This window comes from Peromyscus maniculatus, chromosome 11, assembly GCF_049852395.1.
Source record: "Peromyscus maniculatus bairdii isolate BWxNUB_F1_BW_parent chromosome 11, HU_Pman_BW_mat_3.1, whole genome shotgun sequence".
Taxonomy (NCBI): domain Eukaryota; kingdom Metazoa; phylum Chordata; class Mammalia; order Rodentia; family Cricetidae; genus Peromyscus; species Peromyscus maniculatus.
Window position 1 is genome coordinate 94,830,355 of NC_134862.1, and position 72,089 is coordinate 94,902,443.

Consider the following 72,089-nt stretch of genomic DNA (forward strand, 5'->3'; position numbering starts at 1 on the left):
ATTCTATTTGGCAGTGTGAACTTTGGCACCCTCAGAATTACCTGACTCAATAACATCCTCACCCTGGTGATCGCCCTCCTGAAAGATAGCCGGACAACAAGTCACTTTATATCTAAAGATCAAGTTCTGTTTCTGACCATCTGCCCATTCCAGAACTCTGCACTTTTTCAAACCCAAAAGACACACATCAGCTCACTTTGTGTTCATAGCCTCTCAGAAGCACATTTCTCTCTTAATTAGTAATTAACTTGGGTTTTGTTATTTGGTTTATATATTGAGTGGATGAATCTTCTACCAAATACTTTCAGTCTCTTTATGGAGCTGAAAAGTTTGCAAACTAATAAACTTCAAAACCCTCCTTCATCCCTTTAGGTCTAGAGTAGTTAGATTTTACTGCTCACAATGGTAAAGTTTTTAGTCATCCCAGCCATATTTGTTTTCTTAAAACTTATGTGTAGCAGGAATCTTAGAGAGTCTTATTAATAAAATCAAACCTGTGAGCCAGGTATTGGCGTAAAGCTGGAAGATCAGAGATATAGAACAAGCCACAGCTAACCTCACCCAGCCAACTTCTCAGCTGATTTTGTTTCCTCATACTGGAAGCCTCTATGTCCTCATCTCTGAATAGCTCTCAGCTAAACTGTGCTGCTCAAAACCTAAAAGCTTAACCAGCCAAATACTTCTAGTTTCTGGTCCTCACGTCTTATATATCTTTCTGCTTTCTACCACCACTCCCTGGGATTAAAGGCTTGCTTTCTGAGATTAAAGGCGTGATGAGTCACCATGCCTGTCTGTATCCTTGAACATATGGATTTCTGCCTCTGGAATGCTAGGATTAAAGGCATGTGCTACCACTGCCTATCCTTTAGGTTTAATATTGTGGCTGCTCTGTCTCTGACCCCAGATAAGTTTATTAGCATGCACAATATTTGAGAGATACAATACCACACTTATGCTCCACTTTGAGACAAGTGCCGTATTATTTAGGCTGTGTTTGCCATCAGCTCTACATGATAAGGATTTTCTTGTAGATTTTAGGATAAGTAAACTTCTTTTTTGAAACAAGCAGTTCCAAAACTCCATGAACATGCAATAACATCTGCTTCTCACTCATCTTAAAGTGTTGGATGACTTCTCTGTGTGTCATTCTTCTCTGTATCATAACTCAAGCCTTCCCGATCCTTCTGTGTAATGATTTCCTCATCAGAGAGACAGCCATATTGGCAAAAGCATCGTGGAAGAGTCTTGGGGGGGTATTTAAAGCTCGGGAATAGACATGAAGATCATCTGATCCCATTTTCTACAAGAAAAGGATGTAGTTATCTTGTATGTCCAAGAAAAGAAAGCAGAATAACAGAATTAAAAATGTTTAGGTATCTCTAACAAACAAGAATAACCAAATTTCAAAGTTCTTTAGAAAGATCAATTCAGTTTTTTCTTTTGTGTGCATGCATGTGTGTGTGTGTGTGTGTGTGTATTTCTTGAATTGATTGAAACAGTGGAGCATGACAGTTCATCTCCTGAAATGTTCAGTTTGTATAACTTTGTTTCGTTCATTTAAAATTAGAGTAAAAAATTGTTTTCACTTCTTTTTATCCTTGCTTTTATATTGATATTTACATTTTAATTGTGTTGTCAAATAGCCTGAAATATAAGGGATAATTAGCCTGTATGCAAATAGATTTAGGGACCTGTGCATGCCCCACCTTTATTCAAATAGATGAGTACACATGTGATTTTACTACCATAGATAACAGTAAATCCTTTTAGAATTGGATAAAACCTTAAGTCTCTTAGTTCATATCAGTTGCATTTTAAAGGTATCTCCATTTAATTGAGAATGCTAAGGCTTTTCAAAAAATTTATATGAAAGCACATACATACACATACACACATACATACATATACACACACATACACACATGCACACATATATACCTTTTGGCTACTCATGCTGCAATTCACTAACTTGCATTGCTATCATTAGGCCCAGAAAGATAATGAATGGAACAAGTGATTTTCCAGTCCTTCATCAGTTCTTATTTCCCAGTAACATGGAGAAATCCACACAGACACACATTTGTAGTTCAGGGTGCTATGAGATCAGACTTATGATTTTCTGTATGTCTTATGTTCATCAGCTCGGTATTTCAGAGTGCCGCCTTACTGTTTGACGGGCTCTAGTGATGGTGTTGGCGCTGCAATCCTTGCTTTCCACTCGTTAACACTGCATGCTCTTAAGAAACTTTCTGCCAATCCAGTGATGACTTTCTGACACATCGGGAACAGTCTAGATCACATCAGTATGAGGAACAGAATGGATCCTTTATAGTTACCAGACTAAATCGCTACAGGGAAAGGTTCTAACTTAGCAACATTGTGAGCCTAAATAGAGAGAGAGTTAAAATCCAGTGATGTATTCAGGCAGCATGCTTGAATGTCCGCCAAAACTTCCATTATAACCCTTACTTGTTGGGAGTTGATACTCTGCCACATTGAGTTTAGCTGTAAATTGGAATATGATATCTAAATTTCACTTTAAGGTTAGAATTTATTATATTTAAACTATTATATATGTCAACAGAAAACACACACACACATACAGAGACAGAGAGATAGAGCAATAGAGAAAATCACAAACACACGTCTCTGACAAGATCCTCTCCCCGTATGCCCAGTCAACGGCTCTTTCACTGCCATAGGGACCAGTTCCCCGAACTGTCCTTGGCCTTCTTGCCTCTTTATGGAAAACTCCCTGTGTACCTATTTGCTAGTTTATTGAGTCAATAAACGTCTGCTCAAGGGGTTGGTGGTACAACTCCATTGATAGAGCAGCAGCCTGGCATGTGCAAGGCCTTGTGTTCAATTCTGGGTCCTGGAAAACAAACATAAACTGAGAATCTACTACTCTTCCGCAATGATGTCGTGAGCTGCAGCTCCCTGTAGGGATAGCAGATAGCACACAATGTCGTCCACGCTGCAGTTTTGCTCAAGTAGCCCCATTTGCACACTTAATTTATACTACTCTAATCCCTACTCTGTAAGTAGCCATATACTTCTAGGGACACTGTTTGAACCATACTAGTACAAAATTGACACCCCTTTGATACTTTCTCAAGGTCATACATTGCATGTTGAGAGCTCTTCTGTCACAGTCTTTTCTTACATTTCTCTGGTGGATCCCAGAGATAGTTCACATAGCCACAACATATTCATTTAAGTAATAATTGTGAGGATGTCTGCTGTTCCTTGTATTTGTCTGCTTTTTATTGCTATGGTAAGTACCATGACAAAAATCAGCTTGGAGGGGAAAGGATTTATTTGACCTACATTGCCCAACCCTAGATGGTCATAGAGGGAGGACAGGGCAGGGGAAAAGTCAAAACCTTGAGGCAGAAACTGCAGCCCAGACCATGAAGTAATGATGCTCACTGGCTTGCTCTCCAAGCTCATGTTCAGTAGCTACCTTTCTTAGACCTGTTAGGACCATCCTTCCCAAAGGGCCACCATCCTCAGTGAACTGGGCCTTCCCACATCAAACTCTGATCAACAAAATGCTCCATAGACTTGCCTACAGGCCAGTCTGATGGGAGCATTTTCTCAACTGAGATTCTCTTTTCCCCGATGACCCCAGCTTGTGCCAAGTTGACAAAAAGAATGATTCAGCACATTCCTTATACTGAAGTTCTTACTTTATATTGTTTGTCTATTGATTCACTTAACTCTTTTTTTAAGGTAGGATCTTGCAGGTAGCCAAGGACAGCCTTGAACTCACAACCGCATTTCAGAACCTCCTATATGCTGTACATAAGCATGTGCCACCACACTGAGCAAGATAAGGGCAATTTCAAATAAGATGAGGTTTGTGCTGTTATTTTATGTGCTGTTATGAGTCAGACAGGCCCCTACTTTATCATTCACTGTTTGTTTTTCTCTGATGGTCTCAGCCCTGTGAGGCAGATTATGTGTTCTAAAACTGTTAAATAACTGGAAATCTTTCCTCAGAAGTTGAATAGATGATTACTCTTGGGTATTAACTATCAATTTACTTATGAAAGCCAAATCAGCTTAGTCATGGTACACAGAGTTCAAAAACTATTGTTGAGGCAAAGGAAAGGACACTGTGGTGGAGGGCCCACTCTCAGAGATAACAGAGCCGCAGGAAAAACTTCAGCTTCTATGTGTTTTGGAAATCATCTTTTCTATTCGCTCGTTTGAACTTGAGGAGAAGTCCGAACTTTGTTCTGCTTTCCAGAAAGTTCTGTGCTGATGGAAAAGTCCAGAAGACAGAGGCACAGAGTTCCCATTCAGTCGTTGTTCATACACTTAGGATTTCATTCATCCAGTGTTTATCAAGCATCCTATAAATGTCAAAGATTGTGCTAGAAGCTGAGGACCAAGTGGCAAATGATGCTATTCTGCCACAATGGAGTGTACACTGTAAACAGAGAAAATAATGAAGATGGGATTATAAAGTAAGAGCCATGTACAAGGACCTCTTTGACTCTATGATAAGGACCAGGAGCTCAGCTCAGGCTTTGTACTCTCATAAAAAGCTTCTGGGAGGATGAAAAGTCTGAGCTGAAATTAAAAACAAGCAATCAAAAATAGATGAAAACCAGACCAAGAAAGAAACAACAACACCCCAACAAAAAACCGCCACTACCACCACCACCACCACCACCACCACCACCACCAACAACAACAACAACAACAACAAACAGATAGGAGAGTGGGGACTTTGAGATGGAAGTGGACCCAGTCACAAGATAAGAAAACTAACTGTATATAAAGCCAATTTCCAAAAACTGCTCTGAGGCCAGACCTTGTGCTGTCTTACTGGCACTGCCTGAGTTGTGAGCTTTGGTATCACATTAGACAATAAAATGTGTTGACAAAATTGGTAGTAGCTGTTAAAAACTTCTCTGCACCGTTTACTTCTTCCCCACAGTCTGAATGTGTGCTGAGAGCCTCAGGTCAGTTAACAATGATAAAGTCATTTGTGGGGAACTCGGCAACTATTCGTTATACTTTAAAATACCAAATAGTTAAACAATGACACTTGAAGCTTATAGTGATTTGTGTTATATTCTTCTAATGATTTGTTTAGCAAAGAGCTCACTTGACATTTTCTGGATGTCATGTGAATTACAGAGAACTTCTGAAGACTATGAGTATTCATTGGTCCTGGCCTGACTTTTTATGTTATTTTAACCCACCATTTCCTAGATTCAAAATTATTAGCTAAAATGTAAGTTAACAGCTCTGTGTTTTGTTTAGAATTTCCTAAGTAGACATATACACACACAGTTTTAGGTGCTCTATTCATAAAACAAAACCACATATTCTTATATATTCAGTTGGCTTTCCACCACTTTTGAAATTTATAATTGGGTATTTTAGATGATCACAAAAGACATAGGGCATCTTGAGCCTTATAAAAAAAAGAAGAAGAAAAGAAAAGGACTGTCCTCAAGCTCATGTAAATGAGCGAACTGCTTTAGTCAAGCACCACAAAGTTATATGAAAGAAACATGAGGTTGGATTTGGACACGTAGCAAAGAGGGCTTCCTCACTTGCTTTGAGAGAGTAACAAATGCTGTAATTACTAAGGATATGTCATGAAGCTTAGCAATACATTGTGGAATAAAATGTGTTATATAAAACCTGGCAACTGTTGAAATATGTGCCTTCCCCTTTCCCTCACCCCACAGGAAACCACATCTTCTCCCATCCAACAGCCCTAGACAGTAAGAGCAGTCCCCTGCCTAAAAGAATCTGGTTCTTCTAAATGGACAGAATCCAGATACCCGAAGGTAGATGATTTCCACCATCCCTCCTGGGACCCATATAGACCATATAAGGCACATTTTCTTTTTTTCATTTTTTAATGTCCATATGTTTATTTGGCAGGAAATCAAGTTTCATTACATGTTCCTATTATTCCACTGTATAACAATTTTATTTATTGGCCACTCACATAAGAACTAATTTCTTTGATAGAAAAGCTGCTAATGTTGATTTAAGCTCACTATAATAAAAGCAATATTGCTGGCACTCCAAACTAATGCTGGACCTGAAAACCATGCCTTTGTTCCCTCTTCCAATAAGGTAACTACATAGCATCAACCTCTTCTCTTGGCTCCTTACACAAACATGCCAAAGGTCCACAGGAATATTATCAAATGGTGGGGATTCCTACACAAAGCAAGGGAAGTATACCTAATCCCCCAGAATGGCTATGAGAAGTCTTTCCAATATAAAGTTATACTTGAATTCAGGGACTCACATACATAACAAATGTCTCTTAGAAAACTATGTAGGAAGTAAGCAGTATTCTTTTAGAGCACAATGCTATCTATATGGAATGCATGTGAATTGGTAATCTTGGTTTCTCTACAACTCTGCAAAAACATTTTGCTCACAACAGATACTAAAAGACGGCATATAAAACACATCCCCTGAAGTATTAGAAGTTCACTGATGTTGCATTAAATGCTGGACAGTTTTCCCACATTGATCTATAGGTAATTAGATTATGTTCCATAAACAATGGGCTGGATTCATGGCCTCACTTCAAATCCAGTAGGGTCTGGTAGCAATCAAAGATGCCTCAATATTAACTTCAGAAAGTTTATGCTTCAAGCGAAAGGAGTTTTCTGTTTCAAGAATGTCACCTCAGTGTTTCAAATGTTTACATTTTTGCTTACAGATGTAGCCATGAGCAAATGAATACATGGGTTAGCATGGGATTTCATGGTATGGTTACTCCGGCCTCTGCAAAGTGTCCTGTCAGCAATCTAAAACCATATGTTGGCAGTCAAGCCCAATAACATCTAATTAATCTTTTCCTTGGAATATCATGGTCAAAGTGAGTTATGGTGCATGCAAGTGAAAGATCATGTGTTATCTAAGATACATGTCTAAAGATAGTGTGAAAACATCTTGTTTTTAAATCATTTTAAGTGACTCTGATTTTTGTTACGTATTTGTTCATAAAATATAGGAATGAAGAAATGAGTAACCTTAAACATCTAAAGTAAAGGTGAAACTCTCAATCTGCCCTCCAACTAGAGGCTCCATATACATTATCTAGTCTGTTTGCAGTCATAACTTATCTCAGGAACCATTCCATGAGCGTTCCTCAGTGATAAATTCAGACTTTGCATGCTGTGTCCACCGGAGTCTCTGTCTCCTGTGTGGCAGTACTTTTAGGAAGTGATTATCCTTCCATGAAAAGCATTTCTTTAGCGCTAATAGTGGGTTGCACTATATTACCATATTTATTGAAAATAAATCTTAAAATAACACACAATGTAAAAGTTAGCATTTTAACCATTTAGGTATACAGTTCAGTAGTTATCATTGTATTATAGTGTTCACTTTTTCATACTGGAAAATTAAAACTCAGGATCTGTTATGTTGGGATATGAAAAATCCCCCTGAAGCTCATGTGTTGAGAGGTGGGTTCCCAATACAAAAGTCAGAGGACAGGTTCTCAGGAAGTGATTGTATCATGGGAGCTCTAGTCTCATCTATCATTGATGGATTTGATGGTTAATCTTTGTTGTAACTTGCTAGGGTTTAGAATGGCCCATGAGACACACCTCTGGGCATGTCTACAATGGTATTTCTAGAGAGGTTCAACAGAAGTGGGAAGAACCACCTTGGATGTGTGAGGCTCCATCCCAGGAGCTGATGACTGAGGCTGGATAAAACAGGGGAAAGGAGAAAGTAGAACTCAGACATTTCCACTTCTCTGCATCCTGGTACAATGCATAAGCAGCTGCAGCTCCACTATGCCTCCCCATTTATCATGAACCATAACTCTTCAGACCATGGACTGAAGTAAACTTCTCTCCCATTTAACTGCTTTTTGTCAGTTCCAGAGAGGAAACTAGTAAAATGCATCCATCATTTCATGGGCTGTTGGGACGTGGTGGAGACTTCAGTAGGAGACAGGACCTAGATGGAGGAAATCATTGGGAGAATTCGTTGGAGGCTGTGTTTTTGCTCATAGGCATCTCCTCCTCTCCTCCTATCCCCTCATCTATCCATATTCTATTTTTTGTCCCTATCTCTCTGAGCTCCCTTCTCTCTCCTGTCTACCTTAACCTGCCATTATATTATCTGTTCTGATGAGTCTGGCTGCTTTAGATGTTTCCCACAGTTGCTGTCTTTTTGTAATTGGATTTCTTGACTTCTCATAATCAATTTGTATCCACTTTGGGGCATGTGTCAGAATTTCCTTCCTGTTCAATGTTGAAAAATGTGTATATATACCTAAACATGTCACATTTTGATTTCTATTCATCTTCCGATAGACATTAGGGTCATCATGAATGATGCTGCTATGAACACATGTGTAGGGATGTTTCTCAGAGATCCGATTTTTAATTTAATCAGATATATACCTAGAAGAACCATCAGATCATAAAGCATAAAGCATGTCTAATTTTAGTTGTTTACAGAACTGTCATGTTGCTTTCCATATTGATTACATTAGTTTGCAGCCTGATCAAGAGTACAGGATTCCTAAGGCTCCACAACTTTGCAAGGTATATGTCAGGGAGAACATGGGTGAGTAGAGAACCATCTCTAGTTCTGAAAAGACTAAATATTTAGTAAACAAGACAGTTATATCCTTCATAGGAAGTGATTATACACTCAAATTAGCAATTATTTGATATAGCCTTTGCCTTCCTGGGAACTATGTAAATATATATTTATAAAAATATAAAAAGTTGCTATAGATACTGATGTGCACTATATAAAGGAAGTGTGCCAGGTTTGTCAAGGTGTGGCAGATCGTCCACAAAGAAATCGATGTAGACAAAGCATCAGTCTGGTTGGACTTCTCTGAGGCCATTTTGCCATATGTTTAAAAAATATTGATCCTTTCCAATTTTATATATTACAACCTCGGGACCATTGTCAAGAAAATTACAACATAGAAGCTTAATGGACATTCTTTCTTTTATTATTAACCAATTACATCTGTCCCTAAAATCTTGTGGACATAGAAATATACATGTATATATACATAAAGTATAAATGCCTATAATATATGTATGTATATTAACATGCTTATTTTTATTAATATACACACATTCAGGTTAATTTATTATTGATATAAAATACAAATACTTCTGTTGTTGTTGTTGTTTTCTAAAACATGGTTTCTCTGTGTAGCTTTGGAGCCTGTCCTGGAACTCGCTCTGTATACCAGGTTGGCCTCAAACCCACAGAGATCTGCCTGCCTCTGCTTCCCAAGTGCTGGGATTAAAGATGTGTGCCACCACCGCCCAGCAAACACAAATACTTTTAATTAAAGGAAGATTGACTGAAGATACTATGCATTTTGGCATCTCTACATTCCTGCACTGTTTTAGTATTTATGTTCCTTGTCACAATCAACAGTGTTTGATGTCCTCAGGGCTCTCCTCTAACATGTTTCAAACATTCTTATCTTCATTCTCCTCACCTGGATCTCCTCTCCATGCATGCAAGATATTTACCCACCTGGCCCCCGATCCATGCAAGACTGTTAAGGGTCTTAAAAGGACAATTTACTTAAAATCCCAAGCATTTCAATATACTAGCAAGAAGGACTCTCCGAAAGTAGTCGTATTTCCTTCAAAATTCTCTGCACAGTAAGCTGTTGTTGTCAGTCATTTTATTAGCTATTTTCAAAGATTTATGTAATTACATTCTAACAAATTTTTTTCAGAGCCATCTGGAAATGACTTTTGAACCAGAGAGTATATGCCCTGTGATGGTTGGTAAAATGGAATTCTGTGAGTCTGGCTCCAGGGTAGGTGTATTCACCCACAGAATTCAGTTCCCTAGCTAGAACTTCAGTTTGTAAAATCTCTTTGCTACCATCATTGTAAAAAGCCCGTGTCCCAACTCATGTGCATTTAAACTAAGCAAATGTGCACTTATTAACAGGTCAGGCTTCTAGACCCACCGAGGCACTGAAGAGAGTCCAAGGGGATGTAGCCAGAGGGCGACTGTTCCATTTGGCAGTTGTTGGAGGCTTCCTGCTAAACTTCAGTTATAATTACAGTTACTGGGGTCATAAAATTAAATTCATAAATACTTTATCTGTGTCTTGCCTTGAGATATGATTGCAAGCATTATGAGTTAGGGGAATATACGACTAGCTGAATCATTTTTCTTTTGACTAATGAGTTGGCCTCACCAAATCAGTCAATAATAAAAGGAACCTCTGAGACAGTTAAGAGAGGGAGTGATGGCATCCTATCTTCCAAATGGACTATGTTTGAAAATGGACTGTACAAAATGGTTCAGGGTAGTCCACAGGAGAAACCTGAAAATTTAGCTAGAAGCACAGATAAAGTTTTAAACCAGAAGTAAATGCCACAATGCAGATTTCTCTGAAACAATGAAACATGACCTCTACATGGCATGCCAGGGACTTAAAGTACTGATGTGGTTCATGTATCTTAGCAACCACAAAATGCTCTCATGTGTGATTTAATGTCATTTTCATTAATGTTTCATATTTAGGGTTAAAATGTTCACTATGGAAGATGCTGGTGCTTCACAGTTTGCCTCTTTTATTCATGAGTTGCTGTGGTGGTTTATGTGAGAAATGTCCCCTGCAGGCTCAGGTACTTGAGCATGTGGCTCCCAGTTGACAGCACTCTTGGAAGAGGTTTAGGAATTGCAGCCTTGATGGAGGAAGCACACCATGCACAAGCAGCCTTTGAGAGTTTATGGCCTCATCCCACTTGCTGTTCACTGTGGGTTCCATGTTTGCTTGCGGTGGCATTGTGCTCCCCAAAATATTGTGCATGCTAATAAACTTATCTGGGGTCAGAGAACAGAAGAGCCACAATATTAAACACAGAGGACAGTCAGTGGTAGCACATGCCTTTAATCCTAGCATTCCAGAGGCAGAGATCTACCTGGATCTCTGTGAGTTCAAGGATACAACCAAGCATGGTGACTCACGCCTTTAATCCCAGGGAGTGATGGCAGAAAGCAGAAAGGTATATAAAGCGTGAAGACCAGAAACTAGAAGCTTTTGGCTGGTTAAGCTTTTAGGCTTTGAGCAGCACAGTTCAGCTGAGATCCATTTGGATAAGGACTCAGAGGCTTCCAGTCTAAGGAAACAGGATTAGCTGAGGAATTGGCAAGGTGAGGTGGCTGTGGCTTGTTCTGCTTCTCTGATCTTCTAGCATTCACCCCAATACCAGGCTCCCAGGTTTGTTTTTATTAATAAGACCATTTAAGATTCGTGCTACATTTGCTGTTGAAGATGTGAACCTTCAACTTCCTACTCTTGGGTCATGCCTGCCACTTGCTGCCATGCCTCCCTACCAAGAAGGACTTTTATTTCTCTAGAATCATAAGCCAAAATAAACTGTTTCTTCTATAAGTCACTTTTGGTCACAGAGTTTTAGTGCAGCAACAGGAAAGTAACTACTGCAATTACTACTTTCGTACACATCTCTATGGAACAATATTTTAAACATATGCTTTGGCTTTACGGTGCTAGTCTACATCATCTTCCCAGGGAGGGAGAATGGGTTTACCTTTTTAAAACCAGTTTTCTCCTTTACCTGTCCTTACCACATACATGTGCTTCTCTTCTCTCTACTCCTTTCTTTTTCTTTCTACTTACAATGACTTTATTGGGATACAACCACATTGTAAATCAAGGGCTAGTTTTATGTACATTTTTCTCAGTGAATACTGTTTATATTATGGTCAATAGGTAAACTATATAGAGATTTGCAATAAGTAGTCTTTGAGAGTTAATGTTTCTTGCATAATTTGAACTCCTTGCAATAACTATCTTATTTATCTGGGTGTGGTGACCTGATTCTATAATCCTAGCATTAAAGAGATTTAAACAGGAGGATTAAAACCTCAAGGCCAGTCAGACAATAGAGACAGACCCTGGGACAACAAGAAAATTAGTTTTACTTATTACTTAGTTTGCTAGCTTATTTTGTATGTATTCACCATGAATTCAATTCTATAGCTCTTTCCACTTGTGTTCATCATCTGGGTGTATGGTAAGTACATATTGAGGAATTCTGCCCACTCCTATTCAGAAAGGTAAGTTAGGAACAGCTGAGAATATTTGGTTCCTTTTGGTATTTTCTCAGAATCAAAACTTCTAGAAGAATAAAATAAAAATAGGAAAATTCCATTGAACATATTCTTAGCACTTGTTGTATTGTTTATTTCCTGCCTCCTTAAGAAGCATGAGTTCCATGAGAGTAGGAGCCGTGCTTGGTTGTCAAGATTGGTGTCTTCGAAAGCTGCTGGGGCCCCAAGCCTGGATCAGATCCTCAACAATAGTTATGTTTCTCAAAAGAACAATTCCTAGTATGATAGTTTCTTAAACTACATTGTCTCATTATATTTATTCTTACATCAACCACCAAAAGTGAAATGGGAATAAATAACCCTATAGTTTGAATAGGAAAAAGTGAGCAATGGACATTGACTAATAAACAATTGTTAAGGGATTGATTAACTATTTAACCTTTAATTAATTATTTAAACAAATAACTTATAAATTATAACTAATTATTAATAAACTATTAGAAATAATTAGCTGTTAAATATTGATATACACAAGAATTGTTCAAAATGCCATTACATGCATTTCAGGGTTCTCAACAACAAATCTGGACAGAAATTTGGGGCAATTCAATATTCACTCTGATTTATGATTATCTGTTATCCCCAAAAGTTTTGCATCAGCTGCAAGTTACATTTGATTGGTAGTAGCTACTGAATAGGAGGTTATATCCATCAGTGTCCTTCAAGAAAAAGGTTTTGACTGTTAATCTATATTTACCTGAAATAAGGTAGAAGCAGGGTTATAAATTTTGTATTTGACTAAACAGTATTGCTTCCACAAAAATAAAGCATAGCCAAAACCTTAGGAATGCATCCCTAGTTCTTACAAAATGAAATTTAAAGTATGATCAAATAAATCTAATGGTTAAGCAATTCCAAGAGAAATAATATGGCTGGCATCATCCATGATGGCATGTCTAGCGTGTGCTAGTCACTATGCAGGCACCAAGAACTCTAACCTTGCCCCTGAACTCAATGTGGAGTGAATGCAGATTGACACATAAAAGATAAATACAGAACAAAGAGGAACTTGTTATTTCTGCTTGAAATAAATGGGTTATCTGTATCTGAAACATACAAGTTTTGTCACTTGGAAGAGATGATAGCACCCCAGTCAGGAGGAATAATATGCTACAAGCAAAGCTGTGAAAGGGTTTGACATTTCTTAGGCACGAGAGAGGAGGGTTGGGTGGGAGGGAGAGGAGAGTTACTGTGTGCATGTGTTGTAGCAGGAGAGGCTGAAATGGACAAGGTTCAGATTACGAAGTGTTTCCCACCGAGAATATGACTATTTTTTTCAATGGCAGAACAGACTGGAACCATGCAAGGCTTGTTAGGTACTGGCACACTACGGAACAAATGGAAGGATTCAAGGAAAGAACAGAGACAGAGGAACCACTGAACCCAGGGCAAGGGAACCAAAATTGCCAGGACAATGAATAGGGTTTAGAGGTCACAAGAAAAGGATGTCTCAGTGAACACCAAAACTGCACATTAACTGAGATGATAAAGGACAAGGGAGGTGGATTAGTAGGGGGATATGCAGAAACGATCATGTGGATGCAAAGGCCCCAGAACCAGGCCACAAAAAAGAGAAGTAAGGCTTAGGGGCAATCTGCTAAAGCAGTAATTCTGAATTATTAGACTGTGTTAGTCCAGTCTCTCCAGACCCAGTGGCGTTCAGTCATTAGAACTCTAAGAGAAATGATGCATAATTTTTAAGAATACCTTTATGTACAAATATCCACCAGGATTGTAGGCAGGGGATTGGACCTGCTGTGGTTATACTGAGACACAGGGAGGCCAACCCAACTCATCCCTTTACAAACCAGCAAATACCAGGGCCCACAACCACCATGAGTGTAAAATAGCTACAGAGGAAAGTAAATAGCTCCAACTGTAGAAAGCCTTAATTCATATGAAGTTTTAGCTGTACTTTCCATCGTGGTGGGCGGCTTAGCCAAAACATCACCAGTCAGACGAACTGTGTGTCTGTCCTGTATATTGAAGACCATTCCACTGTGCTTCTCTGTCCCTCAAGTTTCCACATGTGTAAAACGACAATCTCTGAATTCCTTCCAGCCATAAAATACTCTTAGCTACTACAGAAGAAGTATGACATTCTTAACCAGTTGCCCTAAAACACGCTTGACATTTCATAGGATAATTAAGATGCTAAACACTCATGTCAGATACTATTTGAAATTAATAGATTCTCCATTTGCCATTTAAGAAATTCCCTTTTGACTTGCCTACAGATTTATTGCTCTTGAAAGTATTAACGAGAGCTGTTTACTTGCTCCTGTCATGTCGCCTTTCTTTGTAACTCCTGGCATTCTTGTCACATAATAAAGAAAGTGGTAGAACATCTAAGAACCAAAGGGGTTCCTGAACACTTCCATCTAAAAATTTCACCAAGTCCATTGGCAAAAGAAAGCATGCCAGGAGCTTCTAGAATTAACATGTCAGGTAGCTAAAACATTAGCTGTATCTCTTCTTTTCAGTTGGACAAGCCTAAAACTGACTAGAAAAATTGGGATTTGGTTTGGGAGTCTGAAAATGAAAACAATGAATTTTTTAAAGCTTCATTTTTTATTGCCTTAAAATTTCACACATGTATGTAATGTGTTTTGACCAAACATATCCCCCATTCCTTTTCCTCTATTTCCTTCCTTACTTTTCCCTCCGAACATCATATATTCTTGTTTTAAAAATCATTGACTCCACTTAGTGCTGCCTATACATGTATGGATGTAGGACCATCTACTGGAGCATGGTTAGGCACTCAGGGGTTTCATCCCTGAAGGAAGCTTCATTCCCAGCTACCACCAATTGCTAATATCTCCCCAGTTAGGGGTAGAACCTTGTGAACCCCTCCCCATTCATGCTGGGATTTTTGCTGGCTTGGTCTTGTGAAGGCATTCCTGCGAGTTTATGTGTACAATGGCCGTGCCATTTTTAGAAAATAGTTTCACTGCAGATGTCCACCACTTCTGGCTCTTGCAATATTTCCTCTTCCTCTTCTAATGTGATCCCCCAGCCTTGTGGGGAGAGTTACAATATAGACATCCCACTTAGAGGTGAGAGCTCAACATCTCTTATTCTCTACACACTAAGTGCTTGAGGGTCACTGCATTTATCATCATTGTATTAATCACTTTCTGTTGCTGTAATAAAACACCATGAGCAAAAGTAACTTAGTGAAGAAAACTAAGTTTATTTAGGCTTACAGTTACTGAGGAATGGGTCCATCATGTTGGGGAAGTATGGCAGGCATGGCAGCAGGAAGAGGAAGCTGAAAGCCTTCATCTTCAAAACACAGAAGGTGAACTTGAAGTGGCCTGAGGCCATTCATCTCAAAGCCTGCTCCCAGTGATGTACCTCCTTCAATAAGGATGCATCACCCAAACCTCCACAAACAGTGCCACCAGTGGGGACCAAGTGTTCAAATGCTGGAGAACAAGGGGGACATTTCTTATTCAAATCTCCACAGCCATCTACTGCAAAAAGAAGCTCCTCTGATGAGGGTTTAGAGATGCACTAACCCAGGGAAATAAAGATACGGACTTAGGGAGCAGTTTAATACTGTGTTCATTTAGTAGATTAATGAACGGTATTGGGTTCTTTCCTAGGACCTGTGACCTAGTCAGCCATTGATCTGAAGCCCGGCTAACAGTGTCAGTCATGAGTTCCATCTTGTGTAAAGGCCTTAAAACTAATGAGGAATTAGTTGGTTTCTCTCCTGACATTCATGCCGTTGTCTACCACTGAGCATATCTCGCCAGGCCAGTTGTTATTGTGGTTTGCAGGCATCACAGTTGGGTAAGACTGTGGATTACTTCTCTTCTCCTGAGCCATACATAGAACCTCCCAGGACTCTGAAAACTACCCAGCAGGGGTGAGGCTTTAGGTCAGTGCAAGTTTGATTGTTCCATGTCCTAACACTCAAGTATGTGTTCTCTTCAGCAGCAAATAGGGTCTTACCGTCAAGTTCTGGAGAGTAATCAAGAGCAATAGGATGTTTGTTGGGGAGTCTATGGACCTCCCTGACTAACAACTTGAAAAGGAGCAGCCCATCTAAACTCTGTGTGTGTGTGTGTGTGTGTGTGTGTGTGTGTGTGTGTGTGTGTGTATTTTAGGGAGACTTTCCAGTAGTAGGTTTCCATATTACATTTTCAAAGGCCTTTAATGGTAGTTATTCAGCCATTTTCCTTCCTCTACCCTGTCCTTCCCCATCTCCCACCTGACTTAACCTTTCCTGTTTAAGCTTTCCTCTTCCCTCCTTTAGAACACTGTGTTCTTCTCCCTTTCCTTGAACTCTCCTCCCATGCCCCTTATGCGTTCCTAACTTCTATGTGTGCTCCAATTTAAGCATGCTCATCTAAAGAGTCAAGGCTTGCGTCCACATATGAGAGAGAACATGTGGTTTTTTGTCTTTCTGGTCTGGGTTTCCTTACTCAGAATGATTATTTTCAGCTCCATCCATTTACCTATGATTTTCCTAGTTTCCTGTCTACTTATAGCTGAATAATATTAGTGTGCCCTGCCTTAGTTACTTTTCTATTGCTGTGAAATACAGCATGACCAAGGCAACTTACAAAAGGAAGCGTTTGGTTTGAGGATCACAGTTCCAGAGGGTTAGAGTCCATGATCATCATGGTGGGGGAGCATGGAGTATGGCACTGGAACAGTAGCTGAGAGCTTCAATCTGATCCACAAACATGAGGCAGAGAGAGAGAGAGAGAGAGAGAGAGAGAGAGAGAGAGAGAGAGAGAGAGAGAGAGAGAGAACTAGGAATAGAGTAGGCTTTTGAAACCTCAAATCCCACCTCCAGTGACCTACCCCTTCAAAAAAAATCACACTTTCTCACCACTTCTCAAAATAAATAAATAATTGAACAAATAAATATCCAGAGTTGGTAAATTAGACTATTGGCCCATTGGGCCAAACATAAATCTTTTATGGACATTTTGATGAGAACTTGATTTCTTCCAAGTTCAGCCTTCATCACAGAACCATTCTTTTTATTCCCAACATGAAAAATCACATATGGTTTCACAATGACTCCAAAGCAAGAAGGGGACTACGTAACATCACACAATAGTAAAAATATTTTTCACATCTTTGTAAAAATCTAGTCCATGTTTCAAATGAAATTTTCCACCCAGTTTCTAAAGAGCTTGAGTATGTGAAGAGACAGACTGGAGGCCCTGTAGGGGATTAGTAAGATCTGAGTGAACTCCATGAAGAACTAGTGAACGTGCTGACTAACGAGGATGGTTTTATTGGAGGTATTTTTTTCCTATTTTATTTCTTCTTAATGAGGAGAAACCAGGGAGGTAACTATAGAGTGAGACAAAATGTCCAAACAGCTTTCCAATGGTGCTCTGTTACTAACTGCCCCCAGAAGGAAGACCTCAGCCTCTCTCACCCATAGGTCCACCCTTTAGTAACTGGTATATTCACTCCTGATGGGCAGCAGTTAATGCTGTGGTTTGACTATCTAAATTCCTCTAAATTCTTCTCCTAGAAGTCACATCCTATGGTGACAGATCAGCAATATTATAAAAGAGGCATGGTGCAATCCTGTTACCGTTGGGATGTAAAGTGTTCTTCACAGGCTCATGTGTTTGAACACTTGGCCCCAGCTGGTGGTGATGTTTGGGATGGTCATGGGGCCGTGAGGAGGTGGAGCCTAGTTGGAGGAAATAAGTCACTTCAGGGAGGGCACTGAGGCTTATAGCCTAGCCCAGCCCATCTCAGTTTCTTACGAGCTCTTTCTTCCTAATCTACCCAGATGCGAGCAAGCAGCCCCGTGCTCCTGTGTAGACAATCAACAGTTCTCCCGCCACAATATAGCTTCCAACTGTCCTCAAATTGTGAACCAAATTGAACCCTTCACCCATTAAACTGCTTCTTGTCAAGTCCAGTAATGAAACAAGCACTGAACACCACATTGTTGTGTGGACCCCCCCCCTCCCGCCCCCATCATGCAGCAAGGCACCACCCTGAGCCAAGACTCAAGTCTTTACCGGTCTTTATTTATTCTGCCTGTGTCTTGACCTTGGACTTCCCAGCCTGTATAACTATGGAAGGCACATTTGATTCTCTATAAATTTCCGTGTCCAGAATATTTTGCTGTACAGTAGGAATAGGTAAAAGGCATATGCCTAACACTTCCTGTGGAGAGAGGGGAATTCACACCCCCTATTATCTAGACCAGGCACATCACTGGAAAGCCAGCTGCTTTACCTGGTAGATGAAAAGAGCAGTGAGCACAATGCCCCCAAAGCAAGAAGGCCACCCACTGTGCCCTCCTGTCCTCCTGCATGCTGGCCAGATCATCTGAAGATGGCAGAAGGTCTTAACAGCTTTAACTTGTCATGTTTCTGGTACAACAGCCTTGACAGCTTCCAAAGAGCTTTTCAGAGAAAGTTCTGAGGTGGACTGTCATGAGGAAGCACAGGATATATTGCCCTCCCCCCTCAAGCTTATAATGGGAATGAGCTAAAAAGCAAAGGGAACTCGTCCCCCAAACTTGAATAGTTCTTTTAAGCAGCTTCACCCAGCTCAGAGTGGAAATGTGGTTTGTTTCTTGCATGTTGCTGCTTGGGTGCTCTGCTCCTCATCAGTCCCTCTCCACTCTCTGAAGGAGAAAGATGATTGCGGACCACAAGGGGCAGAAACTACTTGCATCTGTCAATATTTCAGGGAATGTGGGGAAAGAAGGAATCTCATTTTTTTTTTTTTTTTTTTTTTTTTGCACCTGAGTTGCTGTTGTCCCATGATTCCACGGGGTGATGGTACTCCCATATTTGACTGCTAGGGTTGTAGTAGGTTCACAATGGAGGAGAGAAGAGGGTAGATATGCCAGCATTTTTGGATTCTGCTGCTAAAGTTACAAATGCTACTCATGTTTTATATGACTGTACTGAAAATGATGTGAGCAGCCAAAGTGATGCTCCTGATTGAGATGATACAGCTACAGAAGAGTGTTGAGACCTCAGTGTCTTCACATCTGCAAGGATCCCTTGAGTCACAAAGCTCTGTAACTGAGGTTATCAATATGGCAAAGGGAGGTGGCTTCCACTCGGAAGCCCATAGAGTTTGGACCCTGATTCCCTCACGCAGCGGTCACCTCCACTTTTGAAAGGAGCTATTTATTTACTACTGGGTTCATGCTGACCCTGAGCACCGGACCCCAGAACTGGGACTATCCTATGGCCCCACTGGAAAGATCCAGCTCTCCATCAGTGACTGATGGAAAGGATTCAAATGGCTTGCTTATTAAATGGAACAGATGAAGATCCACAAAAAGCCTTGCCTCCCCCATCGCCAACCCTTCTGGATGAAAAGGCTACAGTGAAATCGCAATAACATTGAGATTCCATCTCCCCCAAGTAAGGATGGCTGCCATCAAGAAAAGAAATGACAACAGATGCTGGCAAGCATGGAAACACTCCTGGATGGAATGTGAACTAGCCACTATGGAAATCAACATGGAGGCTCCTCAGGAAACTAAGCCTAGAACTACCACCTGCTCCAGACACACCACTCTGGGTATATGCCTGAGGGAATCTACGTCATCAGCAGAGGTAGCTGCATATCCATGCAGACTGTACACTAGGTACAGTATTCAAGACCTAGAGCCAATGCAGAAGCTTTGATGGATGAAAGGACAAAGAGAATGTGGTGTATTATACAGATGTTATGAGGAATACTAATTTCCAATAAAGCGATCAGAGGTGGAGATTACATTAAATAAGCCTGACGTACAAACTATCACATGTTCTCTTGTATGAAGAATCTAGGTTTATATACATACACATGCAAGAGTGGAAGAGGACTGGGTGGGCAACTAGAGAGGAGGGAAAAAGACAAGTGTCACATTATTCTGTGTTCTCTCATGTGAAGAACACACACACACACACACACACACACACACACACACACACACACACACACACACGTACATGAAAAGAAAGCAGAAGGGATGATTTGACATGACTAAGTGGACCAGTGGGAGGAGGTGCAGGGAGGATTATGAGGGAAAAATGTGAGCAAGTACAATACATGTGTGTGAAAACCATGAAAAGACCTATTATTTTGTATGCTTATTTTAAAATACTTAAAGCTCTTTAAGTGTTTATAACAATTCATCTAAAAAACAATGTCAGATATTGATCTCAATTAATTCTACCTTTAATAAGATATTACTCCTTATAGAACTAGACATTTTAATAAGTAAATCTATAAGTCAGTAAATTATTTACTCATATTTTATTTGTCATTATAACTTGATAGTAAACCACCTTTCACAAAAACAATCTGGAAACAAATTGGGGAAGATAAACTGATTCTTCACAAATGTGGGAAAATCCCCCAGGGTAGGACTATGTATCACATTATAGGCACCAAGAAAATGGAAATCAAACCTGCATAACGGAAATGAAACACTATGGGAAATCAAACACTATGCAGCCACTAGAATGGTCAAAATCAAAGTATGGTAAAGAACTGGCCATCAGGAGCTACCACACTGACTGGAGTGGAAAATGGTAAAATTACATTCACAAACAGCTAGACGGTTTCAGGTAATGATAGAGTACATCACCCAGCCTCTCTGTTGTAACGGTGGATGCTTACACCTCACAATAGCCCTATTTATGACAGCCCCACACAGGAAGTGACCCACACCTGTGGTGAAAGGACCAACAAATTGCAGTGTGTTCATAAAATGACATCTATGCAGCCACAAAATAAACAGGTGGCATTTACAACATGATGATTCTCAAGACAATTTTGTTGAATGAAAACAGATTATCATAAACTCCATTCATGTGTTATGGGAGTGTTGGCTTATGCCACCACGATAATTTTTGTGAGGATCAAATAAGGAAAAAATTTCTTAAATGTAAGATAATAATCAATATGCCAGTGAGGATTCATTTATTCTGGCCGTCAGTCTCTCCTGGGAGCTTTGTAAGAATCCACGACTTCAGCCTCTGCAGCTCAGTTCTGTTCAGCTCATGGTAGAGATTTGGGAAACTGTGAAACACTGTGCTCACTCCTAGAGATTTCAGGTTTGAGTTTGTCTCCTGGCCCCAAGAGTGAAGAACCAGCTCGTCTGCGGTGCCGTGACACTGGAAAAGCTCAGGCAGCGTGCCGCCCCTGTGCTGGAGATCCTAAAGGAAGGGGGAAGAAGACAGTCCACTCAGGCAGCCGTCAGAGAAGACCACTCCTAGTTCACTACGGCTTCTGTAGGTAAATGAAGAGGGAGCCTCCAGAGACGGACAGAGCGAGGTGTGCATTGTATGCCAGTGGGCAGGCCTCTGTGAGGGCTGCGTGGGCTGTGTGCCTTATGTGTGTATGCCACTGAGGATTCTTCAATGGCCAGGAAAGCATTTCCTGAAGAAATAAGTGAAATGCGAAGACAGACTTCTTCATGGGGAGAGAGGGAGAGGGAGAATCATAGAGCTGAGACCCACCTGAAGGGAAGTCACAGTCAAATGCTCTGGTCAGTTTTTGGTAATGGAGCTGTAACACCATCATGGACACTAGGCATAAGCTTGAATACTGCTGTAAAGTAGTTGCTTTATAATTGATTTCTGAGTAGACTCATAATAAGCAAGCCCACCTATTGTCTTATACATTGTAGTTCTGTATAAAGGATTCATATAATACTAAACATATCCTTCCTTATAACTGACCTTTTCAAGGGGGAATTGCTAAACATAGAGGCCTCCTATAATCAATATGATTCATCTGTTCATGGATTCCACAGACATTTCATCTTTATTGACCAGGCACCACATTTTATTGCTCTATCATCAACTTTATTTTAGTTTCGATGTGTTTATGTTTCATGTTACATTTGTTTGTTTATTTATTTTTTAAGCCTGGGACTTACCTTGTAAACAGCAGACTCTTTATTCAGAAAACTAGAAAGAGCAAATACTCCTGCCACATCTCGGTGATTTCTATATGCAAGATGTATTGCCATGCAGCCTCCCATAGAAAATCCTCCTAAAGGAAACAATATACAGGCCTTATCAGAAAGAGAGGACTACACATGGTCACATGGTACTCAGAATAAGACAGGTCAGGACCAATCTTTCACAAACATTTTAAAGCCGTCTGGAGATGGGAAGGAGCAATACTCCTAAATAGAACATCAGTCTCTATCTTAAGCACTTTCCTATTGCTGAAGAGACACCATGGCCAAGGCAGCTCTGATAAAAGAAAGCACCTAATTGGGTTAGTGCATTATCGTCACGGCAGGGAGCATGGTGGCAGGCAGGCAGACACAGTGCCGGAGAAGGAGCTGAGAGCGGCACTCTGATCCTCAAGTAAAAAGATAAGGGAGCCGGGCGGTGGTGGCTCACGCCTTTAATCCCAGCACTTGGGAGGCAGAGCCAGGCGGATCTCTGTGAGTTCGAGGCCAGCCTGGGCTACCAAGTGAGTTCCAGGAAAGGCACAAAGCTACACAGAGAAACCCTGTCTCGAAAACAAAACAAAACAAACAAACAAACAAACAAACAAAAAAAGATAAGGGAGAAGAGTGGGGGAGAGTGTGCCTGAGCCTAGTGTGGGCATTTAAATCTCAAAGTCCATCCCCAGTGACACACATCCTCCAACAAGGCCACATCTCCTCATCCTTGTGATCCTTTCAAACCGTTCTGGTGACCAAGCATTCAGATATCTGAGCCTATGGGGGCCATTCTTATTCAAGCCAACAGTCTTCCTCAGGTCTCAGAGAACAAACCTTGCTTTGAGTAAGTAATGCCAAGACATCAGTGGTAAAGAGATGTATTACAAAAAGAGCCAGGTTTAGAGGAACCACATGCATCAAGAAAAGCATTTATCAAAATTCAAAATACAAGTCATACTATGACTCTGACTTGGTTAAACTTCTAGTGTCTACTTGAGTTTGGGTTTTACTTATAGGAGCCCTCACACCACCCATACAGTTAATACCATGCTCCTTCCTGTATCACGTGCTGTGCTATGGGCTCCACTAATAGTCATGTTTCTGCTGTCTTCCCCATAACAGCTGCCTGGAGACCTCTGCATTAGGAAGCATGATTAAAACCACTGGGGAGCTAGATAAAGCATTTTGGGATTATGGTATTATTTTGTAAACTGACAAGATAAAATGAAATGAACTCACCTCTATGTGAAAAGCCATTTAGTTACTTAACTACTTGAAGTGCTTGGTTATGATATATCCCAGGCTGGCCTGGAACTCCTAATCCTTAAGCCTCAGATAACTTTGCTAGCCCTTAGTTTTTTGAGACAGAGTTTTACCATGTAGCCCAGGCTGTCCTGGAACTCATGATGCTCCTGCCTCTGTCCTTAAGTGCAGAATATGGTGCTAGTCACTACAAACACATGGAGACCCTGCTATTTGCGGGGGGGGGGGGGGGGGGGGGTGTTGATGATGAGAAAACACATGCATCAGAGTAGAGATGGCATGCAGGGAAAGAGCAGAGAGGCAGAGGATGTGACACATGGCTCCAGCTCATAGCTCCATGTGGTGGTCCTGGCCTTTAGCGAGAGAGCTGAAGGCATCTTGTTTGTATTCTATGAGACATTAAAAATGGAAGCAAACCACACATTTATAGAGTTTAAAATTACACTCTGGTGCACAATTCAATCTCCTAATTTTTGGCCTACTGCCTTACTTCACATAATAAAGTACAATCCTAGCCCTCCTCAGACCATCATGTGAATTTATAAGGTTCTCCCTCTATGCATCGAGAAGACAGGCCTCAGAAATCAGGTGGCCTGCTTAAAGGTGTAAAGTAAAGACTTTTGGGATAAAGATCCTTGTGGCAGAGCTTAACGTCCTTTCTCTCATCCTTTGATATTTAGAGGATTTCTTTCCCTGGGGAAGGCAGCTGATATTAATTAGGGCACAGTATTCAAATACATAAAAGACAGCAGATTTTAAAGTTTAGATTTCTCCTACAGGCACAATTTGTACGTAATAAGCATGCATGATAAAAATGATTGCTATGGCAGGGCTCACCAGTAGTGCCAGAGTCTAGTGGTCTAGTAACTAGACTTGGTGTGGACAAGAACCACTTTAAAGGATGACAGGCCCATCCATCCCCAGATGCAGGCAGCGAAGGAAGGATCAGGAACAGCTTGGCAAGGGAAGAGAGGATGCACATCTTAAGACACTGTGTGTTTGCCTTTACATGTGAGCCTTGCCCGGATTGAATAGCCAGTGGGCTATAGCTGTGTCTGCAATGATGCATCCTCAATGTGTCTCCTCTAGACCTACAGAACTTGGCACAGCAAGTAAGCATCCCCAGCCATTGAATCTATACCTATGCAGAATGGAGTCTCAGCATCGTTATTTTCATATGACTTCCTGCAGTTCTAGCTTCGGGCCTCTTTCTTCTAAAGTCCCTACACAGTAGCTGTGGGCCTGAAACAAAATTCTTGTTTTGATTTGCTGAAAACATACTAGTTCTCTCATGTTACAAACCTCGAGAAGAAGAGGCAGTTCTTTCCTCAATTGTCAGAAATGAGCTGAGTTCTAGAACCTGCCGAGTGGTGTCTCTCCCCTCCTTTTCATATGCTCATTAGCTAGCTTCTCTTTAAACACGCAGTCCGGTCCAGGGCCTGACACATGATGACAACTGAGTAATTAAGTCTGTATAACTGAATCCATATTGCTGGTGTACCCCTATACTGCCAGCTCAAAGGAGATGGAGGCAGGAGGAACGGAAGTTCAAGGTCAACCTAGGCTACATGAGACTGTTTCAGAAACAACCAACTAGCCGTCCTACAATGTCTGTTAATTTGGTATTTTAAAAATTGGTATTTTATAAGCCTCTCTGAATATTTTCTAACTTAAATTTGGTAGCAAGATGATAAGACTGAAAATATGGGACCCTTACTTCGAGTCTACCTGTGATATGTCCCAGCTGAATGAATAAATTCATTAAAATCCAAGACTTCATTTCCAGACAAATTAGAGAGCTAGAGTAGATAGCCTTGACAATTTCCATTGGATTTCTAAAACCAACAGTGTATAGTTCGTTGGTGCTAAAACTTGAATCTTCAAAGGCTTTCAAAGTTTACATTTATCATAAGTACACAGATCCATTCTTTGCCGAGGAGTAAGACAACATCTCTTGGGATAGAATTGTAATTTTACTTCATCCTCATGGGTCAGTGTTGGGAATGCCCATCTCTTTGACCTCTCCCTTTGTGCCTTACCTATTTATATGAATTGTAAAGGCAAGCACGCTGTTAATCATGGGCTATGCCTCTAAAACGATTCTAGTGTGTGTGTGTGTGTGTGTGTGTGTGTGTGTGTGTGTGTGTAGAGGGGGGGAGGGGGGAGGGAGAGAGGGAGGGAGGGAGGGAGGGAGGGAAAGAAAGAGGGAAGAAGGGAAAAGGAGATTAAGAAGGAGAGGCAGAGACAGACAGACACACACACAGAAACACAGAGAGAAACAGACACACACACAAGAGAAAGAGTGAGAGAAACAGATGGACACAGACAGACTCACACACAGACACATGCATACACACACAGAGAGAGAAACAGACACGAGAGAGAGAGAGAGAGAGAGAGAGAGAGAGAGAGAGAGAGAGAGAGAGAAACAGACACTGAGAAAAAATAGAGAGAGGGAAGAAAGAAGGGGGAGAGGGAGAGGCAGAGATACACACAGAAACATAGAGACATACAGAGAGAAACATACAAACACAGAGACAGAGAGAGAGAGAGAGAGAGAGAGAGAGAGAGAGAGAGAGAGAGAGAGAGAGAGAGAGAGAGGAGAGAGAGAATGAATCTGGAGGAAGTGTGAGGTTGAGGAGAGGGAGGAAGCAGGCCATGACACTGGCAGGGTGATAATTCAAGCCATAGCTGGAGGTTTAACTGTTCCTCTGTAGCAAGGCAATATTCTTTCACAGACGAAATCATAATAAATCATTCTAGAAACTGTTCCTAGCATTTAATTTCTTGCTGGAATTTATTAAGTGGATCTTTATTAAACATAAAACTCAAAAGCCAGACATTGTGCATGTGGCCACTTGTGCCACTGACACTTTAATAAAGTCTTCAATAAAGAGCATAACGACTTAGCAGGCACTGGAGAAGAAAGGTCTCCCTATGCTTAGGACAGGGCTGCGCACAGCAGGAGCTTCATAAATATTCACCGAATAAATGAAGTTCGTGTAAACTGAAGTTTGAAAAAGATACTTCTTCAAGGAGGCAAAGTTATCGTCAGGAAATGTCATTTTCTGGCAATTTGATATGATAGTAAAGCTTTAAAAAAACTATCTCTGGTTGAAGCTGGGAACGGTGGTGTTTTCACGTCATCGAGGCACTCAGGAGTGGGAGGCCAGAGGACTGTTTGAGGTCAACCTGCACAACACAGCAGCTCACAAAAGAAAAGGAAATCTGGAGTGAACGATTAGTGTGCTCTCCCCTAAACAGTCACAATGTGTCTTCTTAAAAATATCAATCCGCCGGGCGGTGGTGGCGCACGCCTTTAATCCCAGCACTTGGGAGGCAGAGCCAGGCGGATCTCTGTGAGTTCGAGGCCAGCCTGGGCTACCAAGTGAGCTCCAGGAGAGGCGCAAAGCTACACAGAGAAACCCTGTCTCGGAAAAAAAAAAAAAAAAAATATCAATCCTGGGCCACAAGCAAAAATCTCATCACGTATGTCTGATTTCAAGCGCTCTCATATGAATCAGATGTTTGGGAACCACGGCTGTCGTGGTGAGTAATTCAACATTAAGTATTCTGGGTTAAGTGCAAGCAAGGCCACGATTTAGGATGGATCCATCTTCTTCGAACATCAGGGCTACAGAACTTCTCTTTTCTGAGAAACTCAAGAGTTACACTTTCTCAAACATTTCTCGTGATGACTTCAAGGACAGCTAATGTGATGGGGGAACTGAACTGTAAATTGTGTTTGTTAGCTAGCCTAAATTTGAATAGAAAGAGCCACAGTTATTGGTGGCAACTGTATGTAAACAATGAAGAGCATTTAAGTGTACCAGAGAAAACAACTTTCCAAGATCCAAATTCAGCTAAAGGAATTAATTCATAAAAGATAATCTCAAGGCTAAGATACGGATCATCAAAAACTAAAGTGTAAATCAAACAAACTAATAGGCCAAAACATGTTTTAAAGTGATTATAAAATCATAAAACTTTGCACTTTAAGCACCTTTGACAATTTCACTTTTATTAAGTAGGACATCAAATGACTTTGTGTGGCTTCAGTGTCTTTTGATAAGACTAGCTGGAGAAAGAAAACAATGAAGTAAGAGAGAGGGGCTTGGGGTGGGGAAAGAGATGAGAAGAAAAAGAAAAAAGAGAGAAAAGAAAACACATAAAGATTTCCTATAGGCATTTAGCCTTGTGTTTATATACATCACAACAGAGAACATGTGCATATTGAAATCTTATTACGATCCCATTTTAAGTCTCTAATCCATTTACAATCCTTTGAGGTAAGCATAGCGCCCCACTTGCTGGCTTTGACAACACTGTCACCTCTAGCAGGGGACACTGTGAAAAGGAACTTTGTATATTTTCCCTCAGAGGAGAAAACTGAACACAAAGGTCCAGTTATTTGAGTCAATTTTTCATCTAGGAGTCTAAACTCCAGCTCACAATATCCTACTCAGTGAGTAAACAGAAAATAGTAAATTCACCGTAGGTAATGGTTATGGTGGGCATTTATAGTTGCTGGTGAAGAATTTAAAGTAGTAAGAGGTAACAATTTAACATATACTTAGGATTAACAAGCTGAATAAAACATGTTAAAAAATAATAAACTTGGCTTTATGAACTCTTTATATAAAATAAAACAGAAACAATCTATAAAAAAACCTATACTGGGAAAATTAACGTGTTCTATTTCAATGCAAATTCCTAAGGACAACAATATGAAGTTTGCTATCAAGGGAACAGATTTTTTAAAAAAAGGTAATAAAATCCACCAGCACCCCAAATTTCAGTCCCTCTATTTCATTTACATGGTACTCTAGCACTCTTCAGACTTGAGAAAAGGCTCAAAAGATCTGGGAATAGACAACTCATGGTTACCATGTTTATTTCTGCTTTCCTCTCCCATAAAGTTTGCAAGTTACAATATTTCTACTATTTTATGGAAAGGTGTTAGGACATCAGTCCCAACCAAGCCTTTGGAGGCCTGGTAAGCATTGCTAAAAGAATCCTGAGTTGGTTTTAATTAGTAAAAATACATTTATTTGCACACATACATAGAGAACAATGGCATCATTCCACATGTTAGCTCCAGGCAGGACCTGAGGCTTCAGCAAATGGCTGCATCTTGTGAGTTCCAGAGGCCCCCTTGCTTACTTTTATTTTAAATCCTATCATAAAGTTACTATATTATCACATGGCCATTCTGTAGTGTTTCCTCTATAGATAAAGCAAATAAAGGAAACCAATCCTGAGATTCTTAGTATCTAGACCCCTTTAGCAGGTTTTCAAGTTTTGTTTTAACAGTTGAACTAATCTATATTGTATCTTGCTTTCTCACACGGATCCCTCCTATGAAAAGTTTTTCCATGGGTTTCAAAACATGCAAGTTAAGAACTAAATTTAAAAATAGATAAACACCAAATGCCTTCTATGTGTAGACATTGAATTTAACGGCTATATAACATGCAGTTTTATGAATAGACCACGATTACTTTAACGATGAGCCCTTCATGATGAATACGTAGGTCACCCATGTGACGTAAGCGTGGTCCTATAAACACTTGCTTCCCCCATTGTAAATCTGGATCATATACCCGTAGTGTCAAAATTCTGGTGTCAGATTCTATACATCCTAGATCAAAACTGAACCTAAACTATATCAATACTCTCTCTTAACAAGTTGTCACCACCTAGTGGCCATGAATGGATCCTGGTCCTGGCAGAAAGTTCTTGACTAAACCAAGGGGCTTGGGTTCTAGGCTCCCGCCGTGTCACCCATAACCTCCGAATTGTCGTCCCTCTACTGGTGGAAGGAAGATAATTATATCCTACCTTTCTCATTGCACGGCTCGAGTGGGACAGCTGTATACGGAAGAGAGGCTTATGATTACAACACTTTCCAAACAGAACATGGATATGGAATGGCTGCTATGAGCCAAGTGTCAGCTGGTGGGAGAGCATCACCATCATCTCCAGGCTTTCCCAGCACAACAGTGCACACTGGAGCCTCTCACTCTCCATTCCTATTTCTCTCCTTAAATAAAAATATACAGAAGTCCATGAAGTAAACCCGAGAGGTATGCACTGGCTATGAAATGTGCTCATGTTTTACATAGTGCTGTGGGATGTCTTTTTGTATGCTGTGAATATGTGTGGCTATCATTGGTTAATAAATAAGCTGCTCTGGCCTATGGCAAGGCAGCTTAGAGGCAGGTGGGAAATCCAAGGAGAGAGACAGGAAAGAGAAAGACAGAGTCTGGAGACACTAGCTGCTGCCAAAGGAGAAGCAACATGCCAGCAGACTGGTAAAGCCACGGAACACGTGGTAAAAACATAGATTAATAGAAATGGGTTAAGTTTTAAGATCTAGCTAGCAAGAAGCATGCCATAGGCATGTAAATAATATTAAGTTTCTATGTGTTTACTTGGGACCAAGTGGCTGTGGGATGTGGGGTGGGAGAGATTTGCTCTGACTGCAGGACTGGGCAGGACCAGAGGAACCTTCCAGCTACAGAAGTTCATGAAGTAAACCTAAGAGGTATGCAATGGCTATGAAATGTGCTCCTATTTTACATGTGGGCACTCACAATGAATGTAAGAAAGCCAGAACACAGGCCAATCTCATACTGCTCAGTTTCCCCACAGTACAGGATTCAGCACTGCCTCTACCAGGTACTATCTGGTCAACTTCCAGAAAGTAATTGGAAAGTCAGTAATTGTATGACTGTGTTTTTTCTAAGTTTTATCAGAACTTTTATAGGCTCATGAGGTGTGTAAATAATGCAAAAAACAAGCAAAGTGAACATTGTCTTATATTCTTAGCACACCCAACACAGATTCATGAGTATCTCTTGTACTGACTTCCTGTGTATCAGATGTGTACCCCAGCAAAACGTTTGCCTCATTCTTCCTTTACAACAGAAGCTTATTAATGGTTTCTATTAAGAGAACAGCGTGAGTCCTCTGCATAGGACTTGGAAATGCATTTTTTGTAGCCTGCTCCACAGTTGGCTACACTCTCTTTTGGAACCATCTTTTATCTCTGTCTTCTCCACATCTTAGAGTCAGTTTATCGTTCCATGAATCTCCTTATCTGTTCTGTTTGTCTTCCTGCTGTCCTAGTGAGCTTCACATGTCACCTCCACAGCATGGTTGGTGTCCTTGTGAAATGAACATCCCATCACACCACCTGTTCTCTGTGAAATTTGGTGATGCCAACTACATCCTGGGGTGTATGCCAAAATACTATTTCCTGAGAGGATGCAATGGGCCCCTTGCTTTCTTCCACAGGCAGGTTTTTCTCTTACTTTACCAAATTCTTTCCATGCTTTAAGATGAGCTGGAGGGTTATATTTCTGAGGAAGAAGTCCTCTTAGGGGTTACCCTAAGATCAGTTTGCTCTCTCCGTACTATCTGTCCCACATATTCCAATCATCTCTCCCACAATACTTCTACATTAGAATGTCTGACTCAGTTCCTATCCCATTGGAGTTTTTGAGAAATTCCACTACTCCAACACCTAAGTTTTATGAACAACTTAGGCATACAAGTTAGTCTAAATCCCATTCTAGTGTAAGACAGAGTTCCTGGAAGAGGTGGCAGATCATGTATAATACGGAAAACTATTTCTAACTGAGTGTGGCACAATAAAATAGCAGCAATCAAATTAACACAGGGAAAGGATGTGTTGTCCCCTGCATCAGATCTGAAGCAGCATCCTTTACAAAGTTTCAATGGTTGTACTTATAATCTCAGAGACACAGTCTCATTAGCACACATTATCTCATAGTACGTCAGAACTCTGGTCATTATTACACAGAAGAATAAGGAAACCATTTTGTACCTAGTACTTTCCTTCGATTCCCTTAAAATCTCACAGTTGTTCTACTTTGCAACTATTTGCTTTGATAATATAACTTTCATTTTTCAATATGGAGTGTGTCATGTGACACACACACACACACACACACACACACACACACACACGAATGCATCAATTTCAACAGTAGCCATCTATTCTAACAGACACATTAGATAGAGTAAAGCTAGCAGAAAGATATTTTTCAGTAATTTGTGTTTAAGGATTGAAAAGGAGAGACCTTGGTAACTCACTGAACAGTTCAGTACTTCAGTGAGCACCCAGGAGCTTTATAGCACTCAAAATGTACTTTAATCCAGTCTCTAGAAGATTTCTGAGTATATTTTAATGCTATTTAGCACATGATGGAGATATTTAATTTACATTATAATTTCATTATCAAATACAGCTGTTACAAGTTTGCACAACCAAAACATGCTGCACTACTGACATTCTACAAATCTCATCTTGTATTTGTATATATTACACAGAAATTTTGCTAGTTTATGCATTTGATGAGTTCAGCCAAAGAAGAATTCAATACATAATTTACACAAAGCTTTAAATGCCCTTGGGAACAGGGCTCACGGTGACATGTTTAACACCCGGTTATCGCTGTTTTAGTTTTGTGACACCCACTCAAAAGACTTGCTGCTCATGAATTTGACAACACATTCTCACCATGTACCCTATTTCAATCATGGTAAGAGCAGTTTAATCTCATGTTCATAAGACCCCAGCTACATGAAAGAAAAAGTTTTTTTTTTCATTACAATGGATAATCTCAGTTAAAATTAAAGTAGAAAATGAAACAATGGCACAATAGGGAGAGAGGGCATGAGGATGCATTCCTACAGCGCAGTGCGTGGGAGGCGGGGGCAGAATTGGGACTTGGAGGTCAGTCTTGGCTACATAGCAGTGCCTTGTCTAAAACAAATAAACAAGCCAAAAAGGAGTTCTTATTAAAAATGAAAATCAATGAAAGTTTCATGAGCTGTTGTTTATGACTCTAATATTTCTGAAAGCTGCACATGTAGCTTATCCAAAACTGTGAACGCGTCAAGCAATATTCACGTACTTGTAAACAATGTTACAAATACAACTCAAGAAATGTAATTAGACAAAAGTGAATACATTACCAATGTTATAAAGACCTCACCTACTAATATCCTGCTCTTCTGGATGCCATTTTTTACTTCATCATCAATCAATTCAGTGAGCACTTGACACATTCTATCAATTGACTCAAGGTGTTCCGGGCTGTCATTAGATATTTTAAATCTGTCAAACCACACATTGGAGAGCCCTCCCTTCATAGGAGTATATGGCCTGTTTAAAACAAACAACAACAAAGTGATATTAAAATTTCTAAAGGATTAATGTACTATTTTTTGCTGAATTTTATATTAAAGAATTTGTATGGAACATGACCCATATATACTATGTTAGCATATTTATTCCATTAACATTTTCCTAAAGCTTGCTCACCATCTTGACCTATCTGTCTAATTGTGACACTTATTTACTCGGGGGGAGGGGGGAGGTGTGCCATGGGCAATGTGGGGGTCAGAGCACATCTGAAGTGCCAGTTCTCTCCTTCACTCAGGCTCTAGGGGTAGAACACTGGTCTTCAGTCCTGGTGGCAAGCACCCTTGCCCTCTGAGCATCTCACAAGCCCATTGACTACTTATTTTAGGAGGTAGGACAATTCTGGTGCTATGAATATTAGCCCATTCACGTACATTAATGCTATGTTTTATATACATCCTTGTGCACATTCCAAATATTTGTAAATCAATCACAGCATGGCTAAAGGCTTCATGTTTAAGCTCTGGATCAGCAGAGGTAAACAAAGGGGGATGAAGACAATTTTGGCAACACTTTGCTGTGCAGGAACAGCTCTGCTAAACCATGGAGAAGGAAGGGCTGCCAAGATAAGGGACAGGAGGTTTGACCAGAGGCACTGCCCATTCCTCGGCAAGCTCTTGTTTTCTTACTGAATAGTCAAGTGCATGGTCTGTTTTCTATATAAGACGGCCACAGGTGAGCTAGCCAGCAACAAATGCCCCACTCTGGTTGAAAGGCATCTCAACTAATCACAGTGACTCTCCTCACTGCCTGCTGTTCATCCCTCCCTCTTCCGCTCTGTTTCTCAGACTCAGCTACACACTCACTTTTCAAGCCATGTAGATACAAGTTAAGGTGTAACTTAGAAAAGTAAAAGATGGGGACTAAAAGAACCTGCCAACACCTGACCTGCTTCTGTGCACTTCTCTTCTGAAACCACAAGGGAAAGTGCAGCATAACCAACGGTCTCCCCAGTGTCTGCCAGGCCATCGTGGTGCTTGAGGACAGGTACATGCCACCACTTTTCCCTGCCAAGGGCACTACTGAAAACAAATGGACATCCCATTGGGGAACCTGGCTGTATTTAAAACTTTCCCAGAGAAGCTGAAAGAATCCCAGAAACAAGAAAGTTGCAATAACTCAAATGTAACAAAAGCCCATGTGTCGCCATCTTCTGCTTACTAATGGAATCATGCTGTGGAATGCTTCTGTACACTGTGTAAATTATACTGTGATCAGTTTAATAAAGAAGATGATTGGCCAATAGTTGGACAGGATAAGGTTAGCCAGGAAAACCAGACTAAGGACACTGGAAAAGAAGGGTGGAGCCAGAGGAATCGCTAGCCACACCACAGGGGAAGCAGGACGTGTACAGAATGAGGTAACAAGCAATGAGCTACATGGCAGCAAGTAAAGGACTAGAAATGGGTTAATTTACGTTGTAAAAATTAGCTGGTAACAAGCCTGAGCTATCGTGGCTGGATGTCTTTCTTTAGTCTTCCAAGAAGGGCCATTTTACTTTTTTAGAGTTACTTTTTAAAGTCATGAGGTCAACAACTTGGACTACTATGCATGTAAGTGCTAATGCAAATTAAAGCCCAAGTTGACCTCCAGCAGCAGTTCATTCTATGTTGACAGTGAGAGAACACTTTGCCTGTTAGGATACTGTTACTCGTGGACTGAAACGCTGAAGAAACCCCTCCCCCTATTTTGTTTTTTGCAAAAATCAAGGTATATTCTAGGGTTTCCTGGTTGACCTCAACAGATAAACTGAGATGATAGTCTTAGTTCAGAACTGATCTGAATGTAGATTTACAGTCTACGTGTACAGCTGGCTAAGTGAGATTGCTTTCACAGTTCTGCATGTATCCCATCGGCTCCCCATTAGTCACTGAACTCTTAAAACTGGTATTGTAACATTATCACAATGTTTTGCGCCAATTTTATAAACTTTACAGTGCAATATGTGTTCCTTTTCTGAGGCAAACCAAAGGTATATTTTTCAAGGTTCTGCTGCTATCAGCAGCGTTGATGGAGGATTCTTTATACATTTGTAATAGATAGAAATAAACCAGAAAAAAAAAAAAGAAGAAGAAAAAAGTGGTGGACAAGCCTGAGCTATCGGCCGAGCATTTATAATTAATACTGAGTCTCTGTGTTGGTTATTTGGGAACTAGTGGGTGGGGAAGAAAAGTCTGCCTACAGAAGCATGCAATAGATGCTACTATGGAATAACCTTTTAAATGTTTTAATGCATGTGATGAATATTCCTATCAATGCATAAACACCAAAAATTTCCACTGCCTTATGTATATATAAAAATATGTTACCAACATGGTGATGTGTCATTGTATATTACTAAATATACACATATACATTAGTTCAGTTCCCATATATACTATTTGGGTTTCTGAGATAATAAATCTGATTTAATATTTGCTCATCTCCTCACCCTTTTTCTTCCTTTTCCACAGCAGCAAATGGTTTTAACCATCTGTAACTACACCCTTGGTGCTTCCTCCACATATACTAAAACATAACCTTACAGCACTACTTTTCTTTTGAGCACTACTGCCTATCAAAACTGAAAAATGCATTGTGCTTCTCAGATGTATGCATGCTCTTCTCCATAGCCTCACAGAGCTCCACCTGAATGGTCCTCACTATGCACCTTTTCATCAGTGAATGCTGTTCTTTCTGTGTGTCTCTGTGAATTTTGGTCCCGTTCCCAGCTCCCTGCCATCCCTACCAGCCTCCTTCCCTATGAATAATTATATAAATAAAATTTCTTATGTTCACAGATGAAAAGCTACTTTACAATTGAATCTCCCATTCTCCCCTGATGATTGCTTACTTGGTACCTACATTTTAGGCTCTGTGAACAGGGTGACATTAAATATATATATAAATATATATATATATATTTAATACAGATGCATTTATATATATATATATATAAGTATATATATATATGTATATATATATATATATATTTAATACAGATGCATTTTTTTGTGTGTGTAGTAGGACTATTATTCTTATGGAACAGAGACCAAGAATCATATTGCTGGATTGGAAGGTGCAGTTTTTAAGCTTAATACATGTTTCAAAGTTGCCTCTATAAAACGGAGGTGGTAAAAATCCACCATTCTACTACAAGGAAGACTCCCTTCCCCACAGCACCTGTAGAAACAGGTACTGTGGAGATACTAGGTATAACATGGCTCAGTTGAGTGTATTGACTACATCATGGGCTAACATATAAAATCCTGCTCAGTTTTAACCTCAAAGTTCAAACGCTTTTAACATGGCGACCACCCCTTTCTCAAGACACCCCCTCAGATCCTTTCAGATAATTCAAGTACACTTCCCAGGCAACACTGACTGTTCCCATCAGTGCTGATTAACTTTGTCTATTCTAAGTCATTACATCAATGGAAATGATGACTGATAATATTAGCTATTTTTTTTCTATCATGGTTTAAAGTTTTTTTCATTAATTCAGAAGAGCACTTGTATATTACTGACAAAGATTTGCCTTCTGTTTTCAAGTGTGGTGTTTTCTAAATGTAGTTTGCATAGTTATATAATATCCTTTAAATTATTTTATAATTTAATTCAAATATGATTACATCATTACAAAGTTTCCCTTTTTACCAAATAAAAGAATTCCACACCTGAAAGCATTTGAAATATCTTCATTTAAAAGTTCAGTTTCTGGCTTTCCTGATTTATGTGCTTTTTCCGAATCCCAGGGGGTTTTACACAGTCTTATCTAGGAAAGCCTTATCTAGAGTGCTTTCTGTAGCTTGTGTTGCCATTTTTATTTTTCAAAGTTTAAACTCTGGGGAAACCTTTTCATGTGTGGTATGACTCAAGCTCAAATTCATTTTCTCCAATATGGACAGGTGTGGAGAGAGAGAGAGAGAGAAGGAGTGATGGGGGATGCTGGGAGGAAGAGGCACCATTCTCAGACAAGTGGAAGCCCTACTCCCTAAGGCGCACACTGTATACAGTGAAGGGACTTCATGTTTCACCTTCTAGACAAGTCCTAATTCTGGACCGTGCTCGGGAAAATCAGGAAAACCATTGCCCAAACAAGTCTGCATTCTCTGACTCCCTAAAGGCTGCTCCCCACTGACCTAGGCGTCTGTCAGTCTGTCAGTGGGTGCTCCCCACCCTCCCTACCAGTTACACTAGATGTCCTACACATTCATGGGTCTTTAGTTAGTAAAGAAGTCCATCAAAACTCCTGGAAAAGTTTGAAATACTCTCAAATAATTCTCTATAAAAGCCTTTTGGGATTTTTAATTAATATGCATTATTATCTGAGATTACTGTTGTAAGAGAAAGCTTTGGGAGGAGGGCAGACTTCTGTAGACTGCGCCCTCCAGGCTTCTCTCCCACTGCTCTCTATCCAGCCCCTCAGTTGCCGTGGGAAAGATAAAATCCCACAGCAGCTCCTCTCGGTTGCCCACTCAGCCCACTGCGCCTTCTGACCCCAGCAGCTACTTGGCTCAGGGGAGAGAGCTCAGGTACAATGAGAAGGCAGAAATCATCCAAGCCTTCCTCCTCCCAGAGGCCCTTTAAAGGTTAACCCCGAGTCCACAGCAAATGAAAGCAGGTGCTTCGTTCAAAGTCCTTGTCATACACCGTGAAGTCCCAAGTCCATTGGGACTGCTATTGAAGCCCAGTTCCAGAGTGGATGCACAGCCCTCACGCTGAAGTTCCAATCAGACTGTCACCCTTTGAGTCACTTCGGCTTCCCTCTCCATTTCCCTGTGCTAGTTCTCTAACTGTTTATTTGTCTGTCTAAGCACTTAAATAAGGATGATATCATAGGCTAAGATGTGAATCATTCTGGGAACTCAGCCATTAATGGGAAAAAATGATACCCACTTTACTCTTTTTCCCTTTGACAATGCCTTATTTAATTAATCTAGATAGATGCTCCACTGAGGTACAGCCCAATGCAAATCCCAATTTACTCATCTGGAGGTTTTTGGTCTCTCATTTCTCTAAGAAAAAAATTAAAATTCTCCGTTCAGAAGGAATCATTAGGATAATTTAATGGGATAAAAAGACTTCAGAACTTTTTTTTTTTGCTAAGAAAACAATCAAGAGTACATAAATCTGCAAAGATGTTAGAATAACCTTTAACTAAAGTGTAAAAGATTGTTTTTAAACAGCTAAAAGGCCTGGCACATGTGTTATGTTCATTCACTTTCTTCCTCAAATAAATCACTTTATTAGCTGGTATAAAAACAGCTCAGACATTACCACAGTAAACAAATATGTTCAGCAGAGAGCATCTGTGTGGCTCCTAAATCAATCAACCAATCGACCCATTACACACTGGTAAAGAATTAACCCAGAGGAAATGTCCAAAGCTTTTTCTTTTTTAATAAAAAGACATTCAGCTGAATACCCATTTTTATTTTGGTCTGTGTTCCCCTAAAATTATAAAAACTAGAAGATCATCTGCAGCCTTTCAGATAGCAAACTGGCACCAGTCATTCTCGGTCCTGGTTTCCCATTTTCCCCCAGCATGCTCTAGGGTCCAGTCACCTGGACCAGCTCAGTAGTGATGCAGGAGCATTGCATCCGGTCTCCCTCTCCCTGCATGGTCTTCCTGCCTTTCTGTGCTGAGCTCCCACAGTCTCAACTCCAATGTCGCTGTCTCAGAGGACCCCTCCTACTCTGTGGTGTTGCCTCCATTCTGTAATGTGGACTCTGTCCCATTACTCTAACAGTCTTCCTAGCGTTCGTCATTACTTGACATTGTAATAGTTTGCCTTTTTGTACTCACTCTGTATATGAGCTGTTGACCTCTGGCCTCCATGTGCATACCCCTTATATGTGCACTCCCCATATGGACATGTAAAACTATAAATGCATAAAATAAGTATTGAAATCTGCTTTAGAGTACACATTTACTGCAAATGCTAAGCATTCACTTTATGTGGGAAAATGTATAATCAACATGTAGAGGCATACACAAGTCTGATGAGTTTGAGAAATTTTCAAATCACCAAGAGAATTTATACCATAAAAATTATAAATGGACTATAAAACATTGTTATTTTTTAATGGAAAATCTGTTATTAAATCCAAACTAAGAAAACCTGTAGTTGTAAACACAGTTAAAATATGCCACAAAAATAAAAATATTTATTGGGTACTTCCAATTAAAGAGTCCAAATTAATATAATGAAAAAAATACTATTCTATTTTTCCATTTTAATTAACACAGCAAACTATTGTTGACTTTTATTTAATATACTCCTGCTTAGCCAATTTATAGCAAAGGAAAAGGAGTACTTATAGACAAAAGGGTAATTCACAATTTAGTAAAAATACAATGATATGCCATTATAAACTACACTGAGCAAATATAATAATTCACTGACCCCTCTTAGGTTCTTTGTGGCATTTATTACTACAAAAAACAAAATTATAACCTTGCTTGATGGTGTTCTCAACATATGTAGATGAAAGACATGAGGATCATAAAGGGGAAGAGGAAAAGGGACTATGTATTTTGAAGTCATAAAATTCAGTGAAAAAGGTAAATATTTACTCTAAAATGGGGAAAGGTCTGTGATTTATACTGAGCAATCAGGGAAAAAAGAACAGAAAATTAAACTGAAATATTAAAAAATTTAAATGGTGCAAAAAGTGAAGAAAATTGAATACAGGAGAACAAAAAATCCAACAGACTTATATTCAAACCTATAAATCCAATGTTACATTAAATGTAAATGGCTAAACAAATCATTTAAAAGACAGAAACTGTCAGAATGGTTAAAGATATAAGCAAAGCTCAAACACATGTTGTCTATAACAAACACATTTTAAATATAATTGATAGACAAGCTAAAAATAAAAGGCTGGAGTTTTGCTATGCAACACTAATCAAAGTAACATAAAGTGATAAAAAATTTGTAAAATAAGTATAGGAAAGCTGCTGTGCAGTATATAATTATTATACAAATTACACTTTGGGGTGTTATCAGAAGTTTAAAGTGACCATTTTGGAAGAAAAAGGTAATTATTAAAGCCCTCCCCTCATGACTCTTAGAACTACTTAAAAATAATTATCAAGCATATATAAAATGTAAGTAATGCTATCAGCCACCTTGGACTATACTGGTATTTTTTAAATGCTGCACATAAAAATACACATGAAGAGTCACCATGATAGAATTCATGCAACACCATAAAGACTCAGGAAGAATCCAAAGACTGGGATTGTGTAGGATATTTTATCTAACAGCAATGAAATTAAATTAGGAGTCAGCAACTATAAGACAACTTCAAAACCCTCAATTCATGGAAATTACTAACAGACTTCTAAATAGAAGGTCCAGGAATTACATTTTTTGCATCCAGTCAGAAAAGTAACCACACAAGCCCTTTCCACAGTGTGACTAACATTTGCTGAGAGGCAAAGACCTACACTCTTTACTTGCAACCTGGTTGCCTTCTGCATGAGCTCTGCATCCGCTAACTTCTTTGTTCTCTGAGGATATCTCCGCTGGGAACCGAGCCTCCAGGACTCCAAATGGTGGGCTGAGGAGATGTGCCCCGTACAAACACGAGGATCTGAATTCAGCACCAACATAAAAGCCAGTGGTGTTGGCACTCTTCTGGAGGTTGGCAGGAGGTCAGAAGGAGCAGCTAGATCTCTGGAGCCTGCTGGCCTGCCCATCTCGCCAAATTGGGGAGCTCCAGGTTTGGTGAGAGATTTTTGTCCCAAAGAACAAGGTGGAGAGCAACAGAGAAAGACTACTGACTTCAACCTCTGGCCTTCGTGTGCATATGGATCAGCATGCACACACATATACACAGACTCAATATATATATATATATATATATATATATATATATATATATATATATATATATATATATATATTGTATGTATATATGTATATGTATATGTATATGTATAAATAATGAACTCCAAGTGGTGAAGCCCAATATAGGCGTCACAGTGCAGAGACTGCAGGAAAGCACCAGCTAATATCCCATATCAATTGCCAGCTATGTGAGTAAGCCTTCAGATGAGGGATCCAGGCCCCAGCAGACAAATCATAAGTCACACCCAACCTTCAAGCTTTCCCAGGAGAAGCCCCAAAAACAACAGAATTGGGATTGAGTCACCACTATTGTGCCCTTTCTGAGTTCCTAACCCACAAAATTTGTGACCATAATAAAAGTGTTGCTTGGGGGTGATTTGTTACACAAGAATTATACAAGGAACATGAATGTGATAGAAAAATCTTCCAATATAAATAAAACTGAAAAAAAAATGGTGAGATTTGGCTAGAGTAGTGATAAAATTACTGCTCTAATATAAATAGAAGGCAAAAAGAAAATTAATGGCTATAAATAAAAAGTAAGAGAGAAAAAGGTGCTGGGTGTGGTGAACACCTGTAATCCCAGCACTCAGGAAACAGACAGAATGATCAGCAGTTCTAGGCCAGCCTGGGCTACATAGTGAGACTCTGTATCCAAACTACAACCAAACAGAGAAAAGAGCCAAGCCTAAATTGGTTCTAAAAAAGATTCAACAACCAGTACCCATTGATAAGACAAAACACACACACACACACACACACACACACACACACACACACACACACACACACACACACAATATTATTGTCAGAACTGAAATAAAATATATAAACAGAAATCTAATCATTAAAAATAAGTACATGAGGTCAAAGACAAATTTCACTAAATCACTAACACTGGCTTGAAAATGAAAATACATAGAAAATCTGGGAATCTTGGTTCTACAAAAGAAAATAAATTCATTGCCAACAACTCACAAGAAAACTTCAAGTTCAGGTGACTTCGCTAAGTGGTATAAAACATTTAAAGAAGACATAATACAAACCTTGAGGGACAAACACTTCCAAACACCTACAAATGACACAGAATGCATGTGAAAATATGTAAATACAAAATGCTATCGGTTTAAAATTTGAAAAACACTGACCAAGAATTCATGTTACAATTGATAATATGAGGGCTGGAGAGATGGCTCAGCCGTTAAAGGCTAGGCTCACAACCAAAAATATAAGAGTTCGGTTCCCAGCACCCACGGCTGTCTCTCCAGCCACCATTAAATAAAAAAAACAAAAAAACAAAAAAACAAACAAACAAACAAAAAAAAACAATTGATAATATGTGAAAGTCAAGAGATGATAATCATTAAATTCCTAGTCAGAGATAAAACCTATTACATTCTTAGAATCATGTCTCGAATGTCTTATTTAATCATATTTACAATTAGCCTAAAACACACCATCCTTCCAGTTTCCACAGAAATATCAGTACTCCTTCAAATTGCACCTGCCCTAGAAACCAGCTACAAACAACAAGCTCTTAGCATCCATCCATAAAAGTTCTCTGTGGATGTTACTAAACCCCTAAGCTTAGTTGTATTAAAATAACTTTTAAATCTTCTATTTTATACTCTCCTTTTTGTTCTATAACTGTTCAATTCTATCAACTAGAGAAATAAGTTCTTATTGGTGAATATAAGAAGTTTCATGAAATTCTGGTTCATTTTCTTGTGAATACAAGGTTGACGGAAAAATGAAATCTGGCATTTTTTTGTGAAAACAAAGCATGCTTAAGGAAAAAACATGAGAACAGATCATGAGAAAGACTGGGTTGTATGACACAACACAACATTTGTTTATGCAAAAAAAGTTGGAAAAAAAAAGACTATGTGGATGATTATTTAATAAACCTAAAAAGCCCGGGGTCTAAAGAGATGGCTCAGTGGTTAAGAGCACTTGCTGTTCTTGCAAAGGACCCAAATTTGATTCCCAGCACCCACATGGTGCTCACAATCATCCATAATTCCAGTTACAGGAAATTCAACTCCCTTTTCTGACCTCTGAGGGCACCAGGCATGCATGTGGCACACAGATACACGTACACACACATGCATACACATAACATAAATAATTATTTTTTAAAAAGCCATAATAATAAGTAGGCCCGTGTGCCTCATGTTTATCTTGGTTGACTGACTCAAAGAGCCTGACAGTATTTAACCTCCTTTGAAGCTTAGAAAGAATGGTATAGAACTTTTTCCTAGGAACTATGAACCTGGGTTGAACTAAATTACCAGAAAGACTATTTTGGCACAAGTTCTAGTTTGCTGTTGGGGTGTGTGAGGTAAAAGATGAGCACTGTGCAGGCTGGCAGGAAGCAGAGTGTGGGCTGGGAAGGGGTCGGTCTGAGTGGCAGAGCATGCTTCCCAGAGAGGCCGGGAAAGCTGGGCCAACGAGCCCAACTTCAAAGTAAAGCATTCATTTTTACAGGTGGGAGTTGTATTTAAAATATCTTCAATCCAGAGTTAAAGTTAAAAACATCTCACTGGCACATACATCTATTTTATGCCCTGGAGTTATACCGAGAAGGGAAATTGAGCATTGCATACCTGGAGGGGGCCGTTGGGTAAATAATCTTTATGTGCTGGAATGTTAAGTCCTGGTTTAGCACATTGCTGATCCACTCTCTCAGTCCTTGGCCAGAATGACCTGAAAAATTACAAAATTCACAGTCAGATAAACATCTTCATAACACAGTGCATTTCAAAGTACTCTGTACCTCTCAGGTCATCTGAAGACTGGAACATAGAATGTGAAAAATCTCCACATGGCAAAAAGGGCTGTTTAGATTCAGCAGGCAGAATTAGTTGAGCAAGTATGAACAGTAGAAATAATCCTTATTATTATACATCCAGATGTATTGTTTATCAGTTAGAATACCATACTCAAGCTTGAATTTCAGCTTTCCTCATTTATAATAGATATAATAAATTCTTCTAGAGGGGAATTATTTTTAGCTGTTTTCTAACACTATTCTTTTCCCATCTACACTTCAAAAGCTGCCATGTGATTTACACCATTGTAGCTGACATGACCTAATACAATTTTCTTGGTGAAAACAAGTCTGGGGGTGGGGTAAGATATTTATTCTACTTCAAATTTAAACATGAAGAAATCAGATTTTAACTGTGTTGACACATTTATATAACCTAACATCATGATTATATACTACTCAAGGTCAAAAAATTAGTATAAGAATTAATGTATGGCTATCTGCATGGAGACAGGGAAAGAATCTAAGTGTGTCATATATTACTGAAGAGAAAATGTTAAAGTTCACAACTTTCAATTTTTATCTATCTTTTTGTCCCTGTCTCTGGTGTTTATGTATGTGTGTGCATGTGTGTGTGTCTGTGTGTTTATGTATGTGTGTATGTGCATGTGTGTCTGTGTGTGTGTATGTATGTGTGTGTGTATGTGCGTGTGTGCATGCTCATGTGTGTGTGTGTGTGTGTGTGTGTGTGTGTGTGTGTGTATGTAATTGCGCAGACCCATGTAAATATGCAGATGTCAGAAGACACTGGGTGTCCTGCTACATAACTTTCTGCCTTACCCCTTGACACAGGGCTCATAGGATTTGCTTGTAGGTCGGCTGTTCAGCAAGCCCCAGAGACCCTCCTGTCTCCCCTAGTGCTGGGGTCCCAGGCACATGCAGTGATGCCCGGTTTTTTCCTGGGTGTTGGAAACCCAAACTCAAGTCCTAGTGCTTGTGCACATATTCTTACCCACGGAGCCACCTTCCCAGCCCCACCTTAAATTTGTAATTAATCAATTCATTAAGACATCAAGTTCAAAAGTATCAAAAGTATCTACCAAATAACCATTCATGGATGACCCTCTTCACACTAGCACGGCAATGGTGAAAACATTAGGTCACTGTGACAAACAGGCATCCAGAGGCCAAAGATAAATGTGAGAGGCAACAGTAACCCACTTGGTGTCATCAGTGTTTGCTACATTCAGAATGGACCCAGCTAACAAGCTGCAGAACAACTTGACTAGAATGTAAGCTCCCTGGCTAGCTTCATTTGCCTTATCCACCAATTGTCTGGAAGCCCCCCACCAAGGCTGGACGCATGCAGGGTATCTATCTAGTTGGAGGCTTTGAGGGGAAAATCTACAGGGGATGAGAAGTGTGGTGCTAAAACAAAGGACATCCCAGGCAAAGGAAAGCAAGTTTTGAGACCCAGGAAATCCAGGGGTGGCTGGCATCTCCACTCAGGGGAGCAGACACCGAGGAGGAGAATGAAGAGAGGTGGAGAAGAGTGTCTACAGAGTGTCTGCCGGGTAAGACTGCCACTTCAAAGTGACTTCAGCAAGATCTCACTCAGCCACCTCACGAAGACAATCTAAAAGGGAGAAAGCCATAACAAGACACACACAGAATGGCCTATAAAAGCCTTAAAGGTCAGTATGGAACACAGACATTAACTTAGGCAATCACAAGTATGATGAATGGCACCGAAGGGAGACCCGTCTAGGGGAGAAAACGAGAGTGAGGCATCCCAGTGTGGGAGACTGCAGTAAGCAAGCCACACCAACATTTATTTTAATCATCCTAAATGGCATCTTTAAAAAAAAAAAAGTCATTTTATAAGTAGAAAAGGGTTCAAATACACTTGGGGCATATTCCCATATATTTTTCTACAGCTGTTATACTCTAGATGAGGTTCTAAAGCTTTTTAGGTTGTTTTTCTTTATTAAATGGGGTCTCTTTTTAAATACTTTTTCAGCCTTGGGCGAAAGAAGCAATCGATGTCAGAAAACAATATTCGTCCGTCTGCTCACAAAATTCTCTTTTTAAAAAGCTTGCACCCATTGTATACATGTATGAAATTCTCAAGAAAAAAATTTAAATCACACAAAAAGTTAGTACCTTATTCCAAAACCATGGTAAAACCATATAATTGGTTTGTTTATATTTGGATTACCCAGAAGGCAAATACTTCCTGTTCCTGTAAGACAAACACACGCTCGAGTCCAGTGTAAAATTGTTACCCTCCAACCTGGAGGGCCAAGGCCTCCTTCTCCTTTGCTTTCTGTTGCCGTGATAAAACACTGACCTGGGCCAACTTGGGAGGAAAGTGTTTATTCCAACCTACTCTTCTGGTTAACAGTCCATCACAAGGGAGTCAGGGCAAGCACTTGAGCAGGAACAGAGCGAGGAACCGCAGGGCAAAGCTGATACTGGCTCGCCCCTGTGGCTCATGCTCAGCCAGCTTTTTAGTACGACCCAGGATACCTGCCCAGGGGTAGCAACAGCCACCGTGCGCTGGGGCCTCCTGTATCAATCAACAATCAAGGCCATTCACCATAGACATAGCCACAGGCCAATCTGAACTGGGCAATGTCTCAGTTGAGACTCTCTTTTCCCAGGGGACTCCTGGTTCAAGATGACAATAAAAACTAACAGGACAGGCCTATTCCAAAAAGAGCATTTTATATATCAATGGAGACTTAATTAGGTAAGAATAGTATACCTGCACATCTGGAAGAATTATTTAGATGAATTCTTTTTCCAATGTACAAAGTAAAGTTTTACACACACACACACATACCACAAACACACTGTGTAAAATACACACAGAATGGATGACTGTGATTTCAGACATGCATTATAGGTTATAAAAATGTCAGTGATTTGAAATTGAAAAATAGGAAACATTAAGCAAAGTGGTCGGCGGGGGGAACCAATTCTAGTTCTTTCTAAAGACACTGAATTAATTATGAGAAGGAATTACTATGTGGGAATTCTGGATGTTCATCACTGAAGGCTCCTGGGGTCCTGAGTAACCACTATTCAGCTAGTTATACAGCCCTAACTCGTCAGCCATGTCTTCCCTTTTACACATGCTCAACCCTTATCTTCTGTTTCCAAAGCGATACATCATAGTTTGGGGTTCCCCTCCCTCTCCTACCCAAAATATTAATTCTGAATCAGACATCTGTGTTTAAATCCCAGCTTCACCCACCATCCACAGCGACAGCAGTAAACTTTTCTAGCCCCGTTTTCAAAGTGAAGAGAACATCTCACATTGTTGCTAACACTCCTTCCAATCCCTTTGGTGTTCTAGTCTCCATTTCCTTTAAGCCTACATGTGTCTCAGCTCAAATAAGGCGTTCTTGGACAACTCTGACCAGCCCTTCAGTTGCAAAGGCCTTACTAATTAATGTCCAACCACATTCTTTCCCTTTCCTTACTATTCACTTGGCAGTAGCTCAGGCACCATCTTGTGATCCCCTGTCCACTGCTGACTCAAATTAATGAATTGTTTTTGTTTTTAAATTTAGGTAGGCCCCCTGAGGACACCGGCTGGATCTCATTTCTTAAAAAAAAAAGAAAGAAAAAAAAAGAGAAGAAAGAAAAGAAAAAGAAAAGAATTATTTTTCTTTCCTGGGAACTTACCCTGAGCCAGCCAAGCACCGTGGATGCAAGGATTAAAACAGGGTTCTTATTCTCTCTCTAGGGGCACTCCCTGGATGGAGATGACATTGTACTTACCTCAGAGATTTAATGACAGAGTGCAAAAAGAGAAATCAGGGAGAAGGGAAATTAAAAAGGAAAAGCTGGGAAGCGCATGAGAGCCCTGGTGGAGCCAAGCAGAAAGAACACAGGCTGTAAATAGGAACCCAGTTCACCGTGAAGATCAAGCTTCCCTATGATCCTGGAAAGGCAAAAAGAGGCTCATGACCCGCTCCAGGGGTCGGTGGTGGTGGTGATGGTGGTGGGTTTATGTCAGATCTCTGGTGGCCGACCCTGAAAACAGTAGTTGATCCATGTGCCTGGAGACTCACATTGCTACAGTGGTGTGCCTGAACTTGGGATGCCCTGAAGACTATGCTGTGGTTGGAAGGGTCAAGGACACCAGCGAAGGAAGTGAGATAAAGACAACACCCTAGAGAAAGAAGACACCCTCCCCGGAGGTGGCAGCCTCTCTCCCGACCCTGGGCGCAGGAAGCCTCTAGAACTAGGGAGCTGGGGGAAGGAGGAGAGGGTGCTTCTCCAGCTGCAGCACGCGGGACGGAGACCACGAGATTGCAATGCATGCACCTGAGCCGTGCAGGAAAATCAGCGAAGCAGTGTGTCTCCCGGCCGGCGACACCACACAACGCTGCAGGTGAACCGCACCCGGTGCGACAGCCATGGTGGAACCGAGAGCCAAGGCGCGCGGCCACGCCCCTCGACGTCGCGGGACCGCGCACGCAGGCGCGCAGCCCAAGCATGGGTGTGCGCAGGCGCCGAGGAAGGCCTCCTGCTCCTTAACCTGAGGTTGGGAGTGAGCAGCATTGCTTTCTGCTGAGAATTGCATCCCTTTAGAGTCAGGCTTCACTATTGTAATCACCGAGAATAGACTCCTGTCCCGAGAACTTGCTGCAGGTTTTAAACTGTAATTCTAAAGCACAGGATCACCCCATTTGGAGAATATTACTAGCTTCAAAATTTTACAGATATAATCACATTTTTTTAAATAACCATCCACTTTGAGGCTTACACCAGATGTTCGTAGCTTTTTGCATACGGGATGAGCCAGCCATATAATAACTTATTTCTTGTGTCTTTATTTTGTTTTTCTTTTTCTAATAGTTAACAGACAGATCTAATTTTAATGAGCTCGGCCTTCACATTCCTTGGCATGGCTGTTACCAAAAGTGTGGGCAGTGATGGGTGGGAATGAGTACAAGCTGAGGATTGTTGCGCATGGCTAATGGGAGCAGGAAGTAATGTGGAATTATATGAACCATAACTTCTACTTCTGGATACATCCCTTCCTAAAGATAGAAAATCAGGAACTCAAGACAGAGGCTCCCACACCTATATCCAAAGTGGTATTCACAGTCCACAAAGGCTGCAACAACCCCCACACCCATCTCCACACGGATGGACGGACAGGATGCTTGGTATATGTGCATCTGTAGTACCCATCAGTCCTAACAAGGGTGGAATTCTGATTCCTGTACAAAATAGATTGACTTTGAAAACACTGTGTTGGTTAAATGAGGCAGATAGAAAGGGTCAAACATAACCGACTCCATCCGTTTATCTTATCTAGAATGAACAAATTTACGAAGACAGATGGTAGAAGAACGCTTGCCTTACCAGGGTGGACCACAGTGCAGGGTGGGCAATGTTAATCAGTGCAGAGCTTCTATTTGGGGTATTGACTCCTTTCTGGACGTGGACAGTAGTGAGGAAAAGAGTTGTTGAGTTGTTTAATACCATGGAACTGTGCCTTTAAAAATGGTTGAAATAGTAAAGTAAGATTTGTTATGTTATTCTAATTCTAGTGATATGCAAAAATATGAAATTATTGCTTGCATAAATATTAAACATAACTAACTTTTAATAATAAGATGGCAGCCCCAGCAAGTGTCTCTTTCTTCATGCAAAATTGGACAAAACAACCCTGGGGGAGTTTATGGGACTAAACTACATGGTAATATATGCCATATTTAAGCAATTACAAATTGTATCTTATTTTTTAAAGTATTTGCCCTGCTCCCGAGTGACAAGCCTGCTTAGTAACAATTCCTGGTTGCTAGGATATGCTTGACATTATCAGGGTTTTGTACCAATGCTGTCAGTGGGAATGCAACTACATGCCCATTGTAGCTACTAACTAGCTAGATTAAAAAAAAAAAAAAAAAAAAAAAAAAAAAAAAAAAAAAAAAAAAAAAAAAAAAACCGGAGTCAGTTCTCTGTATCCCATGGATTTACTGCTGGGAGAAATGAGAGTGAAGGAGCCAGCTCTGCTCCGGACAGCCCAAGGTAAAAGCACCATTGTCTCTAGACCTGCCTCTTTTCAGCAGGTCTAGAGAGCACTCAGAAGCCAGGCATGAAGAGAGCAGTCAGCTACACCTAGAACTCCAGTCACTCCTGCAGAGCCTAGCTGTGATCCACCTTGAAACAGTGGGACAAATCATCAAGAACAGGATGATTCAATGGCTGTTATTAATATAACCTTTATTCTTGTTAATAAGCAGCCTGTCTATGTAGTACTTACAAGGTGCTGAACCCTGACATAAATAAATACCCATGACTGAACTGTGGCTACCTATGCTTGGCAGCTTAGCTCACTGGATAAGGAACTTGTCTCTCTTTTTTGTTTGTTTGTTTGTTTGTTTCAAGACAGGGTTTCTCTGTGTAGCTTTGGAGCCTATCCTCGAATTCACTCTGTAGACCAGGCTGGCCTCAAACTCACAGAGATCCACCTGCCTCTGCCTCCCAAGTGCTGGGATTAAAGGCATGCACCACCGCTGTCCAGCAATTTGTCTCAGTATAATCCAGCAGTCACTGGTAGAACCTGGGCTCACATGTGTGTCACACCAGGGCCCATGTTCTTAATCATGAAGGCAATAGTTACATTAAAATTGTAGTCTCATTTCAAAAATGTTTTACTGTTTGATAAAGACTCAGGACCTTTAAATTTTTCCTAGTTTCTTCATAAGTGGATAAAGGGATTTACTTTTGCCAATTTATAAAATGTATTAAGTCACCTAAGTCTGAGGCTATGAAATGTGTATTAATTATGTATGTTTGTATTTTTGCAAAGTGCAGTAGTAGATTAAAAAAAAAATCACCAAGCCAGCAAGATGGCTGAGCTGGTTAAGGCAGTTACTGTGCAAGCCTGGCAACCTGACTTGAATTCTTGGAACTCACTCACAAGTGGAAAGAGAGAACTCATTCCACAAAGCTGTCATTTGACCTCCATGTGTGCACTGTGGCATGCACACCCACATGTTATTCACATACATGCACACAGTGATAGTAAGAAGTAAAATTAATAATTAATTAAAAATCCAACCAATAGAGAAGACAGTTCCAGGCTCATAAATGAGACAAAGGACAACTGACAGGATTTTGTGTGACTACAATTTTAATGTAACTGTTGCCTTCATTCTAGAGGCTTTCAGCTTTTTAGTTTTGGCCTTCTAGATTCAGCCATGGGGCATGCCTTTCCTCACCCCCAAGGCACTCTCTGGATGTACAAGGTCCCTTTCTCTTTGGGCATTGTAAGCTGGGCTGGGAAGCATTGGTAATGGGGATTATGACAGAGGAGTTGCCCAAGCAAAGCCTTGGAGTGTTGATGGGTTTTTCCTCTGTTGGATTATTAATAGTTGGAGTGATTAATGCTGAAGTGATGCTCAGACTCTTGGGGACAATAGTTGAAGGTCCGTAGTTAGTAACCTTGACACAGTCGGTATATAACCTGGGCACCCAAGTCTTTTTTTTTTTTTTTTTGAAACAGGATTTCTCTGTGTAGTAGTTTTGGTGCCTGTCCTGGAACTAGCTCTGCAGACCAGGCTGGCCTCAAACTCACAGAGATCCGCCTGTCTCTGCCTCCCGAGAGCTGGGATCAAAGGTGTGCGCCATCACCACCTGGCTTGGCACCCAAATCTTAATCTTCACTGTATCTTTTGCCTCTTCTCTTCCTTAGGAAAGAGATTCTCCCATTTGAGCAGTTCTTATGACTGTTTCTTAGCTTCCCAAGTTACTCCTGGAAATATTGACCTCTGGAAATATTCTTATTCTGCTTTCTCAAAGTCTACCTAAGAGTTTCAGAAACCCTTCAATCCATTGTACTAGCCTATGTGTTCTAGTATTATTTCATTCTAATAATAGCTCTTGGTGGACATCAAATCCAAAGCTTTTTAGTTTTGGCCTTCTAGATGCAGATGTGTGGCATCTAGATGAGCCCTGTTCCCCTGATGGAAAGAGGCCAGTCCTTTAAATCTCTGAGGTGAGGGGAAGCCACAGCATCCCAGAAATCAGATATAAGAAAAACAGAAAGAAATTTCACTGTCAGCAGAGTTCAGACTTTCACATTCTGCCCCATGTGTTTATTACAGTTGTGTAAGTACATGAATGTTGAAATGCTGTAACAGCATTAAGGATTTCTAGTCCCTGGCAGGGATGACAGCGGTTTTGCCACCATGTTCCCTGTGTCTTACTGGACACAGTCTCCAGCTGTATAATAAGTGAATGAGGCTTGATGACCTCACTGACTCTGATTTTAGGCCTGTGAAAAACTCACATGTTCAGCCCTCTCCACTATTTCCATGGCCATATCCAAAAGTTTAATAGAATGGATGGCTGATTTGAAGGCAATCTTTGCCATTTATTTTATTCCAGCATGGACTGTTTTCAGGTGTGTGTGTGTGTGTGTGTGTGTGTGTGTGTGTGTGTGTGTACACCATCGACCTCTGAACAGAACAATAGTCTATGTGAGGATATGACAGTGCATTTCCTGGTACCATAATTGTATCTTCAGACAATAAGGAAGCTTTGGAAGTTATTATTAATTCTCATTGTGAAAGCAAATCAATATTGAATTTGCTTCCTTTTGAGATGGTATAATGTCAGTCTTTAAAAGCAAATAGATAGTCTTGGACCAATGAGATGGCTAAGTGTGTAAAGAGGCTTGCTGTCAAGACTGCTGACTCATGTTTGATGACATAGTGTGTGTGTTGCGGGGGGGAGAAGAATGGACTGCCACAAGTTGTCCTTTGAACTCTTCATGTGGCCCCTGGCATGCATGCACCCATACCCACACATACAAATTAGTTCATTATGTAATAAAATCTATTTTTAAAACAGAGCATGTTTTCCTTGTGTAGACTGACAATGAACCAATAAACATAAGGCTAAATGTCTAAAAAGAGGGTCTTTGAGAGGTATTATACATTCATATTTATATACATAATAATCAAAGGGTGAAAAGAAACTAAAAGTCTCCAGATAAACAAAAATAACAGTAAGATGTTATTCAGCCTTTAAAAGGAGGTAAGTCTTGTCACATGCTCTAATGTTGACATATTTATAAATTCACTGGAAGACAGTTTATACCATGTGACTCCTTCTCTCAGGTATCAGAAATAAAATTCATAAAACACATGAGAGTCTCACAAGTCCAAGCATAGAATCAAGAGGCTATAAAGTAATTTTTATGGGAAAGTATCCCTTTAAGAAAACATAATTATATCTCCAAAGTCTACATTTACAAGATTAACTAGTTATGGTATAATGTGAATTTTATTCATGTATTTCAGTGACTTTCCTACACACAAACAGGACATTTTCATCTTTCTATTGCTGGTGTCTAATTTATATAAAAATCTGTGTAGAATTACAGTTTTAAAATACGCCTTTGCAATGCCTCCGCTGACAGGCCTTGATGCCAGCTTTCCAAGCACTTTTCAGGAACAGGGTGCTGCTGACCTGCCTTGCTGTGTTTGCAGCCCTGTCTCCAGCCCTTCTTGCTGTGCTGGACCCCAACAGTGAGCCAGACATGGTGCTCTCTTTCCTGCCCTCGCCCCATCTCTCCCTGACAGCTAGCTGTCCCCACTCCTTTTTGAGGCAAGATCTTAACATGTTGTCATAGCTGGGATAAAACTTGCTCTGTAGACCAGGTTGGCCTTGAACCCACAGGGATCGGCCTGCCTCTGCCTCCCCAGTGCTGGGATTAAGGGCGTGGGCCACCACACCCAGCCTTGCACATTTTCTTTATGGTCCACCTTCTGGACCTCCATTGGTCCACTTCTGTTTGTTTACTAACATGGCCAGGGCAGCTACATGAAAACATTATGGAATGTTTAATACACAAATGGCTGTTAAAACCTCTGATCCTTACAGCTGCTTCAAAACAAAAAGTAAAAGAAATAAGAAACGCACCCCTCAATAATTTAATTTACAAAGAAAATCTGAACATTCCCCCCTTTGGAAACGTAAGTAACAATTGTTACTTAATTGTTTCAATTTGTATCAGTGATGACTTTGAAAATCTATCAAGATCCTCTCCTCCTCTTTTCTCTCCCTCCCCTCCTCTCACCTCTCTTCCTCTTTCCTTCCCTCCCCACCTTCTCCCCTTTCCCATCCTGTCTCCTCTTTTATCTCCTACCCCTCCTTTCCTTCTCCCCTTCCCCTCTGTCCTCTTTTTTTTGGGGCGGGGGGGGGGGGGGGGGCGGGCAGTGTGCCAAGATCTCACTTCATATCCCAGCCTCACCCTGATCATTTCTTTGCTCTAACAACTTGTGTATCCTTACTAGGACTGAAGTCCAAATACATGTGAGTGTTTAATGCTTTCCTAAAAAGACAGAGTTGATGTTAATAAAAACATTGTCTCGTGTCTTCCTAGCAAGAAATGCCATCCCCAGACTACCTCAATACTTCCTGCTCTTAATAATACAATGTCAAGATGGTCATTAAAAAAAAAAAAAAAAAACCTTCATTTTCATGAACATGCATAATTTGGTTTTCTTTTTAACTTTTGTTCTTCTGTCATACATTTCATCCCAACCAAAATTTCCCCTCCCGCCACTCCTTTCAGGCACTTCCCCCATCTTCTGTCTCCTCCCAGATCTATTCCTCCTCTCCTTTGAAAACAAACAAACAAAAAAAGAATAGTCTTCTCAGGGATAGCCCCCCAGCATGACATAACAAGATGCAATAAGACGGGACACAAACCCTCATACCACAGCTGGAGGTGGCAGCCCTGTAGGAGGAAAAGGGTCCCAAGTGCAGGCAAGAGTGAGAGACACCCCCACTCCCACTGTTAGGAGTCCCGCAAGAACACCAACCTACATAACTAGTTTTCTTAACAGCAAATATGAACTGCATCCATGTTTAATTTTAGCTGAAAGTAATTTCAGTGTGTTTTTATTATGTCATGTAAAAAACACACAAAAGACTGTCCATCAATTAGCATAGAGTATAAGAATTTAACTTCCTGCCTAGATCATAGGCACAGATTTTGAAATACAAAATATATAAAGCATTAAGGGATAAATTTTTATTAATTTTCATTAATTTATTTTCCTTCTTTATAAATGAGAAAGTTAATGCACAGTCATAGATTTAAAGCTCATTTTTTTCCCGTAGGAACGTATCTTATCCACACAGGTGTTTTACATCACACAGGTGGAGTTGATCAGCAGAATGAACTTTCCATGGCTATTGAAATAATCATATATGCTAACACTCATTTTGCTGTGCTTGTCGGAGGCTGGTTCTGCTGATTGTATGGCTAACATCTGGAGGTCACATGAGGCAATAACTACTTGCAATTTGCTGCTTTTCAGAGCAGATACACCAACAGGCGAGCAAAGGGTAAATCCCATGTCTCTTCCAACACTCTCAGACTTAGAGTCTCATCATTGCCTTAGTTATTCATTAAGTCACTGAAAAGGTAAAAGGTCAATAAATATATTCTTTGTCCTCAAACAAACCTCCAGAGGACACAGAAATGTTCAGCAATGAAATCCCAGTGCAGGGATTTCAGGTTGGCCCCAGCTGCAAACACAGTTGGTGCTTTGTGAGATAGCTAGCATATTTGTGTCTCCCAGAATGTCATTTGGGAGACTTGTTTGTCTCTGAATATAGAAAAAGAAAACCATCGAGAGTGGTAGAGAAAGCCCAGGTATTCTCTGTCTCAATAAACAGTCACCATCTCTCAATTGTGCTCTGCAGATCTCTCTGGCATCTCCGATGGCATCAAGCAGATGTTTCTCTGCGGATTTCTTTAATACTGAATTTGCTAATGATGGTATGTTTTCATTCTGTTTCTATGATCATTCGTGTAGATTGGTGGCATTTCAAAGATGACTGTGAGGGAGAGAAGGAAGAAATGCAATCATAGAAAAGGACTAGCTGTTTTCTGTCCCAATAAACAGGAGGCAGGAGATCCATGACACAAATATTATGGAAATCAATATGGAAGCACTTCAAAGACTAGAAACAGAACTGCCAGGGCCAGCCAAGTGGCTCAGTAAGTGAAGCGTCTTGCCACCGATACTGGTGGCCTGAGTTCAATCCCAAGACCTTAATGGTGGCAGGCGAGAACTGATACCTGCCAGTTGTTCTCTGACCTCCAAATCCAAATCATGGCATATATGCTACACATGCACATGCGTGCACAGGTACACACACAGTCATACACACACAATAAGCAAATGTAACATGAAAATATAAAGGACCACTCTGTCATCAAACTGTACAACTGTTGAGTATATATGCCTACAGGAATCAAAGTTTGTACATAAATAAACACTTGTATTCCCGTGTTTGTCACAGCAACCAAACTGTGGCATCAGCATAGGTACCCATGAATAAACATAGGGAAACTTTGGCATATATACACAATGGGCTATTGAGCCACAAAGAGGAATTAAACCATGTGGTTTGTGGGAAAATAGATAGAGCTGGAGTTCTTCATGTCAAGTGAAATAGAGCAAATTCAGAGAGGTAAGTGTCATGTGTTTTCCTTTAATATGAAGCACAGAAAAAAAAGACATGGACACTGAAGGAGGCTGTTAGGGAAGAAGCGGGAACTGGGGACACGGGCAAGGAAGCTAAGAGGGGGTCATGAGAGGGAATATGATCAGAGTGTATTTTATACATGGATGGGAACAACCTGATGAAAACTCTTGTTTTGTACATTTAGTACATATTGAAGTACATATTGATTTTTTAAATCAGAAAAAAAAATGGTTTGTCTTCTTTTAAATAGTGGTTTCTATTGAGGATAAATAGGTTGTTCTTTTTTTTGTTGTTTTTTTGTTTTTTTGAGACACAGGGTTTCTCTGTGTAGCTTTGCGCCTTTCCTGGAACTCACTTGGTAGCCCAGGCTGGCCTCGAACTCACAGAGATCCGCCTGGCTCTGCCTCCCGAGTGCTGGGATTAAAGGCGTGTGCCACCACCGCCCGGCAATAGGTTGTTCTTTATGGTCAAAGATTATACTGATCATAGCATTTTTTAAAAATCTGAAGACAGGACTGTATTCTGTGCCTCTGGCCTTTGTCTCAGAGGCCACTGTTGGTTTTCATTACTGTCCTTTTTGACCTCTGCTTGACTAAATCTCTTACTCACAATGTCCCCTCATTCCCTATGGTGTCTTACCTGTCTTACCCCATGCCATTGTTGGAGGCTATGGCTCTCCTCACATTGCTTTCTTTTCCTGGTCTTGCAGTTGAACCACAAAAGACCTCTTAAGTTCAGTCAAATTGAATGGCTGTGAATGTCACCTGATTTCAAGTAGATGAAAACCATGATTATAGCACTTCAAAATCTGCACTTAGATGACATAACCAGAAATATAAAACCGCCCCATCTTCTAAATGTGGAGAGCCCAAGTATCAAAAATATTAACTCACTAACCATTCTTTCCAGCAGGAAGTTGGGATTCAGTACTAGTGTTCTAGAGATGATGTGGAGGCCTGGTAAGGTGGCTTTCCTGTTGTCTGTTAATCGTCTTCTATTTCCATTGCATAACTAACACATCATTTCCTGAAGATTAGTTAAACTTAAGTCATTTGTTAAGCTGTTAGTAGGATGAGTTGCTTCTATGGTAAGCGACAATTGACAAATATGTACTCTAAAAGGACTTTGTTTTTTAAATTTTTCTTTATAGTGTAGAGAAACCTAAGGGAGAGTCACTATCCTTTGGGGACCTGGCCATGAGGAGACGGCCCTGGGGATGGCCCCACACACCCATGTGCATATGGGCAGCACTAATTGCACTCAAGAAGGCTGTGAAGGTGTGAGGATCTGAAGTTAGTGGTGCTAGAGGAGCTGGAGGAGAGGAATGGTGGATGAATATGACTAGAATACATTGTATAAATGCATGAAATAAGAAATGATGGATAAAATTGCTATAAACAGGAAAAGAGAAAAAACTGAAAGATGAGGAAAAGGTACGATTTATATTATCTGTTTAATAGTTGGAACCTATTAAAGACAACAATTTCTTATTTTTAAGATTTCTAGGGTACTTTATGCAACATTAAAAATATGTTAGTCATGAGAATAGATTTGTTTCTGAGAGACATCTGCCATGTGCATCAATATTTGTAGAGAAACTGGTCCAGCAATACATGCTACTAAATTAGAGAGCTATAATAATAATAAAAAAATGACGGTACTGCACAGTTCATGACATTGTCATCTTGGATTGCATACTCAAATACCTTTGAGGATTTAAAAAGGGTCACTTTGCAGAGACTTCTTGATCTAATTTGTCATCTTCAAGCTAAACTAGAATGCCTTTGTTTCTGTCCAGAATAGAACAGGAATCTGCACATGATTTGGAGTGTTCTCCTAAGTATTCCTCCCAAATGCTGCTCATAACTGCACCTTTCCAATTTTTCACTGCACATCTCTGTAATAAGTATTGTTGTGGTACAGTGAGTATTTAGAAATACATTACTTGAATCTGTTGAGAACTTTACTCAACCAATTAAAATAGAATATCCACTCTTCCAGTGCACAGCTGTTGGTGAGGGACAGGAAGGCTCTTGTCCTTACAGAGTTTATACTCAACAGGGAGAAAAGTGGTAAGAACAACAGCCTGGTGTGAATGACAAACACTAATGGGGGCACAGGGCAGGTTTTAGAGGTTCGGGGGAAACAATATGTTTATAGTCATATAAAATCAGAGAAGGCTCCAATACAATAGACACCACAGTCCTATGAAAGTAGAAAGTAGAAATTCTCAGACAATGGGGTCTAAGAGAACAGGGCTAGCCACATCCTCTCCTCCCACTGAAGCTCAGCATTTTTCTACAGCGAATCCATGTGCTCAGTAATACATTCTGTTACCTCTCTCGGCCTCTTTTCCTTATTCTGGCTTCATCTCATTTTATCTCAAGCCCAAGAATAGCACAATTCCCTCTGATACATTGGCCAGATCTTGGTGTGATACTGTGATGGTTCTCTTGGATTTAAGCACATGTGGCTTAGAGATTGTAAACTTGTCAATGATGTGGGATGACTGGATGTTGACCGGTTGATTGGTAAGTGACTGAGTGTGTAAGGAGAGAGTGTAACCATCAGCTGGGAAACCATGGGCCAAGGCAAACAGTGGGTCCTGACTGCTCTACTTCTTCCTGTCACTTAAGGAGCATCTTTAGCACACTTCTTCAAATGTGGAGAAGCTGAACCTGATGCTCCTTGGAAGTCTCAAGTCCTGCACTTGGGTGCCGATATTTGGATAATTTGAGAAAGCTCAGTCACCTTCTGGAAGGTACAGCTGTGTTTCTCCACTGGATAAACAGACCGTTGTGCAGTACTTCCAGCAACTTTCCTAGAAACGACCCCGATGAGTTCAAAAGCAACCAAAAAGTGATTCGATTTTATAAAGGCCAGACACTTCTGTTTACGGTGTACTAGTTTACAAAATGAAATGTCCCAAACCATAACTCTGTGTGCCTCAAGGTTCTCCTACCGTGGAGTCTCCTTCTCACAGCATTACATCTCACTGTTTGTTTGTAAGAACAGAGTGGGGATAAAAGGATCCCATCTGCCAGTTTCTGTGATGCTGGGGGAAGGCGGCAGCATTTTTCAAAACCACTGATTAGCTCAGCTCCAGCTGTGCAGCCCCACGCCCTGCTGTGAGATTGAGAGGGAGTCCTGGGACAAGTTTATATTGGCTTGAATTTATAGCTTTTCTTCTAAATTACATTGTGATGTTGTGACTTTGTGTTATAGCCTGTACAACATGGAACGATAACTCAAGGGAGTGATCACTGGTGTACTATGTTTGGCTCTTTTAAAGAAATGTTAACAGCTAAGTGATGAGAGGAAAACTGAAGCAAGAATCGAATTAACTAATTACTTAATGAGAGAGTTCACTGACTCCAATTCCATGTCTATGAGGACCTGGCCTGAAAAATATGTTCAGAGTAGTAAGCCAATAGATAATAATGCAATCCACTCAAATTGTGTGTGACTTTTGACACACCTATCGCTGAAATAGCTTCAAAGCTCCATGTCAGTTTTCACAGAGGAAGAGCATGTTCGGAAGGACAAAACTAGGGTGATGTCACGGAGCTCTGACATCTCCAGAAAGAAAGTGGCCAAACAATGACAGTGGTTACCTTTCGATAACTGATGACAAGTTCACAATTTTAAGGTAAACATTTGGTCCTTGGCTTTTCCCCTGTTCTCCTGTACACCCTAACATGGCGGGGGTGGGGGGCGGGAAGGAGGAGAATCTTAAAGCCTTTCCTCGTCTTGAGTGAGGCAGGTTGGATGAAGTCGGGTAATGCTGTGGGTATTTGTGCTTTGTGGACAGCTCATCTATCAACGCAGGGTCAGGTTTTCAGGCATCTACTGAGCACTAATCACTGTGGAAAGACAGAGGGGAAGAAGAGGCTCTGTACCAGGGCTTGCAGAAGATGCTCAGCTACTGGCAGCAACAGTAGGAGGGAAGAACTCTCTGTCAAGACTTGAAGAAAGCTGGCCCTGGTAGCCAGGAAACACCTTTCAGTCTTGTCAACATTAACTAGAAGTAGCTTGATTATCTCGGCGGTTTTGTTTGAACGAACATGTGCAATGCACACTAACAGTTAGGAATCTTTGAAGGTCATCTTGAAAGTCTAGGGTCCTCTTCAGTTAGGTGAATTATTTTGATTATGGTAATCATAATCTTTGCATAGAGCAGTAGCTCTCAACCTTCTTAATGCTGTGACCCTTTAATACATTTCCTCATGTTGGGATGACCTCCAACCAGAAAACTATTTTATTGCTATTTCATAACTGTAACTTTGGTACTGTTATAAATCATAATGTAAATATCTGATATGTAATATATTTGATATGTGACCCCTGTGAAAGGGTCTTTCTACCTTCAAAGGGGTTGCAACCAATAGGTTGAGAACTGCTAGTCTAGACAGAAAGACAAGAAACAGGGTGCTTCAGCAGGTATTTTCAAAAGCAACATTAATTTTAATGCCAAATAAAAATGCTTTTCTTCATAAATAAATGTGTTATGTTTAATAAAGCTGACTGAAGAGTGCCTTCTGTCTCTTAGTCATGGTTGGGAGGTGTAAAAAAGGGTTACCACAGGCCAATGTGGCTAGCCTATAGCCCTGAAAGGCATAGATTTGTGTTTAAGCAAGAGACTGAATCTGGAAAGAACAGAAAGAGGCTCACAGGTAGCACCTAGTTCTTTATGCAACTGAAGTAAATAGAAGTTACTTCTCAACAGAAAGTCATGGAAGCCAAAGTCATACATGGTCTCCTTAACCAGCCTTTAAGTCTGAACAGCAAAGACAGGCTAGCAATTGAAATTTTCTATCAGATCAGGCTTGTTATGTTTTTTTTTTTAAATATGAGAGTGACATGTTCATGCATCTAATGAGCTAGCTTGAGCAAAATAAAAATATATTTAAGGACAGTATATGAGTGTGTTGAAAGAGGCTGTGAGGAGACACTCACTAGAAATCTGTTTCAGTAGACCAAAGTGGGGAAAAGAGAGAACAAATGGAAAACACCCAGTGTACTTGTTGGGAAAATTCAGAAAATACTTTTAAAAGTCTGTTCAAAGTGTTCTGGTGAGAGAATTAATAAGACAGGATATATATATATATATATATATATATATATATATATATATATATATATATATATATATATGGATGGTATGAATTTAATGCATTCGACTTTTGGAGGAATGTTTGAGATGCCAAACAAAATTGAAGGTAGGAAATGAGGGTCTAGAGCTTAGATTGATGATGGAATAAAATTTAAGAGCCGTTAATCTTACCTGAAGGGCAGGCCCGGGAAGAAAAGCTGCCCATCAGGAGAGTGACAGGAACATGGAGACAGAGGGGAGGAATGTCATGAAAGCAGACCGCTGTCTTGAGATGCGAGGAATACATGGTAGGTGCCACAAGTGAGCAAAATGAGGCCATTGGATTTGGGAGCTGGAAGCAAGATGACCACAAAGCTTTGGAAAACGGACTCAGTGCAGCAGTCAGATTTCAGCCCTAGCTGGAAACTGTGAGTGAACAAGTGTGTGTAGCAAGTACAATTGAGGCTTTCAATACACGTCAACTCAAGAAAGCGATGAGGTTGCCATATTAGTTAACTCAGCTCGTCATCGTTGTGACATAATACTCTACAGGAGACAAACACAATGAAGAAAGGATTTATTTTGGGTCACACTTTGAGGGTACATTACACCAAGGAGGGAAGATCATGGCGGCAGGAGCTCGAGGCAGCATTGCATCTCCAGTCAGAAAGAATAGAGATGAATGCTTATGGTCATCTAGCTTCCTCCTCTTTATTCCATCTAGGACCCGAGTCCAAGGAATGAAGCCACCCTCCTTTAGAGTGAGTCATCAGTCCTAAAGGTCTCAATCATCCCTTGATCAAGATTAGTCCCTTACAAACATGCCTAGAGACTAACCTAATCATAATAAGTCCCGGCAGGTGGGTGACTCCAGATCTTTTCCAGGTGACAATAAATGCTAATCATAGCTGGGGGGAAAGATATTTAAAAATATTATTTCAACATATAAACTGACAAAAGAGTTCAAGAAGTAGAGAGAAACAAAACAATGACAAGCAAGAACTCAAAAAAAGAGGGAACAGGAAGTGATGGAGAAGCTGAGAAAGCAGCATGCTTTGATGACTAACAAGGTAGAAGTAGGTTCCCATTCCCTTATGTGTGATACTAGCATTCAAGAGGCAGAATCAGAAGGTTCACATGTGCAAGTCTAGCCTGGGCTATCTGGAGAGTTGAGGCCAGTTTAGGCTATGTAGTAGGACCCTATTTGGAGATAGATGGCTCTATCTATCTATCTATCTATCTATCTATCTATCTATCTATCTATCTATCTAGTTAGCTAGCCATCATCTATCTAGGAATCTTGTGTCTAGGAATGAAAGGATTGGGACAAAAGGTTGGTGACTTAAGAACAATCTATAAAGGATTGAAGAAAAAGAACTGAGAAATTGAATAGCTCCTACTTAGTGGTGGCTGCATATAGAAACTGCAATGAAGCTGATCTACATTGTCCTCAATTATAATGAAAAAAAGAACCAGAAACAGAAAAAATGAAGGATTTGTTGTTCTGGCATTGGAGATCATAAATGTGAAGATCAAGATGGAGTGAGGTGCTCAATGTGGATGGGTAAGAGTATCATGATTGTTCTGTATACAAGGAAAGATTTAAGTTAAGAAAGGGAAAATATTTTGGGAAAACAATGAAGAGTCAAAACTTTGAGACAAAGCAGTGGACTTTCTGAAACAGTTTGGTGCAGAGGAGAGATTGAGAAAAGCAGAAGGACAGGAAATGAGATCTGAGAAAGGACACTGAGCATTGGAGGTGGGGCAATCAGAGGCCATTGCCTTGAGTGCAGCAGCATCAAAAGACTTCCTGAGCAAGTGGGGGCTGTGCTGGGTCTCAAAAACTGGTCAGATTTATAATGGGGGGATAGGAAGATGGTCTGTAGTCTACTGTTGCTGGAGGGCTTCTCTCCAGGTTCCCAAGCCCCGCAGTCCCACAATCCACTTATAAAATAATCACTCAGACACTTATATCACTTATAAACTGTATGGCCGTGGCAGGCTTCTTGTTAACTGTTCTTTTATCTTAAATTAACCCATTTCTATAAATCTATACCTTGCCACGTGGCTGGTGGCTTACCGGCGTCTTCACATGCTGCTTGTCCTGGCGGTGGCTGCAGTGTCTCTCCCCTCAGCCTTCCGCTTCCCAGAATTCTCCTCTCTCCTTGTCCCACCTACTTCCTGCCTGGCAACCTACTTCCTGCCTGGTCACTGGCCATCAGTGTTTTATTTATATAGAATGATATCCACAGCAGTCTACACCAGAGAAGGGGAGATACTGAAAGAGTTTTCATGAGACTTGAGAAGGGACATCTGTGTAGAAAGGAAGTGAACTGACCATGGGGAAGTTGTATGCTGCAGTTAAGGGAGATGAATATATCTCAACAAGAATAGACAACATTGAAATGGCCCTGTAGAATAACAGTCTTCTTCTACAGAGCAATCCAGGAACCACAAGAGAACACTGAGCTAGGGAATGTCATGAGTTGCATGATGCTTTTGACAGTTATCTGGACAGAGACTCTGCAAGTCATTGCAGAGAGGCTCATCCAGAAGTCTCAGGAAACAGGATCCCGGTGGAGGCCTGGTATTTGCAGCAGTGATGTGAATAGAGACAGCTTCAAGCAAGAGGGAGCAGCATCAGGGGCTGGGGTGATGACTTCGTTCTTCAAGTGCTTTCCAGAAGAGCATGAAGAGCTGAGTTTGGACCTTCTGCCTCGATGTAAAATTCTGGATACATGTAATCCCAACTGGGGAGGAGAAGACATCTCTACAGCTTGCTGGACAGCTGTTCTAGCCATCAGTTAACTCCTGGTTCAGTAAGGGACCTTGTCTCAAAAAAAAAAAAATAAGGTGGAGAAACACCTGAAATTAACCACACACACACACACACACACACACACACACACACACACACACACACACGACACACCCACATACACACTGATACAGAAGGTAAAGTTACAGAGGTTCTAACAAGACAGCAGATAATAATCTTTCCACTGAGGACTGTGAAGAAACAAGAGAAGGGAGAGCCAAGGAAGGAAGGGCTCCTTCTGGATGTTGCTTGTTTGTGTTGTGGGGAAAATGAACAAAAACATGTTCCATAGGAAGTCATGGGATGTGAAAAGCACATAAACAGAGTTGCTATCATGTTTTCTTTTACTAAAACTGACATGTAGAGAAGCCCTCAGCTGACCAGAGACCACCAGTAGCTGACTTCTTATGGCATGGAGAAGACCGAGGCTGGGTGATTCATTTGGTCCTTTGGAGCAGTGGCCTCTGGTGAACGGAGTCTGTGAATGATGGCTGTGTTCCAATTAACAACTTTCAAGGGAGGGTAATATGAAAAAGACCATTTAATCACACCTTGAGTTTTTTCAGTCACGGCTGCACATGGGTAGCAGACACCATGCTGAGAATACTACCTTTGATTGCCAAGCATAAATTTTTAAAGGCATTTTTCTTCTTCCTAATAAGTTAAAAATCGGGGTCTTTTTTTTTTCTGTATTGCATCTAAGAGAAAATACCCAAAAAGTGCCTGAATGGACCTGGTTAAAATTTTTAATTAGTTTTGATGATTCCTAGTTACTTAGGTTGCGGGGAAAATGCAGATTAATGGATATTTTAAGTGAAATTTACTGTGCAGTAGATTTACAACTGAGACAGACAGATCAATAGCAACTAAGAGTAGGGAAGATAATTTCTGAAATGATTATTTCATGGAAAAAATATGGCAGACTTTTATGATATTTTTCCCTAAAGTATTTCCTTCATTTTTTGGAATTGGAATGTGACTTCTTAGAACATATTGCTTTATAATTAGATGGAAGTATGCTATGGGGGGGTATTCTTGCTTCACGTCAACTTTGCTCTCATTTTTAGATGATATTGCCTCAAAAGCAAGACTAGATGTTGGGCAGCTACAGCTGGTGTTTTCCTTGTGTAGAGTATGATTCACATTAGCTTTTCTCCATGTACAGTGTAATTTACACATTTTACTTTAGTTCTATATTGGGATCTCTGATTTGTAAGTGGATTATCAAGTCCCTAACTACTCCTCTTTATTCTTTACAGAATAAGCAATCAGGTGATGCCTTAATTTCTTTGAGTTATCCTAAAAGAGGATTGATGTCAGATGCCACAACAGCTTAGAAAGGCAAACGTGATCATCCACAACCCTACAGCCTAGAAATCTGAAAGCCAAGTGTCTTCTGGGCCATCTTGCCTGCTGAAATTCTATGTACATATTTGTGCTTGCTTTTGGTACAGGCTATGATGTCGCAGGGCCTGTAGTTACATCACGGCAATGCCTGCATCTGTATTCTAATCGTGTTCTTTGTCTCTCTGCTTCTTCCATGACTTCATGCTCAGACCTTCATTTTTCTCTTATGAGGACACTAGTCATCTGATGTAGAGCCTACTCTAAATCCTAAATCATTCCTACTTGAGATCCCAGGCTGATTCCATCAGCAAAGACAGTGTATCTACCCGAATACTGACTGCTGTTCAGTTGAGGAAGAGACAACCATTTGGAGGAAAGGGACAGTATTCAACTCAAAACAAGTGGTAATAAAATGTCTCAGACATGTAGTATTTTAGTTTGAAAATTGTCAGCCAGACCAGCTGTAAAGGGAAGAGCCTGCTGGAGAGAGAGGCCAAAAAATGTGGAGTCCTCAGGATGCAACACAGGAAGTGGTCTGGCAGGGGAGTACTCCCTCAGGATCTGTGTGTCCCAGAGAGGATTTACAGGATGAACTTGCAGCAAGTTCCTTGGCCTTGTATATGTCTCCATGGTCTCCTGACTTTTCAATAAATGAGAACGAAAAAGCAAGCTCCACCCTGAAGGCTAAAGCATAACTCTTCGTACACTAGACTGGACCGAAGCAAGGATACAATGAGTGTTCAGATGTATGTCATTCACTAGCCAACAAGTGAGTGACACCTAATGCTAGTATCACATAAATGCATTTGCTCAGTGAACCTCACACATGTTGGTAACGTCAGCAGGTACACGGGGATTCAGACATTTGTATAAAATATGTAGTTCAAGTTTTCTGTGGCTTTCTGAGCATAGCAAGTGTTTTGTAAACATCTGTTTGGTTCTGGACTCTGTCTAGGAAGTCACTGAACCAGAAAACAGAGAAAGTCTTGCTAATCACTGGTTCAGTAGTTATGATCAAGCCACATACTTGATTATTATTCCTACTTTTCCCAAGGAAATTTCCTTCTTTAAAAATATATGTGTGTGTGTGTGTGTGTGTGTGTGTGTGTGTGTGTGTGTTTGTGTACATACACACATGCAAACATACCACAGGACACTGTGGAAGGCAAAGGAGAACCCCCAGAAGTTGGTTCTTTCTTTCCACTGCCTGGGTTCCATGGATAGAATTCAGGTCCTCAGGCTTGGCAGCAACTCCTGCCCCCACCCCCCATGCCTTTCTTAATTTCTGTAGGAGAACTGAATCTTCTTAATAACACTATTGTACTTGTATAGTGCATATAATTTGTAATCCTCTTCATTCTGTCTTTCAAAACCTCTTCAGTTTAGTCCACATAGTTGTAGACTACAAAGTTGGTTTAGAAAAATTAACTGATTTTTTTTAGATCCATGGTGGCCAGCTTGTGGACTTAAGTTTAAGCTTTCTGTCCTACGTTACTTGCTTTATAAATAACGAAAAGGGGAAAGCATTGATGGGTATATACTAATTGTATCTTGGACTTCAGTGGCATGAAAAATTAAGATAAGCATTCTATATAATGGAAAGATATAGCTTTCAAAGCCAGAGACCTGGCATTTTAGCCTCTACTGCCTGATTTGAGCTGGAAAAAGGTGGTCGGGATTTGGGAAAGTCAACTGACTGTGGAGTGGATCCTCACTTTTCAAGCTCATGTGGTGTGTTTCAGATGAAGGAGCTCTGGTCTATAACACAAAAATCCTTCTGTCACTTGGGGAGATTTCATTTTCTGGAAATCAGCCGATTCTGGCTCATGGAGCAAACGTGTTTGCATAACATGCTGGTTGCCATGTGTTTGGGAGATGTCCCCATATGCCATTGTTGACACAACAGTGATGGTGCTTTTAAATGTTGAGACTATGAAAATGTAATGTGATTGGATTTGGACACGGGCCTGAAACAGACCACCCATTGTATTTATTTTGCTGCCAAACAGGTCAAACAATTTCACTCATGGAGCTTTGAACCTTTTTGATAGGAATACTTCACATTTCACTTTAAATCCATGCTGAGTTGTGCTGAAATATTCATCTTGAGAACTAGATTCTGTGGGGCTTTTTTTCTTCACAGACCTTTCACTTTTGTTAATTTTACTTTGGGAACTTATTTTGGAAAAGAAGTCATCCTGTCTAGATGGGGAAGGAGACTTGGTTAAAGCCTGCCTTGGGGATTTAACCAGGCCCCCGTGTACCCCTCAGAGCAGTCTTGTACTTTACAGCCTCTCATGAGTGTGTCCCCTAGATCTCATGACTAGGATCTGCCTTCTTCCCTTTCTTCCTGCCCAGCTGCACACACCTTCCATCTGTCTCACCAGACCTATGCTGCACCTCAGGGATTGGCCTGGAGCATGGCATGGAACAGGCGTTCAGAAAGTGCTTACAGATGTGAAGTGCATGGCCCATGTCAGTACCACGAGTGAAACTGGCTCCAGGCTCCTTTCTCAACTGCTCCACTCTCTTGGTCACACAGATGGGAATTCCTCAAGTCTTACCGGGCCAAGCAGAGTGTAAAACACATGCAGCATGTCCTCTGTAGGGATAAGGAGAAGGTGTTTATTTTCCTCATGGTGTTGAAGGTTTCAGCCCATGCTTGCCTGGCTCTTTGCTTTGGGAGATGTAAAGAAGCGTAACTGCTCATCTCACTCCCAGAAATCAAAACAACCAAAGGAAAATAAAAGATAAAATAGCAATGGGCAGGTACTGTGTCTTCAGTGTCCTCTCCAAGGCTACATGGCCACTTACCTAAAGACTTCCACTGAGGCTCCATCATATCTTAACAGCATCTCCACAGGGACTAATTCTGGCAGATGGAATTCTGGGAGACAGGAAAGACCCTGATGTGAGAAAAACAAGTGGTTGGATCTCAGTCCTTCCTCTTCTTAGAAGATTGAGGAAAGAACTGTCAACAGTGAGCCTGGCTATCCTTCTGGCCCAAGCCTAAGAGGGTGAGCTGCCCAGTTGCCCAAGATATCTCATAAACATGACTCCAGGCCCCTCCAGATGACACAGTATGGAATCACTATTTTCATTTTCCTTTATTCTGATAACTCTCACATGACCTGATTCAGCATTCAGATGCATAAGGAAGTCCTAGTTCTGATATTCCAGTTGCCCACAGTGAAGAAGAGGACAATGGACATTGCTCACAAACTGTGATTTTTCTTTTAGGTATCACATGAAATCCTCAATTTGCCTCATGTATCTATTCTTTGCCCAGGGTACTTCAAATTCTGTTCACTTTCACTGAAACCTCAAATTCCCTGAGTGACAGTTTATTCTAGGATGTACTAGGAATACTGACTCCAAGAGGTACCATTTTGACTAGAGTGTAGTGATAAACACTACTGAGCAATGGTTGTTCAGGAAAAGGCTCTCAGAGATTTCTAGTAGCTCACAGCTATAGAAGCATGTCATTAATTCCTCAGCAATCTTTTTATTTTAATGGCAGCATAATGTTCTTATTCTCCTTTGAACTCTCCAGAGATCCTCCTTTTATTTTTTTCATGCCTTTGTGCATGGAGTCTCTCTCTCTCTCTCTCTCTCTCTCTCTCTCTCTCTCTCTCTCTCTCTCTCTCTCTCTCTCTCTCTCTCGTGTGTGTGTGTGTGTGTGTGTGTGTGTGTGTGTGTATGTGTGTTTGTGGGTTTGAGCATGCATATGAGGATATCCAAGGCTGGTGTCAGGGGCCTTTCTGGATTTCTCTCCACCTTTTTCATTGAGTTCTCTCAATTGAACCCAGTGATGATCAATATGGCTTGTCTAGATGGAGAGCTTGGTCCAGGGACCCCCAGTCTCCACTTTCCAAGTGTGCTGGAATTTCCCACTGTGTGAACCACCACACCTTCCTGGCGATATGGAGTCTTCTCACTTGTGGCTTGTACAGCAAGTACCTTAACCACAGAGCTTTCTTTCCAAACCCAGAACTGTGTCCTCTATCATTTTTTTTCTGCAGGAAGGTTAGCTTCATTGTCAAGCATGTGGACTTAGAGCCACAGTGCTCAGATTTCAACCTTAGCCCTTCCACTTACTAATCGTGTAGCCATGAGTGAGCAAATTACCCTTCTTATGCTTCAGTTTCCTTACCTATAAAATGGACCAAATAATAGTACCTAATAAATAGGGACTAGTAATAGTATTAAATGAACTATATTATTATAAATATATAAAATGCTGCATGTCAAAACTGCTTAATACATTGTGGCTAATATTAGTTTTTATTTCTGGATAGCCCCAAATTATTCACTGCTATGGTAAATCCTCTACTGTCAAATTCCCATAAACATGTGGAATTGAGGATACAAATAGTATTCCAAACAAAATTCAGAAGCAAAGGGAAAGCTTGAGTCTCACAGATCTCTTACTGTGCTTATTAGTAACATATGAAAGATTTCAGAGGTTTGAATGGGTCCAGTACGTTCATCTTGAACCACACTGCAAATGAGTGAGTGTCACAAAGAATACCCAGAGCCCTTTTCAACATGAGCATCTAGGTTTGGATTAGCTTCTGCTCTGTGTTGCTGTTCACTCATGCCCTCACATCTGCATTTAGTACATGTTTGGAGACTGTGATAAATTTTACTTAAACTTTAGAGCACCTAAAACTAGCCAAATGCCGCCTTTGTTTACCAAAACACCAAAACTGTAGCAAGCTAGATTTTGTGAAGAATGAATGATACTCTTTGAACTAAGTGATGTCATTAGTGTTCAGAACCTAAGTAGTTGTAGGGATTTAAGAACCAGCATGCTGAACTTATACCCCAAAATAATCATTTAAGAAAAAGTATGGTATTATTTAAAAAAATAGGCCTCCAGGGGCTGAAAGATAGCCCCATCGCAAAGCCCCATCTTTGTGTCTCTGCAAACACAAAGACCTGAGTTAGGTATCCAGAATCCACTTAACAAAGTCAGGATGGTGATCTGCTTGGAATTCCAGTGCTGGGAAAGGACACACAGATCCCTGGCCAGTCATGATAGTCTACTTGGCAATTTTCTGCCTAGTAAGAGGTCTCCACATGTACACATGCACACACATGCATGCATACACACCTGCACATTCACCAGTGTGAACATGCACTCAAGAAAGAAAGAGAAAAAAAGAAAGAAAATGAAGTCAGATCTTTTTCTTTGTTTTGCTTTTGTTTCTCAAGATGGGGTTTCTCTGTGTAGCCTTGGCTGTCCTGGATTTACTCTGTAGACCAGGCTGGCCTCACATTCATATATGCTATAACATCTAAAAGGTTTTCTACAGAAGAAGTATGAAGATGTAACTAAACAACGCTTAGAAGAAAACTCAGCAGGCATGACTCTCACCAGGGTAACTATCTTTACTTCATCTTCTACAGCTGTGTTGACCCAATTTATCACACCAAGAACTTTTCTTTTCCTCCCCTCAGTGCATTCACTATTCTGCCCTAAATGTCACCAACCAGGAAAATCCTGAGGTGTTTGGAACCCGTGTCTTTGCCCTTTACAGGAAGATGGCTCCTGTTCCTGTGGCCTTGTCCAAGAGTGATGCCGCAGCAGTTAAGCACTCGAGGCACTTGCAAAGGGCTGAAGAAAGGTTCCTTGGACCCAAGTCAGACAGTGCATAGACACCAGTAATGCCAGGGTATCTGCTGTCCTCTTCTGGCCTCTGGGGGAAGCCACACCAACATGCACACACACACACACACACACACATCATAATAATAATAATAATAATAATAATAATAATAATAATAATAATAATAATAAAATATGTAAAAAGAAAAATCCTAAAAGAAAAAAGAGAAATAGAATTAGACTCCCACTGCTTTTTGTCTTCATCCTCACGATTGTGGAGCTGTTCATCACTGTGGAAGTGGAATTTCTCTTTTTTTCTGTGTAGGCATGTATGTCTGTTTATGAATGTGTGTATATGTGCATGTGTGTGTATATATATATGCTCGTATATATTAAATGAGTGAATTTATGTGTATATTTGTTTATGTGTGCATGAGTAAGTGTGGGCACGTGTGTATATATATGTGTCTGTGAGTATGTATGCCCATGTTTGTATATGTGTAGTATGTATGTATGTGTATTTTGTGTATGTCTTTAGATGAATGTGTTATATGTGTGTGTGTATGTATATATGTTATGTGTATGTATGTGTAGGTTTGTATTGTGCAGGTCAACATGTGTATAGTGGCTAGAGATGCATCCCATGTTTCATTTCTCAGGTGCCATACCTCTTGTTTATTGAGGCGGGATCACTCATTGATCTAGAACTCTCCATGTAGGCTCTCCAAGCTGGTTGGCCAGTAACACCAAGAATCCACTGGTCTCTAACTCCTAGCACTGGGACTGTAAGTATGTGACACCACACAGTCCCTGCACATGGGCTCAAAGGATCATAGTCAGGTTTGCGTGCTTGCATGGTGAGGACTTTACTGACTGGGCCTATCTTCTTAGCACCATAGTTGCAATTATTACCAAGCATGCACACACTCCTAATTGATATTCTTGTGATGGGCTCTAGCCAATAGCTACTTTAACCATAATATGAAAAAAGTAGGTCTGTAGATATAGCTCAGGAGTAGAGCACTTGCCCAATATATATGAAGCCCGGGACTTAATTCCCAGCATTTCAACAAAAGATAAAAATGAGAGAATCAGAGACCAAAATAAGTTCTGCAACAGGAAGCAGCTGAGTGGTAACAGGTCTGTGTCCCACTTCCATGGTTGTCAAAAAGTCCAGGGTACTTTTTGACAAGTCTGTGGGTGGGCTCCAAACATACTCTGACTCTCCATCTCCTCATTAAAACAAAACAGATAATCACCAGAAGGTTGCTGGAGCCATTCCCCTACTCTACATGTGTCATGTGTGTAAATATACCCTCACAACAAAGTATCTTAATCCTCTTATACAATATATCTTTAAAATAGTGTTTTAAGAGACACAGCTAAAGCTTATAACTTTTTGATGTTCTAGAACACTCTTCTTCCCACTTTGGAGTGGGGCCTTGTAGAATTTTATTTTAATAGGGCAGAATGATTTGTGGAGACAGGGAAATAAAAGTCCTTAATGATTATAAG

The 72,089-nt window shown here is 40.5% G+C and overlaps 1 protein-coding gene across 1 annotated transcript; it reads right to left on the bottom strand.

Annotated features, from left to right (window-relative positions):
* Positions 1 to 20,391: 20,391 nt before the first annotated feature.
* Lyplal1 (lysophospholipase like 1) lies at positions 20,392 to 47,658 on the bottom strand. The gene is made up of 5 exons (XM_006972066.4): positions 47,505 to 47,658; positions 43,003 to 43,102; positions 32,347 to 32,516; positions 22,037 to 22,152; positions 20,392 to 21,311 (listed from the first exon to the last, which is right to left on the bottom strand). Exons 1-5 carry the CDS (start codon positions 47,596 to 47,598, stop codon positions 21,072 to 21,074), a joined length of 720 nt encoding a protein of 239 aa, XP_006972128.1. The 5' UTR covers positions 47,599 to 47,658; the 3' UTR covers positions 20,392 to 21,071.
* Positions 47,659 to 72,089: the final 24,431 nt, after the last annotated feature.

Coding starts and splice junctions, on each gene's coding strand:
- Lyplal1 (XM_006972066.4), bottom strand. CDS start 47,598: ATGGCTGTCGCACCGGGTGCGGTTCACCTGCAGCGTTGTGTGGTGTCG. Junction 32,517..43,002: donor TACCCAACGGCCCCCTCCAG/GTATGCAATGCT, acceptor TGTTTTAAACAG/GCCATATACTCCTATGAAGG. Junction 22,153..32,346: donor GAAGAGCAGGATATTAGTAG/GTGAGGTCTTTA, acceptor TGTTTCCTTTAG/GAGGATTTTCTATGGGAGGC.